The sequence below is a fragment of the Dipodomys spectabilis genome, unplaced genomic scaffold (assembly GCF_019054845.1).
Source record: "Dipodomys spectabilis isolate Male_0828 unplaced genomic scaffold, ASM1905484v1 ptg000098l, whole genome shotgun sequence".
Taxonomy (NCBI): domain Eukaryota; kingdom Metazoa; phylum Chordata; class Mammalia; order Rodentia; family Heteromyidae; genus Dipodomys; species Dipodomys spectabilis.
The window spans coordinates 2,991,998-3,064,086 of record NW_024870775.1 but is presented as its reverse complement, the minus strand read 5'-3'; the positions used below and the strand labels follow the sequence as shown (position 1 = coordinate 3,064,086).

The 72,089-nt window shown below is 38.1% G+C and overlaps 1 pseudogene; it reads right to left on the bottom strand.

Annotated features, from left to right (window-relative positions):
- Positions 1-29,374: 29,374 nt before the first annotated feature.
- LOC122113649 lies at positions 29,375-52,795 on the bottom strand (annotated as a pseudogene).
- Between the last annotated feature and the right edge of the window lie 19,294 nt (positions 52,796-72,089).

The following is a 72,089-nucleotide window of genomic DNA, read 5'->3' as shown; positions in this document are numbered from 1 at the left end:
GAAGAAATGCTCAACATCTCTGACCTTTATTTTCAATAATATATATTGAGAGTAAATGTAAAGTCCATGTGTATTTATTATATGTATTCCTCAATAATAATACTCCCCAGAAGTGATAGAATTTGGAAAAAGGACAATGAATTTATAAGCATGATTTTTTTAAAAGTTTTTATCTCCTGAGAAAACTTTGTACTAGTTTAGAAAAGGAATTATAGGGATTTAAAATGAAAAATTTGTATTGTAAAGTTTTTATATCTTGTGTCTAGATATATTACCTGAATTAGAAAACTTAGGAAGTTATCAACTCTGAAGGGTTTGTTTTGGATTTTATTCTTTTGCTTTGAATAGGTATTTATATTCTTCTCTATAATTCTAGAACAAAGTAAATACAGTGAGATCATTTGCTTTCCGTTAGCTTTGGTAATCAAGAATGGGCCATGCTGAAGGTATAAAAATTATCATAATATTGAGGTGATATGGTGCAATATTCACTTCAAGGTTTGAAAAACATAAAACAATTTTACCTACTGCCTCTTAAGAGTTAAACTTGTTTGTAGATGATCCACCAATTGACTAATGTAACCCAACTCTAATACATCAACTGTGGTAGAGTACTCTGCCAGTGTTAGTCTTGATAAATAATTTTTTTTTACTGTGAAAATACCATACAGAGGGGTTACAATTACACGGGCCACTGGCAAGATAATGAGTACATTTCTTTTTAATTTTTTAATTTTTATTGTGAACATACTGTACAGAGGGGTTACAATTACATGGGCAAGATAATGAGTACATTTCTTATCAAGCATTGCAGCCTCCTCCTTTGTTTACCCTTCACATCCCTTCCCAGCCTCCCCCCCCTCACCCAATCCTCCCATGAGTACATTTCTTATCAAGTATTGTTGCCTCCTTCTTTGTTTCCCCTTACCATCCCTTCCCATCTCCCCACCCCGCCCCCACCAAAGTTGTAAAGTTCGTTTTTTGACATGTCTTGTACATCTCATTGTTGCAATGGGCCCACCTGTATCCCTATTTAAACGATTTGTTTTTCCCTTCCCCTCCACAAATTATACCAACATCAAATACAGTGAAAGCAGGGGATATACCGTGGGGGAGGGACATACAAAGCAACAAAGAAATCATCTTATAAATATGTTAGAAACAATCACATGAAAGAAAAAACATTTGAGTCCTTATCTTGGGGTTCATTTCACCTAACATCAACTTATCTGACTTTTTCTGCTTGACTCAGACATATATTAGTTATTGCAAATAAGGGAAACCATGGGACCTATGTTTCTTTGGGCCTGGCTTACTTCACTGAATGTAATTTTTTCCGTCTTTCCATTTCCTAACAAATGGGGCAATGTCATTCTTTCTGATGGAGGCATAGAATTCCATTGTGTATATATACCACATTTTCTTGATCCATTCATCTACTGAGGGCCATCTGGGTTGCTTCCATAGCTTTGCTATGGTGAATAATGCTGAGACAAACATAGTTGTGCTGGTAGCTTTAGGGTGGCCTTGTTTGTGATCATTTGGATAAATGCCTAAAAGTGGGATTGTTGGGTCATAGGGGAGCTCTATGTGGAGTCTTTTGAGGAACCTCCACACTGCTTTCAAGGTGGTTGAACAAGTTTACACTCCCACCAACAATGAAGTAGGTAGGGTGCCCTTTTGGCCACATCCCCTCCTGCATCTGTTGTTATTAGATTTCTTGATTATAGCCATTTGATTGGGGTGAGGTGGTATCTCAATGTTGTTTTGATTTGCATTTCTTTTATGGCTAGAGAGGTTGAGCATTTCTTCATGTGTCTATTGGCCATTCTTATTTCCTCTTCAGAGAAGTTTCTCTTTAAGTCTTTAGCCCACTTATTTATTGGGCAGTTGTTTCTTTGAAGATTTGTTGTAGGGGGATTTAGTTTTTTGAGTTCCAGGTATATTTTAGATATGAGACCCTTATCTGTTGTATGGCTAGTGAAGATCTTCTCCCAATCAGTGGGCTTTCTATTAATCTTGCTAGCTGTGTCCTTTGCCATGAAGAAGCTCTGCAATTTCATGCAATCCCATTTGTCCAACCTTTCTTTGATTTGTTGTGTTTCTGGGTCTCTATTAAGGAGACCCAGGGAGACCTAGGGTTTCTCTTATTCCAGAGTGTCTGCTTTGACTCCGAGGTCTTTGATCCATTTGTAGTTGATCCTGTTGCAGGGTGATATATAAGGATCTAGCTTTAGTTTTCTACAAGTGATTAACCAAATAATGGTGTTATTTTATACTAAATTCAATAGTTTTCCTGCCAAGCATACATGAGACATGTTTTGGGTATAGATTTTTTTTTACTTGCATTTTATTTCTTAACCATATTTTCGTTTTTGTTTCTTTTTTCATTTTTATTATTCTTATAAATTTATTATTGCATATTGTGTTATTATTATTTTTATGAATTATGTTTTAACATTTGATTATTAGAATTTTTATTATGATTTATTGTTATATGATTTTTATTATTATTATAAACATGTACAAAGGGATTACTGTATCATGTCCTCCTTTGTGGACAATGTCACCCATTCCCTTATTCTCTCCTCGTTTTTCCTTCCTATCCCTACCCACATGTTATACAGTTCATTTTCAACACAGTTCTTACTGAGTTGGGGTGTATATTATATAGTGTGCTATATAATATTATATTATATAATATAATATTATATAGCATGCTATTTGTGCTAATGAATCTCTATCCAGCAAGCATGAGAAAAATATTTTTAAGAAAATGAAAGAGTTTCACATTTTTACCTTAATTTTAGTTCCATTATAGAGCTTAAGGTACTTTAGGAAATTCAGTTTTAGTATCATTTATAGATATTTTTAATCCCTGTTGCACATTTGTTTTTAAAATGTCAGAACCAATATTCCTTATTCTTTAAATATTGCAACTCCTTTTTCATGGACAATGAAAACCTTTTACTGAAGAATCTTTGTATTAAGGAGATCAGGTGTAAATATTAGAAAAAGAAGCAATTAGACTTATTGTCTGGCTTAAGATTTTCCTTTGTGTCAAAGTCACTGAAGAATGAAAAGGAAGCATTTTTCAGAGCTATTCTTGAGGCCAAGTATTATCTGAAAGGATTTTAGATTTACTCTAGTTTCTTCCTAAGTTTAGAGAGAGGATGAAAGGGACAGATTATCAAAATTTATTTCTGCGGAAACTGGAACTTTTTCACAATAAAGCCACTTAATCTGCAGTTGCATTTTGATGCTATATATTCTTTTCTGGCTCTTTCCTCATCACTGAAAAACAGGTTGTGATAACCATTTGGGTGACCAAATCAAATGTCGTATGTGAGTTTATCAGTAAAAAAACATTTAATAGGGTCTGGGAAGGTGGCTCAGTGGTAGAGCGCTTGCCTTGCATGCCTGAGGCCCTGGGTTCGATTCCCCAGCACGACATAAGCAAAAAGAAAAAAAGCCAGAAGTGGCGCTGTGGCTCAAGTGGTAGAGCACTAGCCTTGAGCTGAAGAGCTGAGGGACAGCTCCTAGGCTGAGTTCAGGCCCCATGACTGGACCCCCCCAAAAAAAAACCAACAAAAAAAACACATTTAATAAATGGTAGATACTGATGGCATTTTGTAGGTCAATTGGAAAAGCATTTGATTTGATGATTTTTAAAGATTTTATCTGAGATACAAAGATTTGAGGATATGGAAGTAATGTATTTCAGAAAATTATATTAAGGCATTTCATTTTTCTTATTTTCCCTTTTAATTCAGCTCTACAAAGTATAGGAATGAGAGCAGTAATGTTGGAATAGGATTCTGTAATTTATGCTTGTGAAACAAAATCTTATTTGGAATTTTTTAAAAAAACCTATTTTTGGCATCAGAATTATCCAAAAATACTACACAGAATTTTCAAGTAGGGAATAATTTCAGGATGAGAGTTCTAGGAAGATTGGACAGTTTCTGATTTTTAAAAAACATTAGGGCTGGGCACTTCAGGGTCATGCCTACAATCCTGGCTACTAGTGAGGCAAGCTCTCCTGGAGGCATAGCTCAAGTGGTAGACACAACCATGACCACAAAAGCTGAGTGGAAGTACTAGTAGGGCCTCGGTACAAGGCCCTGAAGTTGCACCAAAAAGGAAAACAAATCTGCTGGTGTAATAGACTTGCTGGACAGTATTTACACTAATTTAAACTTAATAAATGATGTTCCTTAATCAAATGAATTTTCTTTTAACCTTGGAAAATAAATCTATAGATGCAGCTTTACTCCAATGCTATTATTTTATTTAATAAGATTAACAGAAAGTTTACTTCTAATATGTTTATATCGAATTAAAATACTAAACTTTTCAAAAATTGACAGTATTTTGTGTTTGTGTGTGAACATTATTATTTATTATTTAGCATTACATTATTTATAAACCCAGAATTTAATTTTAGCCTCCCAATTAAGAGAAATTTTTTTTTCGTATCCTTTAGTGGAAAAGTTGTTTACTGTTACTATTTTCATTTTATTTTAACTTGTATTTTATTGTAAAGATGCTGTACAGAGGGTTTACGGTTACATGAGTAAGGAAATGAGTACATTTCTTGTCAGGCATTGTTACCCCTTCCCTTATGAGTACCAAACTAAGTGTAGTTTTTCTAGCTAAAATCCATAAAAAGTAAAAATTATATCCTCAATATTCTTCTTCAGCTATTCTCTTTAAAAAATATTTTAAATGAATGGTCTTAGATAATCTTAATTTTCTAGCTTTTCCTTTTTATTCCCGTACTGCCCTTAAATCAATCATGCGGAGTCTTCATTCTTCTCAAAACTCTTTGTAATAGTTTTTTTATAAGTAGACAAAACAACTTTGAACTCAATCATTTGACCTTTTGAACTCCGAATAGAAGTGCTATGTTCGTCAGCCTGCGTGACAGAAATATCATCAGCTGTGAGCTTGTATAGTCATCAGCAATATTAAACAGCCTGGGTGCTTTTTCAGCCTCACTCTGTCTCCACATTCTGAGTTCATGTGATTCCATACAGCAGGCATTAAATATAGATATTTGTCATTACTTGAATTCAGCTCTCCTTCATCTTTACTGTTCTTCTATTTAAACTGTTATGGCCATGGGATATTCGGATACATTTGATGCCTTATTTTTTCTTATCTCGTTTACCTCTTTATCTTATTCCTTTTCTGCTTCTGTATTGTTGGGCCTCATTCCTTGGCTCCTACACATTTTTTCAACTTAACAGCACATAGAGAAAGTGTCTTGTCAATGCCCTGCTCCATCTGGTTTCCCAGCATCTAAGCAACAGCAGCTCCGGTTTGATGTTCTGTTGGAAAATGTCCCAAATTAGGCATCGTTACCTATCTGTAATGAAGGGTCTTTGTCATTGAATTTAAACTCCAGAGACTCATCCCCTTTAATTATCAGGGCTGGTAGCGAATTGATGCTATAATTTAAAATTAGTATTATTTGACTGGACACCACTTCCCACAAAATGTCAAATATATTCCATTCTTGGTCTTTTGCATTGGAACTAGCCTTTTAAATTGTAGTGGTAAATTATTTCCCTGAATCCAGGTAACTGACATACAATAGCAGCTTTGCTGCCTATTTTTGCTTATCCATTTTACAGGTATAGCAATGGTAAAAATAGTCAGCCACCCGTATGTAAGGACAGTCACTACCACCAAGACCAGTAATTTTTAAATCATCTTACTTTGATTTGTCTATAAGTTGTCATAGTAGGGAATGTTGTTTATTGTTTGCCCTAGTATATGAATATATATGCACACAGATATTCATCTATATATGTGTGTATATATACATATACATGTATACATATACATATATATGGAACAGTTTACTGGCAATTTCCCCAATTCCTTGTAGTACTAGATTCATTTGTTCACAAAAGCAAATAAGGTCAGATCACGTTATATCTTCATGTATATAAATGTAAGTTACTTTATTCATAATGTTTAATTTTATTGTAGATTTGTATTTTTAAGTTAAATATAAAAAAACATGTCCATGTGTAGTGATATGATTATGCCTGCAAGCTAGTGAGTATATATGTGTATGGATATTTATGTATATAGTATAAATTTACATTTTAAAGTTACCAAAGTAAGAAAATTCTTTAGAATTTAAATTCAGATATTTTGTTTTCAAGTTTGATTCAAACACCTTATTTTAGTAGTATGTGCAATTATGATTTATTTAGCAGACTGGTAAAATATAAATTTTGAAGACACATCTTCAAAACTAGAAGCCTTGCCAGATGTGGTGATATAAACCTATATCTCAGTACTTGGGAGGCTGAGGCAGGAGAATAAAAAATTCAATGGGAGGCTAGGCTATGTAGTTAGACCCTGTTCTAAAGAAGCAAACAAAAGAATACTCTGTTTTCTTTTAGGAAATGAATCAACTGTCAGTCTATGGAGATAAATGAGTTTATCATTTAGACTTGATAAACTCAGTGATTTTACTTTACAACTGAGGGTTTTGTTCATACCTTTCTAAGTATTTACAACTAGGAAATAATTATGTCAGGAATTAAACTCAGTAAAATGGCTTGAGCATCATGATTTCATTAGTATTTGAGGCATTTCTCCATTGCCCCAGGTCTTTTGAGAGCTTTTAAAATTGTCTCAAGTTTGAGATATATCCTTCTAAAGCTGTGTTTACATATGTTATAGAGAGTGTACCAGGACTATTATAGTATATATTCAGACTTCATCATAGAGGAGACCTCAATTGCTGACTGTTCTTAAGGTACTTCTTGGGTTAATTTGTGCATCTAATTGAATGTAGGCATTAGAATCTAAAAACCAAGGAAATAAGATTAAGAAATATTTAACTCACCTTTTTTTAAAAAATCTTTTTTATGGTGAAAATACTGTACAGAGGGGTTACAGTTACATGAGCAAGGTAATGAGTACATTTCTTATCCAGCATTGTTACCTGCTCCTTTGTTTTCCCCATCCTGTCCCTCCCACCTCCTCAACTACACCCCCCTACCCCCACTTCCTCATTTCCGCCTCCCGCCTAAATTCTAAAGTTCGTTTTTCGACATAGTGTCTTATACAAACTCACCTTTTTTGATATGATGTTTTTGTTCCAACTGAGCATCTGCTTGTTAATATTAACTTAATATTGCATTGTAATTTAATACTTGGATCAAAAATTTTATGTTTTTTGGGGGTGTAATATCAGGTAAAAGTAATTTTGTTACTGATATTTACCAATAACATTGCTTATTCTATGGAGTGGCACACGTGTAGAAATATTAAATTTCTGTATTAGAGTGAATCAATTCCATGTATCCATAGATATAAGACTACAAAAGATATCATACCGTGGGCTTCATATTTGAAACTCTGTATTGGACACATTTTTATACCCTGTAAACTTCTAATTCATAGAGCTTCACTTTTCTGTTTCTTTGAGACAGGCTGTTCCTATGTAGCTCTAGCTGATCAGAAATCCTGATCATCGTGCCTCAGCCTATGGAGTGCTAGGATTTCAAGCATTCACCCCAGTCCTAACAAAATAAATTGTAATCAATTCTGCTGACTTCAAGCAGTTCCTATCTTTTCATACTAAATTTGTTAATAGATTAAAAAACTTCAAGGACGGAATACTTACTAGTATGTAGTAAGCAGACTGATAATGGCAGTAATTAAATAAAGCCCGGGTGATCATAGTATCTACAATTATTTTCTTCCTTCTTGTTCTGTTCATTTCTATAGTTACCTATAGAACCAACATGACTGTGTGTTCACAAATGTCCTAATTCATGAATTTGAAAAAAAATATTGGAGTCATTAGTTCCTAAATATTTGTGAAGACAGAGTAAGTAACACACAATCACTTGGTTAGTTTGCATGAAAAACAAGTTTAAAGTGCACATTTAGAAGTTCTGCTTTGGCCAGGTGCTGGTGGTTTACATCTGCCATCCTAACTACTCAGGGGGCTGAGATCTGGAGGACCTCAGTTGGATATCAACCTGGGTAGAAAAGTCCATGAGATTCTATCTCCAGTTATCTAGCAAAATGCTGGTCTGGAGAAATTACTCAAGGTATTACAAGTAAACCCAGTGAGTGCGAAGTCCTGAGTTCAAATTCCACTTCTCCCTTCCCAAAAATGTGCTGCTTTAATAACTTTCTGAGGTAAATAGGAATGGAAGCCAGTGTTGTCAGCTGACGCTTATTGCATAGGAAGGGCCTAGCCCAGGGTCACCAGCTGGTGCTCACTCAGTGAGCCTCTGACTTTTTCATGAACATTGCAGCGGTCTCAGACCTCCAAAAATAGTTCAGACTCAAAGTATTTTCATGGTGATTTCTTTGTCTAGGCTGATTTCCCAAGAAGAATGCTTTCAATGAAAGATTTCTTTGGAAATGAATGTTTTGAAATACTACTGAAGAGTGCAGTAATATATTTCTATAACACAATTAGCCTTAAACTTCTGAACTTGTTCTGCTTTAAATTTATCCAAAAATCAGAGTGTCTGACAACTTAACCTCAGTCTTAGTCTTAACCTTAATCTAATACTTAATCTTTCAATTGCGCCAGATGACAACTGAAGTAAAAAATGATCAGAGCTGGCAGCTGTTAAATATTCATATCTGTGTATATTCAAATATATATGTATATTTATCTAGGGACATATATAGTATTCATAGAAAGCATCATCAATCGCTGTTTCTGATGGGAAATTTACCATCAATTTATGCATAGATAAATTTTTACATATATAGTGTATTTATATATAATTTATACACGTGAACTCTTTTTTGTATATACTTTTATTGTAAAGATACTGTACAGAGGGGTTACAGTTACATGAGTAAGGTAACCAGTACATTTCCTATTGAGCATTGTTATCTCTTTCTTGGTTTTTCCCCTATCATCACTTCCCTCCCCACCTCCTCAACTCCTCCTTCCTCTCCAAAGTAATAAAGTTCGTTTTCAACATAGTGTCTTGTACATCTCATTGTATACATGTGAACTCTTTTATATATATATACACACACACACATATATATATAAATGTTTCCTATGTGTTAACATACATATAGAGAGATATAAATATAAATATGTATCAGCTAACTTTAATGAATTCTATTTGCATTTATTCACATTGATACACATGCACTTATCTATATTGAGAGCAATCACTGAATAGAGAAAGTATTTTTCTGGCATTTTATTGCACAGTAGAGTGGATATAGATAAAATAATGTTCAAAGAAGCTTCAAGATTTTAAACGTTTTTATCAGAATAAATAAAATTTGAGAATACATAAGATATGCACTGATTTAAAACTTCCACATTATAGACATGCACTCAAATGTCATAAATATGTACATTGTTGATGCAATTTTAATTAAGAATGCATTTCAGTCATCAAATTACTAAACTGTTCAAATGTTAATGTACAGCAGTAAAACTAGTGCATTTTAATAGTATTATATTTTTAGCAAGGATAGTTATATACACTATTTCCCCTACACCTGAACGATCCAGACTTCCATTCCATTTGTCTGTTTCCATGTTGTTCCCAATATAACAATACAACCAGAAACTCATTTGGAGATGCTGTTTGAATTGTGATTTGGTTAGATTTTCCCCCCTGGATTTTTCTAGCTGTTTCCCTCTGTGTGGGACTCTCCATTTACCTAGACGATTTGGAAAGCCAACTCAGGACCTCTACTCAAGATGAGGTTCTTGGTAGCTAAGGGATCTGTTCCTGGCAGGTCACTCAGTGTTAAATGTCAGATCCTGTAAGGACAGCTCCTCCTTCCAACCCCCACACAGGATGTGTCAGATTTCTCTCCAGGCCTGCTCTTCATCCCAGGGAGCTCTTAGAATAAATCTACTTAGACGTACCAAAGATGCTGGCACAATTATATTAGAAAATAAATTTCCCTACATTGTATTTTATGCTTCATTTTACATTATTATTAATCTCCTCGAGTGGAACTTCATTTTTTTTCCAAAATCCTTGTTCTCTTCTAGGAATTCCATAATTTCTTTATATCTGTTCCAAATCAATAAAAGCAAAGTTTTCTATCCCTTTCTAAACAACTTACTTAAAGAAAACATCTTTATTATAACAAAAACACTATAAGAACCCTAAACTAGCCTTATTACTTGAGAAGAGATATTTCTATTGCCTTGAATTCCATTAACTGTCAGTGAATAAAAAAGAAAACTTCATAATGGGAAAAGTTTGATGTTCCTTGAACTCTTTAACTCCCATGACTGTGACCTTCTAAGATCAGACAGCGACAGTGAGGAACAACAGAGAAAACATGAGAAAAAGTCCTGAAGATATGAGAGATTACTATTCACTAATTAAAACTCATCTGAGACTCAAAATGTTATGAACACAAAAAAGTAGTGCTAAAGCAAAGCTATGGAAATAAAAACCCAAATGAGGAATTTAACAATAATTCTCAAAACTAGAGAATTTGAAGCTGATACAGCTTTTTAGTGAGGCTCCAATTCTCTTCTAACCAAGAAATAGACATCTCTACTTAATGTAAATTACTAAATTGCTAGTTTGCTTCCTAATTCAGGAAGTGCTTCATTTCTCTGAAAATATGTTAATTTCTGTGCAACAGGTCTGCTATCAAATTGGGAGCTCTGAGGTAATATTTGTATGTTCTGTTGTATGAAAAATCTGCCAGGTAGAAAATACAAACCCCCAAAATTTGTATTTCACAATACAAAAAGATGTGAAGGATAATGTTGATCAAGATGCATTGTATTAATAACCTGACTTAAGAAATTGTAACCAATTTGTATGACTACTTAATAATAAAAAAGGAAATGCACATTAAATTAGGAAGAAATAAGTTGTTAGATCTTCCAAGTTCTGCAGCTGCCTTTACTTTCCATAAAAATCAGTTTTGCTTGAAATCATTCTACTACCTTCTACATTTAAAACTTTTAATTTTTCATGTAGTAATCCTTCCTGTACTAGAAAAAATATTCAAAGGAAATAGAAAAGTAAGTACAAATGAAACACTTCTTGGAGTTAAGAGAGTATGACCTTGTCCTAGTTCCTTACTTCAGAAGGGGAAGAAAATGACATCAAACTCTTTCCGTATAGCCTATATGTAATGTAATAATGGAAATAGCCCATTTTATTTTTTGCAAGTAATATTGAACAATATTACTTAGTCAAGTATAACAAGTCAAATATAGCTTAGTCAAGTCCTCCTTCCTTTCCTCTACTTTTCTTGTTATTTTTGTTCTTATTATTTCATTCTTTTCCTTGGTAAATAAGAGGGTTTAGTTTACTTTTCCTTTCACGGGCTCTGTTTGCTTTCTAAATACACCCATCTGAATGGTTCTCTTACTACTGATACGTTAAAGAAAATTATTGTGCTGATCTATCTATCATTCATTCATTACCCTGTATATGTAACTCATATCATACTCATCATCTACACCTAACGCATGGTCCAATTGTTAGTTATTTGCAGTATGTACTTCAGTGTTTGCTACAGACAAGGAATGAGTCATATATACTGAGATGTTTATATATACTTATAGTTTTTCTTCCATCTAAATAGAGGAAAAGACAAAATGAGGGAGGGGATGACACTGTTTAAAAAGAAATGTATTTAATGCCTGTAACCCCTGTGTATATCACATTCACAATAAAAAGTAAAATAAATGAATAAGTGGAGGAAAGGTACCTTGGCTGGATATAGTAGCATTCATTACATTGCAGTCTTGTTTCCTCTGAAGTCCAAACATTATTCTACTGACCTTCATCTACAAATGTGAAAAGGAAAAAACAGTGAATGTGTGGGCTTTGAGTAACTAAATTGTATGGAATTTTGTAAGCTGTTTCTTTTCTTTAGATAACAAAAATTTTGCTACTGTAGTCCAATCTTTCTCATAAACATAGACTTCTCAATACACTTAAGGAGCTCTTTTTTAGTTCAGGGATATTTTAGATTATTATTTCATTTTCTCTTTTTCATCTATGGTATTTTGCTTTACTGATATACAACTATTTGCAAAAAAAAATTCCCTAGGCACATTCTTTAAGTCTCAAGCAACATTTTCCTATCTCTATGATCTGTTTTGCCCTTCTAATTGTCCTAAGGGTCAATGAATTTTTTTCTCCTTCAGCTCTCCTCTGAATTATTAAACTCAGAAATCATGTTTTTATTTTTTAATCTCAGTTCTACACATTCTTAATTTTTTTGGATAGTCATGGGTCTTCAACTCAAGGCCTGGGCGTGGTCCCTGAGCTTCTTTTGCTCAAGGCTAGCACTCTACTACTTGAGCGATAGTGCCATTTGTGGCTTTTTCTGTTTATATGGTATTGAGGAATCAAACACAGGGCTTCATGCATGCTAGGCAAGCAATCTACCACTAAGCCACATTCCCAACTCTTAAGTAAATTTTGTGTGTATGATGGTCTTAGGGTGTGAACTCAAGGCCTGGAATCTGTCCCAGTGCTTTTTTGCCTAAGGCTAGCAACTACCACTTGAGGCAGAGCTCCTCTTTGTTTGGTAGTTAAATGGAGATAAGAGTCTCATGGACTTTCCTGCTAAGGCTGGCTTCCAAGCACTGTTCTCAGATCTTAGCCTCCTGAATATCTAGGATTATATATCAGTGGCATGAACCACTGGCACCCAGCAATAATTTTGTTTATTTTTTTATCATGTTATCTGCTAGCAGCTCTGGCTAAGTGTTCAATTTATTCTGCCCACTTTCTTTCTCATTGCTAGTCCAAAGGAGGAGTTTTAAGTGTTGTATTCCTCAATTTTATCTCATTGGAACGTACAAGATTGAGGGGCCCTGGTCCTATGGGTGGCAGAAAGTAGACAACCTCTACCCACCCAGACAGGAAATACAGAAACTAACTCAACAGATCTTGCATTCTAGTCTTCCTGTGCTTTATTGAAAGAAAGAACTTTGCCTGTCTGGACTCTGTGCTTACATGGAGAATTAACAAAACCATTTTGAGTTAATATTAGTCATTCCAGAACCACAAGTTTTCATGGGGAGAGATCTTCCTAAGCTCTATTCCATTCTGATCCTCCCAGAAGTCCCCTGTTGCTGTTATGGAGCGTATAGGTATAAAAACAAAAATCTATGGTCGAGTGCAAGTGAAGGGGTGATATGGTCCAAAAAGAAATGTATTCTTTACCTGACATGTAACTGTAACCCCTCTGAACATCACCTCTATAATAACAGTTCCCACAGTGAATAAATTAAAGCATAAAGGGTTAGAAAGAAGTGTTAGGTCAATATTTTAGTTTCTCTTTCTCTCTCTCTCATACACACACACACACACACACACACACACACACACACACACACACACACACACTGCCTTTCATCATTAGCTGATCCTGAGATATTTAGCTATATTAGCTGTGTTTTGTGAAGGCCAAATGTTTAAAGCTAAAATAAGAAAATGTGAGAACAAATGTGGAATTCATGTAGCTATTGGTAATTTTCTTACTTTCAATCTCAGTAATACTAAACATTGTTTTTTAAGGATAAAATGTAGACACAAACAACTTTTAAAGATTCACCAATATGAAAGCTCTATAGAACAGTATTGTGTATGAGTATAGAGGTGAAGATAATGCATCAAATATTAAACTGAAATTTTCTCATTAAAAATGATATCAAATACCATTACTTCTATAATAACAGTGAGCGAGGCAGTGTGCTAAGGCCTGAATAGGATTTATCCATCTACTTAACCCTAAGAAGCAGGAATAAATATTGTCCATATTCACATGCAACATTAGGGAGGCTCAGAAAAGTAAGGTGAACACAGAGGATCACATAGTGCTTTGTAAAGCTGTAAATCTGATATCACAAGTTTTTCCCTGGACCAAGAAATACTACCTATAGCTAATGTTAGCTTCTTTGTTTCCATGGAAGAAGGGCTTAATGAGAATGAGAACATATAATCTCCTAAAATGGCATTTTATAAATTTCCTTAGCTGTGCTAAACATAATTATAAAATGAATAGAAGTACATTCTTAATGTGGCAAGGATATGCTAACTCCATTCCAAGAACCAACCTGAAAATGATTTAATTATGTTATTCCCAATGGGATGCTAGTTATCATCAGTACTGTTGGGCACATTATAAACTTGGTAATATACACATGAAATGCTTGAAAGAAAAACAAAATAATCTCTATGAATTATATTGAACATTAGAACAATAATCCACAACAACTGAGAGAAAAGATTTATTAGAATTAATGATTCATTTTAGTAGGAGGTCTATTTTCCAAATTAATAGAGAGACATTAACATAGATTCTTACAACCAGACTTTGGGGAGCGTGAATTAGGAATCATTTAACCACATTGCTCAAGACACTAGGAACAGCCCCCCTACTCTATTCTGGGAGAGTTAACTTAGCTACAGAAGCTAATCTTCAGATTACACCAATCATTATTGAAGAGAAATCAGCAGTACTACTCCAATACCTTAGAGGAATATATTACAACAAAATGGTTTCTTTTTTGTGTCATCTAGGAAGCCCTAAGTTAAAAGGGTACAAATAGAAAAGAGATGAAAATAAAATATTAATGAATGATACGAGATACATGGTTTTATAAGGAAAACAAGAGTGAAGGAAGAAACTAATGGATGGGGCAAATTAAAAGGCAAAATGAGCCAGGTGCTGTTGGCTCATACTTATAATCCTAGCTACTCAGGAGGCTGAGATCTAAGGATAGAAGTTCAAAGTCAGCCAGGGCAGGAAAATCCATACAACTCTTAAGTCCAATTAATCACCAAAAGGCCAGAAGTGGAGCTATGGCTCAATTGGAGAGTGCCAGCATTGAGCACAAAAGGTCAGGCACAGAACCCAAGTCATGAGTTCAAGCCCCAGGATCAGCAAAAGAAGAAAAAAAGGAAAAACGGCAAATTGAGATAGGTGGAAAGACATAGTTAATATTATATTGAGGAAAAGCAGAGAAGCCAACAGACAAGCAAAACCAACCTGGCCATCTGTTTACCTACTGGAAATGTAGTTAACGAAGGATTATCAATGGGGAGTTAAAGACAGAAAATAGTAGACAGAGGAAGTTATTAAAATCAGAGAATGATAAGAGAGAAAAGGAGAAGATACACTTTAATATCTAGTAATGGAACCTGGGTATCATGGCTAATGCATAATGACTGCATAGGAAAGAAATGGAAAAGAAAGTTCTAAAAAGGAAAATAAAAGAGTACAAAATCACTCAAGTCAAATATACAAAAGCCAATCAATATTAACAAATATAAAATGAAATGAATAGTTAAAAGCACAAGCTAATATGAAAGTTTTACAATTTTCCTTTCTTTTCTTTTTTTTGTGTGGGAGGGGTCCAGTTGTGGGGCCTGAACTCTGGGCCTGGGTGCTGTCCCTCAGTTCTTCAGCTCAAGGCTAACGCTCTACTACTTGACTCACAGCGCCACTTCTAGCTTTTTTCTTTTTGCTTATTTGGTGCTGAGGAATCGAACCCAGGGCCTTGAGCATGCAAGGCAAGCACTCTACCACTGAGCCACCTTCTCAGCCCCTCTTTTTTTATTAATAAGTTTTTTTTAATTGTGGAAATACCATACAGAGGGTTTACAATTACATGAGCAAGGTAATGAGTACATTTCTTATAAAGCATTGTTGCCTCCTTCTTTGTTTCCCCTTACTATCCCTGCCCTCCTATCCCCCCAACCCCGCCAAAGTTGTAAATTTGTTTTTTGACATCACGTCTTGTATATCTCATTGTTGCAATGGGTCCACCTTTATCCCTATTTAAACAATTTGTTTTTTCCCTTCCCCTCCACAAATTATACCAACATCGAATACAGTGAAAACAGGGGAAGGACATACCGTGGGGGAGGGACATACAAAGCAACAAAGAAATAATCTTATAAATATGTTAGAAACAATGGCAAGAAAGAAAAACCATTTGATTCCTTATCTTGGGGTTCATTTCACCTAACATCAATTTATCTGACCATTTCTGCTTGTCTCAAACATATACTAGTTATTGCCAATAAGGGAAACAATGGGACCTATGTTTCTTTGGGCCTGGCTTAAAGTTTTATTATCACAGAGACTCTTTAGTAATTGAATCACCAATGATTTCCTCACTAGAAAAATAATGATTACATGAGAATTCTCTGTGTTGTACAACATAGCGTATCCTTTTCCACACAGCTCTTCTTCCATTGCTCCTTCCACACAAGTTGCCCTATTGCATGCACTTCCTACCATCCTTTTCCAGGCTGTGTTCTGTCCTTCTGCCTGCCTTTGTTTGTTAGAAGTATCTTAAAATGACACATCCAATACATATACAAATATGCTCGCACACATACACACACATGGCCTTATGCAGCCTTATATTCCAGAGATTCATTTGGGATCTGGCACAACTTTGGGATCTCACACAACTCTACTAACTTGATTAGACAGCTTCAAGGGTTCTTTGAGTGACCAAATCTAATCATTTCTCCATTGCTCTCCTGAGTAGCTAGGTTTGTTTTCCTCATCAAAATCCAAATTGGAGACTGGTGGGTGGCAGCCTAGCTGGAGACTTAACTTTGGTATAGTTGATACCATTGCCTTGAGCTGCTCTCTCATCATGGGGAAAGGAGATCTGAATATGATTTCTAGAATCTGTGCTCTCAGTTCCCCAGTGTGACTTTGTACTTGACCTCAGACATCATCCACAACACTAGTCCACACCAACTCCTACCATGTTGTCTGTACTAGCACAGTCTTGTTCCAACATAGGTACTGTTTTTGTCCCAGTGGATGCTTAGATCTAGGTTGCTGCAGTTTCCAAGATGGAGCTGGGGCTGATAGCAATGCTCAGCCAGATTTCAAGGCTCTGTTTCATCACCAGGCATTCTATATGGACAGTTTCTCACAGCAATTTCTCTACCTTTCATGCACGGGACCATGCTGCAGCTTCAGCAGCACCACAACTTCTGTGGCCCAGCCCTGAGAACACATTGCCTATTATTTCAGGTCAGCTTGTGGGATGTTGATGGTATCAAAATCAAACTACCTGGCTCTCAGCACTACCTTCTTTAGCACTGCTGCAGGGACTTGGGTGTGAGAACGTCTGTTCAATCAGGTGCTTCTGGGTTTGAAAGCATGCCAGGAGATGTCATTCAGTCACCATCTTACAGGAATTCTTATTCTTTTATGTATCAGCTAAAATAGATTGTAAAAGTGAAGCTGCTTAAAAATCAACTTCTTTCAGAATCTGATGAAAGTTATTGACGCATTATGACACACAGCCATATTTTTGCTTATCATATTGCAAAATCTAAGCTGTTTTCTTCTTGAAGCCCAACAGGAATGTTCATCCAACTTTCAGAGTTTCTCCCCTTACTGCATGCAGTCTTTGCACAAGTGCTGCCATATTTTCTATTTTGTGCAGATATTGACAGATTGCACATTGCATAGGAAAAAAAACCCAGCCTGATGGATTGGTTAGTATTTAGGGTGGGGAGACATTGAAAAGGTAGGCTTTCAATAAGTGCCTTTTATCACTGGGTTAAATTATGTAGTTACAAAGTAGTTAGAAATTTTTGAAAGGATTATCAAAAAACAAAGTGCTCATATTTACATAAATAGTATCTAGTAATTCATTGGGATCCCACTGCTCAAACCGACATGACCAAATAATTCCCTAAATAAACACTCAACTCCAGGCTGTTTCCAGCCTGCTTTTGTGAAGGTGGGTGCAGCATGAGAAGTTTCCAAAAGGAAACTTGCATGGCTCAGACACTGCCAGACATTAAGAGGAGCTCAAATATGGCAGGTTTTTTTTTTTAATGGTTCAATTATTCAACATTAGCTTTTCAAAAGACAGCAACTAGCATGATTTAGGAGGTTTTTGTGTTTTTGGACCATGTGTGGTAATTGTAGTTATTTAACAAATTCTCTAAAATAATCTCCCTAATCTGCAGATATGAAAATAATTCTCCATAGGGTTATTTTTGCTGGACAGTAATACATGACTGATAAACTATAAATGATACTTGTTTATGTTATAAGAATATTAGCTTTCATCATTTCCTATGTATATAGGCATTCACTGGTTGGGTGTAGGTTAGGCTTGTTAAGTAACTAAAGGCCATTTTACTATAGCAGCATGTTCTTATTTTATTCTGGAAGAATAAAATGCATTAAAAGAAACAGTTTTCATTTTGGTTTTGCTGATGTAAAATACCTCTAACTCACTAGAAGACAATAACACCTTCTGAAAATACCATGTACTCACTTACATGTGTCAAAGTCAGGGCTTGTCTAGAGCTAAATTAGTGAGTAGCTGCTCTTGATCCCTCTGGCAGCAGCACTGACCCTGTGGGGAAGAGCCTGCAATGAGGCAGCAAGGTCAGGTGGGAGACACTTTGTATCAAAGGGGAAATTACCTCATGACTCTCTAGCTTAAGAGATTTATCCTTTTACACTCCATTTGTGCATGATCCTCTAAACCTAATTTCTTTCTTTCTTTTTTTTATTGTGAAAATACCATACGGAGGGGTAACAATTACATCGGCAAGGTAAGGAGTGCATTTCTTATCAAGCATTGTTGCGTCCTCCTTTGTTTTCCCTTCCCATCCCTCCCATTCCCCTCCCCCCAACCCCGCCCCTGCCCCGTCCAGCCCAAGTTGTAAAGTTCATTTTTGACATAACATCTTGTACATCGCATTGGTGCAATGGGTCCACCTGTATCCCTATTTAAACAATTTGTTTTTTCCTTTCCCCTCCACAAATTATACCAACATCAAATACAGTGAAAACAGGGGTTACACTGTATGTGGGGGAGGGACATTCAAAGCAACAAAGAAATATCTTATAAATATGTTAGACACAATAGCAAGCAAGAAAAAAAAAAACATTTGAGTCCTTAACTTGAGGTTCATTTCGCTTAACATCAACCTAATTTCTTTCTTCCTCCTCCTCCTCTTCCTTTTCTTTCTTTTTGTCAGTCATGGGGCTTGAATTTGGGGCTTGGGTGCTGTCCCTGAGCTTTTTTGCTCAAAGCTAGTACTCTATCACTTTGAGCCACAGTGCCACTCCCAGTTTTCTGGTGGTTAACTAGAGGTAAGAGTTTCCAGGACTGGGCTGGCTTCCAATCAGATCCTCAGATTTCAGGCTTCCGAGTAGCTGGGATTCCCTACACCAATTTTACAATAGGTTTATTTAAGAGCTTACCATTGGGTATTCCTATTTGTATCCCCCACAATGCCTCTGTTGTGGTCATCAGTGATGCTAGCCATTTTTTCACTTTTAATTCATGTCCCACATTACTATGAAAGTTTTCACTTATATCATGCCGTATGTGAGTGGCATTATAGCCCTGAGAGTGAGTTTAGAATAGCCCTGTACAACTGCCAAGGAGAATCAGTGATAAGAAGTGCTCATTTCTCAAAACAAAGAAATCAATTCTTGCTACCTGTTATTTTTATTATCTTTATAGCTTCTAAACAATTTATATGTAGATTATAGAAACTTTGCCAAAGTTTATGTTTAATAATATAAATGGAAAAGAGACTACTTATATTAACTTTCATAGCTACAAATAATCCTATTGAAAGCCTAAAATTTACTTCATGAAATTATATTATTCAAAATATACTTGTAAAATGACATTTTTCTCTCTAATGTCATGCTGTTATTATATCACAAGAATTTAGACAAAATAGAATGGCAGATGGCTTACATAACACAGACCTGTTGTGCAAAGAATAAGCTTTGTGTAGAGAGTGCTTTTTGTCAGAACTCAGAAAGAAATTGGGATCAGCTACAAACTATGGAGTTATGCCCCTCATATATTAGCTAGGAAAATTATTTGGAAGCTCCCTTAATTCCCATGATTTTCAAACTTCTGCTAAGAAGGAAACTTAGTCAGTATCATTATAATATCATCACTATAATATTATGTTAATATTATGTTAATATCATGACTGAGTAATTACTGGATCCAAAACTCACATAACTGTAGATAATTTCTACAGTAGCTTTCAGAAACTTGATTTAATGTATGTAGATTTCTGATAATGCACTTGATCTAAAATTTGTAATCTCCTTTTCTAAGTACCACAATAAATTAAAAAATCATTAACTTGAAAATTTGTAAACTTGAAGAAAATATAAAAGAATTATGCAATGAATATTCATGAAGCATTCACCAAGTAAAAACAGATCTCAACATTTTGCCAGTCATTAAGCTTCTATTCTTGTCATATTTTCCTAAATTACATCATGTTCTGATGCCATGAAAAGATCCATAAAGATCTGATTTAACAATATTCAAATATTCAAACTCACTCATCTCTTTTTCTCACATCCCTCATGCCAGTCTCTAAAACTAGAAGTTTCCAGGGAGCTAAGAAAATTCCATTTGAGAATTGCAACTATGATAGCAAGTTTGTAAACTTGGCATTTCAGTTTTCCAGTGAGTAACAATTTTTCATCTACCATGGCCTCATAATGAGCACTTTTTCCTTTTCTCCTTCCTTCCTTCCTTCCTTCCGTCCTTTCTTTCCCTCCCTTCCTCCCTCCCTTCTTCCCTCCCTCCTTCCCTCCTCCCTCCCTTCCTCCCTCCCTCCCTCCCTCCCTTCCTCCCTCCCTCCCTCCCTCCCTCCCTCCCTTCCTTCCTTCCTTCCTTCCTTCCTTCCTTCCTTCCTTCCTTCCTTCCTTCCTTCCTTCCTTCTTTTTTTCCTTCTTTCTTTCTTTTTGCTGGTCCTGGGGCTTGAACTCAGGGCCCAGGCTCTGTCCCTGAGCCTATCTGTGCTCAAAGCTAGTGCTCTAGCCTTGATCCACAGTGCCACTTCCAACTTTTTCTAAGTAATTTATTGGAGATAAGAATCTTGGACTTTCCTGCCTGAGCTGGCTTTGAACAGTGATCCTCAGATCTCAGCCTCCTGAGAAGCTAGGATTACAGGTGTAAACCACTGACTCCCTGCTAGGGAGTACTTTTTTGTGTCCACAGAAAATTAAAGTCCTACAAAGCCAGCAAAAAATAATTTATGGAAATGATTCTTTTAAGTCATAATATTTTATAAACCTGAGGAAGAAAAAAGAGGGCATGGCATTCATGAATTTAAAGTTAAAAAGGGTAAGGGCAAAGTAGATTTATATTATAAGACATAATGAGACTTAGACACTAAAGGTAAGAGTGGATTACAAACCCAACACTCAAGGCTTACAACTTACTCAAGGGGTTGAAATCGGAGGATTAGTTTGCAGTTTAAAGCCACCTAGGCAGGGAAGTCCATGAGACTTAACCACTAAAAACACGGAAGTAGAGCTGCAGTTCAAGTGATAGAGTAAGCAAAACAGCTCAGGGACAGTTCCTAGGTCCTGGATTCAAACCCCAAGATTAGTACAAAGGAAAAAAAAACAAAACAGAATGGTCTACAATACTACAGTTGGTGTCCTTGGTTCATTCCTATAATCCCAGCTACTCAGGAGGCTGAGAACTGAGGTTCCTAGCTTAAAGCAATCCTCAGGCAAACAATCCTTAGAGACTGGAATTGCTAATAGACCAACAAAATGTCAGAACTGGAGGCAAGGCTCAAGCCATAGAGTTCCAGCGAGGAGCAGAATAGCTAAGTGAGAGTTCCAGTCCCAGAACACATATACACAATCCAACTGACGTATTAATATATATATATATATATATATATATTTGTTTTACGTGTGTGTGTGTGTGTGTGTGTGTGTGTGTGTGTGTTGGTCTTGTCACTTGAACTCAGGGCCTGGGTGCGATCCCTGAGCTTTATTTGTTTGAGGCTAGTACTTTTTCACTGGAATCACAGCTCCATTTCTGCTTTTTTGCTAACTAATTAGAGATAAGAGTCACATGGGCTTCCTGGGCTGGTTTCAAATTCTATTGCTATGATCTCAGGCTCCTGATTAGTTAGGGTTATAGATGTAAACTACCAGCATTCACCTTGAAAGCTTTTTAAATAAATTGAGGACATGGAGAAAAGCTAGGAGAAACGCAACCATTAGTACTGAAGAAAATTGCAGTAATTCTATTTCAAGTAATTATTTTAACATATCTCTCACCATTGCTTAGCAAAAGTGAGGAAGACTTGGAAACTTTTTCTCACAGAAAACTTTGATTAACACATTATTTCTATGAGTTGCAATTTTAATAGTACAAAGAAGGGTGAAAAGAAGTTTGAGAGTTCTGATAACATGGAACTCTCTAATAGCTTAGTGACTGAAGACCTATATAGGCTCAGGTCGCAATTGCATTGGAGGAAAAACATGAAAGTACAAAGTTTTATTTATTTTTATTTTATTTATTTATTTTTATTTTTTTTGAACATACTGTACAGAGGGGTTACAATTACACGGGCAAGATAATGAGTACATTTCTTATCAAGCATTGCAGCCTCCTCCTTTGTTTACCCTTCACATCCCTTCCCAGACAAAGTTTTGAATGTATAAACAAAGACATTGCAAAAAATTTCCTATGCAATGACTATAAATTGGTGCTGATTCAGGAATAAGTATAATGGAAGTTGCTCCAGACACTTCTCATCTTGATAATATATGACAGCCTTGAAACCACTCACTTGTTTCCAGAGCACACAAAGTAACAAGATACTTTATTTTCAAAGTTATTATAAGGCAAGAGAAAAGAATAGAAAGGAAACAATGATAATGTGGAGCAAAATGATACGTACCTGGCTTTTCACAAGGAAAGCATTGATTTTTAAGCATGTGAATATAGAGATATAGGTGGTATATACTTAGAATAATATATGCACGCCCATCCACATATACCCACATTCTATGTGAGTTTTAAAGTATGTGCGTCTGCATGCAACTTTGTCTAGAAACTATTTGTTCTGACTCAAAATAAATAACATGAGTTCAGAATTTTTTGCTTAATCCCAGTTAGTAAATACTGTAAACATCTGACAACACAAAATAATTAAAAGACATTGAAGTTGTCCGAGGGCAGAGCTGCATCATTTGTAAAGTACTTAGGCATGAATACACGTCTGGTCTTGGCCGACCTTAGAACATTAGCAGAAACACTACTAACCACCTCTCAAGTGTCAAGTCTAGTGGTAGCTAATACATTCTTTTCCTGGTTTGTTTCTGTGCTTATTTTTTCAGGCAGAGTCTACTCGTAATGCAGGCTGGCCTACCTTAGGCTCCCAAGTAGCTGGGATTATAGAAATATGCCACTAAACCCATTATATCTGCAGCTTTTCATACTATGTTAGCACAAGCAGAAGAGGTCAAAAGCTATGTACATATGAACATATAATCTGATGCTAAGCGAAATGAACCCAAAGATAGGGACACAAGAGATTTTATCTTTCTTGCTGTTCTTGTTAATGTACTTATAATACATGTTTTGATTTTTGTTGTTTCTTTGTATGTTCTTCCCCCATGGTATAACCCCTGTTGTCACTGTATTTGATTCTGGTGTATTTCACCTTATATATGCATTTTTCTAATTTGGAGAGGGGAAGGGAAATAACAAAATGCTGAAATAAGGATACGGGATGACCCATTATAACAACAAGATGTACAAGATACTATGTTGAAACAAACTTTACAACTTTGCAGAGGGCGGGAGGGAAAAATTGGGGAGGTGGGGAGGAAAGAGATGGTAGGGGAAAAACAAAGGAGGGGGTAATAATACTTTATAAGAAATGGACTCATTACCTTGCTCATGTAACTGTAACCCCTGTGTACAATATCTTTACAATAAAAATGTATATTAAAAAATTGAACTTCCAAACCCAGCTAATAGACAAGATGATTCATTGTTCTTATGTGGTAAGATAAAATGGAAAAACAACTGGGAAAGTGGGAAAATGCCCATCTGGCTAACTTTCAATCTTGGGCATAGACAGCAAAGAAATTGGCTATAATCAGAATGTAACAGGATACATTAATTTAACAATATTGTCTTTGAGAGTACCTAATTAGCTCAATCAATTTAGAAATTGACTAATGGCTCTGACAATTTTCCTTAAGGACCATATAAAAGTTTATGAAATAACTGTTAAAATAATATTTGTACATCCTTGTGTATACTTTAAACCATCTTTATTTACATCATTAATAATATCTAATACAACATAAATAGTAGTATATTGTTTAGGGAAGTGGCAAGAAATGTGTATACTGTGCAGGAAATGTCTATACTGTTTTTCAAGTATTTTCAGTTCACAATTAGTTAAATCTTTGGATGGGTAACCCACTTAATTTCTATAATTTAAATTTTTATTTTTGATTTTGTCATTTTGTTACCTAAGTCAACTGTTAGTTTTGATAATGATATTGTTAAGTTCAATCTTTTAAATAGTATATATCATATGGCAAAGTCTGTTTCAGAATTATAGTGGAAAACAGGCTACTCACCAACGAGGAACTAAGTCCTTTTTACTAGAGTTAAGAAACTCTTTGGCACTATTACTATTTGGTCTGGATAGTTCATTGTGCTCACACAATGAGCACCCCTTCTGCCAGGACAGCCAAAATTACACAAGGTATAAAAAGCCCCCTGGGCCGGGGAGAGGGCAGTCACCTTTAGAGAGCCACCATTCTATAGCCATGTCTTATTTTAGGGGAGCGGGGGGGTGGGAAATAATGAAGACCAATGTTCAGGTTGAATGTATATTTGAAATGCACTTTTCACAATTTGCCATAAGTTTCTAAACTTACGTTTTATTATCCTTAAATGTTGTATGATAATGAATAATGAAAAATAAAATCTTACAGAGCAAAACCATAAAAAATAACAGCATATGTATAAAATTAGTTTATCTGTAATCAGATCTGAGTATGGTTATAAAAGCCTACCTTGGAATACATTTCACAGCAACTTTAAAAATAAATTTTCATTCATGTCCAGAGAATATTGTCACTTATTGATTGTTCTCATCACCTCTAAGTCATTCTCCTACAGCATACACTTACAGAAGCTGTTTGAATGATGGCAAAGAAAGGAGCCAATTCTAGACAGGAAAGGAAATAGCTGAAGTCAGAGGTACTGGTGAAGTCTGCCCCCCACAAGTCACTTAGCTTTTGAAGTTTGTTTAGCCTTTCAGTTTTGTGTCTTTATATTTGTGAAAACAGCTCATAGTAATGCCTATGATCAATTAAAATAGAGAGAAATGAAAAATATTGCAGGTGTAATAAAGCCCCAGGTCCTGGGCTTTGAACTCAGGGCCTAAGCACTGTCCCTGAGTTTTTCTGCCAAAGGTTTGTGCTCTATCAATGGAGCCACACCTCTACTTCTGGCTTTTTTGGTGATTAACTGGAAATGAGATTCTCACAGACTTTCCTACTGGAGCTGGCTTCCAATTGTGATTCTCAGATCTCACCTCCTGAGTAGCTGGGATTACAGGTATGAACCACCAGGGCCCCAGCAACAGATATAATTCTTGTATTCAGAGAAAAGCAAATAATTCTTGTATTCAGAGAAAAGCAACTTTTGTGTAAGATCTTCACAGGAGCATGAGTTGAAAAACGTGAATGTAGTTTTAGTCCAAATAGACACGAAAAAACCATCATTTAAAAGTCTGGCTTTTTATTTCTTTTCAATTGCTTTCAGTATTAATGTTAATATATTATTAATATATTGTTATAATTACAACAATATATATGTTATTGTACATACTATTATTATTGTTAATATATTATCAATATTTTTAAAAGTTTTTAGGCCATATTACTGTAACTTTTACTTATTTTTTGCCAGACCTGGGGCTTTGAACTCAGGGGCTAGGGGCTGTCCCTCTTTGTGCTCAAGCCTAGCACCCTGCCACTTGAGCCACATCTCAACTTCTGGCTTTTTCTGGGTAGTTTATTGGAGATAAGAGTCATAGACTTTTCTGCCTGAGCTAGCTTGGAACCGCCATCCTCAGATGTCAGCCTCCTTAGTAGCTAGCATTATAGGCATGAGCCACCGGCACCTGGACTTTTACAATTATTAAGAATAATCTCATTGGGCACCAGTGGCACAAGCCTGTAATCATTGTTACTCAAGAAGCTTCAATCTGAGGACTATAGTTCAAAACCAATTGGGGCAGTAAAGTCCATGAGACTCTTATTTCCAATTAACTACCAAAAAGACAGAAGTCGAGCTGTGGCTCAAGTAGGAGACTGTCACCTTTGAGCACAAAAGCTTATGGACAGTGCCAAGACCCTAAGTTCAAAAGCCATGACTGTTACAATGGGTCAACTTGTATCCTTGTTTCAGAACTTTGTTATTTCCCTTCCCCTCCCCAAATAAGAAAAATGTATATACAAGATACAGGGTACTGGAATCAAATATGGTGAAAACAGTTGTTATATAATGTGGGAAGAACATACAAAAGAAACAAAAAATCACATAGTACATTATAAGTACATTAAAAACAACATCAACAAAGATAAAAACCTGTTCCTATCTTTGGGTTCATAAATGTACTCATTACCTTACTCGTGTAACTGTAACCTCTATGTACAGTATCTTTACAATAATAAATATATATTAAAAAAATTTAAAGAACTAATAAGCCATGACTGGCTAATACAAATACACAGACATACATGCAAACGCACATACATACATACACACACACAGAATAATCTTAGCCAGGCACTGGTAACTCATAGCTGTAATCCTAGATACTCGGTAGGCTGAGATCTGGGGATTGTAGTTGGAAGTTATGAAGGACAATAAAATTCATGAGATTCTTATCTTCAATTAACCACCAAAAAGCTAAGAGTAGAGCCAAGAGTGGAGTTGTGGCTCAAGTGGTATAGTGGAAAAGAAAAAACAAAGCTCAAAGGCAGTGCCCAGGACCTAAGTTCAAGTCACAGGATCAGCATACATGCATCCAAAATACAGAAAGATAACAAAGAATAATCTTGCCATCTTGCCAAAAAGTTTATGGCTCACCCTTTGTCTTCATGCCTGTAATTCCAACTATTCAAGGGGCTGTGAAGAAAGAGCACAATTCTAGGGCAGCCAAGTTTACACGCCTCTATCTTAAAAATTACAAACAAAAAGCTGGAATGGGGGATGGCTTAAGAGGTAGATTGTCAGCCTAGCAGGCATGAGGCCCTGAGTTCAAACCATAGTTCCATAAAGAACTGTCTTTAGGAAAGAAACTCTGTCTTTTGCTTTCTTTAGAGTTCTGAGTGTTTTTCTTCTAACTGCAAAAGAATTAAGTTAAGAAGATATCTAAAAATCTAAAAAGATTTAAAACTATTTTTAAATATCATCTCTTTGGGTGAATGGGTATTGGTTTCTAAATTAAAAAAAGTTGTTCAAAAATGATAAATTGGCATCAGACAGAATTGAAGATTCACAAATAATTTAAAATGATGCCACTAATTTTTGAGAAACCATTACTCATCAAATTCCATAAGAACTGGCAAAGGAAAATTTATATTTTGTAATTTTCTAAGGACAAATATCTGAGGTATAGAAATACTCAGTATACTAGAATCAATTAATCAGTAATTGAGCTATGTTACTTTATTCAGGAGAGAAAACAACAATAAGGCACATCAAAAATCTGATAGATTATTCTATTGCTTTTAAGGAAACTTCATAGTTTCTTTAGCTTGAGATAGACATTCAGCTCTTTATAGCTTTTATGTCCTACCATAGTGAAACTTTTAAGAATTTATTTGTTTGATGATTTGGGGGGTATAAATGTTTTTGTTAACAGTGCTGACACACACTGTGGGAGGCAGAATTATTAGTAAAACATAGCAGCTTCTCACAGCCTAGAGATGCTTATGGAGACATGAACAGCATCAAGGAAAACCCAAGTTACTTTACCATACCCTAGTTGTTGTTCCTGAGGTAACTCTGAACTTTCTTACTACTGCTAAGGTTCAAATTCTTTGGAGAATACCGCACTCCATTTTTATAAAATATTTTTTTAATTGTAAAAATAGTGTACAATACGGGTGCTGGTGGCACCTGTAATCTTAGCTACTCAGGAGGCTGAGATATGAGGATCGTGGTTCAAAGCCAGCCTGGGTAGGAAAGTCTGTGGGACTCTTATCTCCAATAAACCACCAGAAAAGCAGAAGTGGTGGTGTGAATCAAGTGGTACAGCGCTAGCCTTGAGCTGAAGATCTGACCCAGGCCCAGAGTTCAAGCCCCATGAGCAAAACCAAAACCAAACAAACAAAAAACCCCCACAAAACTGTACAGAAAGGTTACAGTTACATGAGTAAGGTAATGAGTACATTTCCTATCAAGCATTGTTACCTCTTCCTTTGTTTTTCCCCTACCATCCCTTCCCTCCCCAACTCCCCCACTCTCTTCCCCCATCCCCCAAAGTTGTAAAGTTCATTTTCAACATAGTGTCTTGTACATATTGTTACAATGGGTCAACCTGTATCCTTATTTAAGTATTTTGTTATTTCCCTTCCCCTCTCCAAATCAGAAAAATGTATATGCAAGATGTAGGGCACTGGTATCTAATACAGTGAAAATAGGGCTTAGATGTGGGGGAAGAACAAAGAACAAAGGGACAAAAAAATCACATAGTGCATTATAAATACATTAAAAACAATAGCAGGAAAAAAAACTTGTGTCCCTATTTTGGGGTTCATTTTGCTTAACATCATCTTATATGGTCATATGTACATAGCTTCTGACCTTTTCTGCTCGTCCTAGACATATACTGGTTATTGCAAATAAGGGAAACCATGGGACCTATGTTTCTTTGGGGCTGGCTTACTTCACTCAATATAATTTTTTCCAAGTTTTTCCATTTCCTAACAAATGGGGTGATGTCATTCTTTATGATGGAGGCATAGAATTTATATATATATTTTCTTGATCCATTCATCTACTGTGGGGTATCTGGGTTACTTCCATATCTTAGCTATGGTAAATAATGCTGGGACAAACATAGTTGTGCTGGTAGCTTTAATATAGCCTTGTTTGTGATCATTTGGGTAAATGCCCAAAATTGGGATTGCTGGGTCATAGGGGAGCTTTAGGGGAGTATTTTGAGGAACCTCTATCTGCTTTCCAAACTGGTTGAACAAGTTTATACTCCCACCAACAATGCAGTAGGGTTCCCTTTTGGCAACATACCCCCCAGCATCTGTCGTTATTAGATTTCTTGATTATGAAAGACCCCAGACTCACTGGGATACTTTCTTCAATGGGAGAGCACCCCAGGAACCAAGACTCCAAACCAGCAGATGCAACAAGCAAGAGGAGTTTATTTGGCGTTTGTGCAAATGGACTCTCTGTCCCGGGCAGACAGGGGGCGCTGAGCAGGCACTTTTAAAGGCAAAAACCACAGGATTAGCATAAGACACCGGGCGCCCCGGGATTGGCTCAATTTAAAAATCATCATATACTCCAGCAATCATTTTTTTTGCGCGGGAAGTCTTGTAACCCTCGTCGTAAACTGGTTGGCTCTCTAGGGGAAGGCTTCCCTGGAGGGGAGTCCACATAGTTATATGCTCGTGATTGGTTGACATTTGACCTAGTTTGCTGGGCTCGCCAGATGGTCTTTATCTTGAGTCCCTTGCTGAGAGTTTCTAAACAGGAATTTAGAAGAACATACTCTTTATCTATGTCTGCAGACCTTGTCCCAGGGCCTGCATCTGGACTCTGAAACTTTTTACTTATTTCCCGGGAGAGTCTGTGCTAGCACAAGCAAGTTTACAGAAGCAGAGTCAGCAGTTAGTAAATTGTAAAATGTAATTCTAATTTTTAATCTTTCATTCCCTCCTTTTTCTTTGGACTAATTTTAATCTTAAAATTCAGGGTGTCTCTATATTATCTTGTGGGGTGTCAGTTGTTCTCAATGCTTGGTATTGGGATCTCAGAACTAATAGACGGACTGCACTGATTTTTTTTTTTTTTAAGAAAGACACCAGTCTGTTGAGTATACAAGGTTTGATTGTAACAAAATTAACAGTACCAGAGCCCCTTACAATTTTTTTTTACCAGTCCTGACTCTGTGTATCACAGTTAACTTAATTTTATACCAGCTGTACTTGTAAGCTCCAATATTAAGACATACTCATACCATTTGCTACATACTTAAACTTTCTGAGGTTTGTTGTCTTTCCTTTTATCAAACATTTGAAGACAATCCTTACTTTTTAAATTTCCCCAATTTTTTCCCCAAGGCTTTCTTTACCACCCTCCTCTTCTTTTCAGTTTCTTGAACATCTTTGTGGCTAGAGTTTAAGACTGCCCAATTTTCCTTTGGCTTGTGGAACCAAGTTATCTTAGAACAGCCTTAAGGCACCACCGTGATGCAGAAGCTTGCTAGATTTTAAGGCTAAGAGTAGGGCTGGGTCTCATTTACTACCTGCATTGATAACACACTCAGGTTATTACCATACCAGAGCCAAACCAGGCTGTGACCATAGAGTGGATTTCCAGTCACTATGCACTGAAGTACCTAAGGCAAGCAAGCCAGTGATATCCTTGTCCTCAATATCCACTGTGGGAAGAGAGGATTTCTGGATATCACCCAAAAGAATGTCCCACAAGTTCTTAGATTTAGCAGCAGTCAACCAGGAAGCAGACTCAGGTGATGGAATCAGGCAGGAGTTCCTCCAGGTGGCTGTCAGGCCGTCGTTGAACTTTACCCATTAGGGTATGCAGCAGCAGCAGCAGATCTCTCAGTGGCTCCAAGGGACTGTCACACCTCATGCTGGGCTGTAAATTCCTACACAGACTGGTTAAGGATACATTGCATAGGCTTGGCAGGCTTTGATCCTGCTGGTTTTTAAGATCTTTAAATTGCCCAGGACAATTTACCAAAATCACAACTTTTTTTATTAACCAGATATTTTTGTAAATAGACACAGAAGGCTCAGAAGGCTTAGTCTTTTTTTTTTTTTAATTTAATTTAATTTTATTTGTGAACATACTGTACAGAGGAGTTACAGTTACATGGGCAGGATAATGCGTACATTTCTTACCAAGCATTGCAGCCTCCTCCTTTGTTGACCCTTCACATCCCTTCCCCCCTCCCCCCCTAATCCCAATCCTTCTCCTTCCCCCCGCCCCCCACACCAACGTTGTAAAGCTCGTTTTGGACATGACAACTTGTACTTCTCATTGTTGCAACAGGTCCACCTGTATCCTTAAACAACTGGTTTTTCCCCATCTCCTCCACAAGTTATACTGACATCAAATATAGTGAAAGCAGGGGTTATACAAAGCAACAAAGAGATAATCTTATAAATGTGTTAGAAACACATGCATGAAAGAAAAAAACATTAAAATACACATCTAAGGGTTCATTTTCCTGACATCACATTATCTGACCTTTTCCGCTTGACTCATACATATACTAGATATTACAAATAAGGGAAACCATGGGACCTACGTTTCTTTGGGCCTGGCTTACTTCACTTAATATAATTTTTTCCAAGTTTTTCCATTTCCTAACAAATGGGGCAATGTCATTCTTTCTGATGGAGGCATAGAATTCCATTGTGTATATATACCACATTTTCTTGATCCATTCATCTACTGAGGGGCATCTGGGTTGGTTCCATATCTTAGCTATGGTAAATAATGCTGCAATAAACATAGTCGTGCTGGTAGCTTTAGTGTGGTCTTGTTTGTAAACATTTGGGTAAATGCCCAAAAGTGGGATTGCTGGGTCATAGGGGAGCTCTATGTGAAGTCTTTTGAGGAACCTCCATACTGCTTTCCAAAGTGGTTGAACAAGTTTACATTCCCACCAACAATGAAGTAAGGTTCCTTTCTGTCCACATCCCCTCCAGCATCTGTTGTTGTTAGAGTTCTTGATTTTTGCCATTCTAACTGCTTTCACTATACCAGATTTTTTTAATTTGCAAGTTAAAGAATCTTTAAAAAGCCATTTAAAACAATGTGAAGATTTTTTTTTTAAATTTTCGGTAATGTCCAAACCTCATAACCTTTTGAATTTTAAATTTAAACTCACCCAACTGTTACAGCATGCTGACAATTCTTATCTTTGAACATGTTTACAAACATACACAAAATACTCACACAGATCTTAAAGTGCGCAACAATCAAAATCAGTTGTACATACACCTTTTAAAGTTTTTAAACAAAAATTTAAGACAGTATTTCTTTTAAACTAGGTACCTTTGTTGGGCTTTATTTTCCCAGAGCTTGTTTGTCTAGCAAGGCAATTCACTAATTAGTCTTTTGAATCCCTTCTGTTGGAGGAGGGCTGGGGGAGGGGGTCACCTAAAACTAAACTGGCCAAATTTTTTTAATCCAATTTTAGACAGGAGCACTTTACAAATTGTTACATTGTCAGGACTAGCTGAAAAAGTCCAAACTAGGCACAGAGCCTTTTACACCCTCCCTGCTGGCAGCCTCCACAAGGAGAAAATGCAACCTGAGGCTTGAAGGGAACCAAACCAGCCCAGTAACCTTCCATGCCTCACAGGGAGGGTGGGCATAGCAGGTCTGTGACTGAGCCCAGCTGGAACTTTTATTCCCCCAGAGATGTTTAAATAAATAAATAAATAACAAAAACACAGATAAACAAAAAAACCAAGGATCCACATTTAAAACTGGTACCAATTCTAAAACAGAACTAGACAAGAACTGAAGGCTGAGTTGGGACCCCAGTTTATCCCTACCGAAACTCTGTGCTGCTTCCACTCAGCAAGCTGAATCCAGAGTCTGCTGAGTGAGCCTGCCACACTGCGGGGAGCCAGGGCAAACGCCATTACAAGATGGCGCCCACTTCCTTGCAGCTTAGAGGTAAACAACTCCATATTAGGCAGTGCTTGGCGGGACTGTGGGTCCCGGGCTTTGCGCATGCGCGAGCCACGTAGAGTCCCCAGCCAATCCCGTGGCACCTGGTGACGGTGAAAGGCAGACGACCAATGATAGAACGACCCGTGTTCCTGTTCCCTATATAAGCGGCCACATTTTCTGTACGGGGTCTCTCGCTCAAGCTCTCCCATCAACGCAAAGGCTCTCCAATAAAGTGTGATCTGAGAAGACTCCTGGTGTGGTGGTCATTCTTCCTCGCTGGCCGAGAAGGCGTTCGCCGCACCACACTCACCCAGAACTTTCCTTCCCCAGAGAACATAAAACAAACACACACACTAAAGTAAACAAGACAAACAAGTGGCCACAAAGACAAAATCAGGTCTCAGTAAATGGGGCGACATCTCACCACCATTCACTTACCAGGGGACTCAACCCCCCTACTCACCTCCGGAGGATTTTTCTCTTAGATTCCTGCAGACGTTGACCCAGGGGCCTTCCAAGGCGGAGGAGAATTCCCAGTCATCTGGGGCAAGGGAAAAGAAAAATTCCTAGCGGCCGTCCCCTCAGACTGACAGGTTCTCCCCCATGCTCAGACCCCCTGAGCCAAGGCCCAAGGCTGAGATCTAACTATGGCCACTCGCAGGTGGTCAGTGGCAATTTCATAATTGACAAACAAGCAAGTTACAAAAGCAGAACCAGCAGTTTTTGTTTTTAAATGAACTAGGACAAGGTCTCGGGGTGTCCTGGGAGTGGACTCACTTGTTGTCCCATCTCTATAGAGAATACAAAACACACACTAAAAACAAGTAACACTAAACAGAGACAGACAGAACCAGACCAAACGCCTCCTTCGCGGTGCCCGAGTGAGTACAGATGAGGAAGGATACTACAGATGGGAGTGGCCGGCTGTGCCTAACCTCCCCAGAACAGAGAGACACTTGGATCTCCTCCTTCCTCCAGACGACCCTGGAGCAGGACTCCAGGGTGGGACCAGGGTAGTGGGCACGTCTGCTTTTCCCTCTGGCTCAAATACAGATTCAGACAACCCTGGAGCCGGGCTCCAGGGCGGGACTTGGGTACTGGGCACATCTGCTTTTCCCTCTAGTCCAAATACAGATTTGGATCCCAGAACATAAAACAAAAACGACAAACACAAAAGACACGAAACGTTAGAGCTGTCTTACCTCCAACTGGCCTTGGAATTTGGGTCTGGGGCCGCCGTATCCCGGACAAGCCCCCAACTGAAAGACCCCAGACTCACTGGGATACTTTCTTCAATGGGAGGGTACCCCAGGAACCAAGACTCCAAACCAGCAGATGCAACAAGCAAGAGGAGTTTATTTGGCATTTGCGCAAACAGACTCTCTGTCCCAGGCAGACAGGGAGCCCCGAGCAGCGGTTACAGGCACTTTTAAAGGCAAAAACCACAGGATTAGCATAAGACACCGGGCATCCCGGGATTGGCTCAATTTAAAAATCATCATATACTCCAGCAAAACAGTAGGAGATCACGCTACCTCTCTTTAACCAAACAGATTTGAGGGCTTAACATATATTTCTTGCCAAGAGATCAAGAACAATAAGTATATAAACAACTAGAGAATCATATGAATGGAAAAAAACCTGTAACTTATAAACATAAGGTCAAAAATATTGTTAAGAGACCTCCCCCATCCAATCCTGGCAGCATGGCTAAGCTGCAAAAGTGTTCCCCTGGCTGCCTGGGACTCCAGGACTGACCAGGGAAATTGCTTCATCCAGACCCAGAAAACTTTCACAGCACTGGACCCAGACAGTACAGAGAGAGACAGAAACCAGCAACATAGCATAGCAACATCCACACCTAGAGAACTTCCATAGGGACACCTATGGAAGTCAGCCCACAACAAACATGGTTAAGCCAGAAGAGTGGCTCCATGGAAGCCCAGAACTCCAAGAGCCAAGCAGTGAGACTACAGCATCCAGAAGAAGAGATTCACCATAGTGTTGCAGGTCAGCCTACAACCAGTTCCAGTACCAGTGAGTACCCTGCTGAGGACCTCCCTCCCCCATGGGAGACCAGTGGTGGTGGTGACCCACAGAGTCTGGCCCAGACCCCTCCCTCCCACCCAAGAAGGGGGCACCACACTTGAAGAGGACAAAGAAGCCAGAGCCCTTCCTCACTCCCCCTTACTCCACCTGTTGGCTTCCAGCTGGAGATCACAGGTATTCATACTGGGTGGACACTAGGACCTTGCATCCTCCACAGCCCTATCTTTGGGCAGTGAAACCCAGACTGTTTGAAAATGATACAGCCCAAATCTGGAGCAACTGTAGGAACCTGCCCCTTCAGAAGCCTCATGCCCATCCTGGAGTGCTGAAGTTAGTGTCCCTAGCCCTCCCCAGCAAACAGGTCTAAGTGAACAGCTGCTGGCAGATCACTTCCTGGTATGAAGCCACAAAGCGCATGCACTTGCATGCACAAACTGATGGCCAACCCCCGGCCACTGGCCACCTGAGGGACAAGAACTGGCTTGGGGCTAAAGTACAAACTCCCATGCACTCATGTGAACCCATCCTTCCCAAAGTGAACACCCATCCTGGAGGACCAGTCCCCACTGCAAACCAGCCCCAGATCTTTTCAACTAGCTGCAGACCAAGTGTGCTGGGACTTGGGTCCTGGGTCCTGGGACCCAGAGTGGGCTACTGCACCCAGTGTGAGCTAACCCAGGGCAAATAAGGGCTGCCACCTGTCAGGTGTGAACTGGCCAAGCTCAGGCCATGGCCCTGACAGTCCCTGAACCCAAATGTGTAAATCACAATGAAAGATTACAAGATTCATGAACAATCAAGACAACAAACCCAATCCAGAAGCCAACAACAATCCAGGGAAGAATCCTAGTGAGAGTGAAGAAAAGAAGAGTGAAGAAGGGTACATGCAAAGACAATTTCAAGAGCATAAAGATAGGACAAAGAAGATCACGGACTCCCAAAAAATGTGGATATAAAACTAGAAACACTATACACCTCATTGAAAGATGAAATTAACACTAATATACTGGAAGAACTTCCAAGATACGGAGACAAAGGGGCTTTTCTTAATTTGTCTTCTCAATTTTAGATGACTGACTGTATTCTTTACCTCTTATACAGTATATCCACGTGCACATCTGAGGAAAGTTGAGAATACAGAACCAGGTGAAAACGAGTGAGAGAAGTGCAGCAGTGGAGCCCATTGGCTGCACTGGACATTGGTGACAGTGAACCAAGCAGCTCATGGGTGGAGATGGGAGGGAGGGAGTGGGAGAGAATGAGGGAACAGGTGATACTAAGCAAATGGAAGTTAATGTACTCATTACGTGAGGTATGTGAGGGTAACCCCACTGTATATCGCCTCTAAAACAACAACAGAGTAACTTTTTAAAAATGTAGTTCCCAAACAGCTCTTTGGGAGAAGAATTTTATGACAGATATGTAGAGTAGCAGTCTTTTTTTTTTTTTTTTTTTTTTTTTTTGGGTCCGGTTGTGGGGCCTGAACTCTGGGCCTGGGCACTGTCCCTCAGCTCTTCAGCTCAAGGCTAGCGCTCTACCACTTGAGCCACAGCGCCACTTCCGGCTTTTTTCCTTTTTGCTTATGTGGTGCTGAGGAATTGAACCCAGGGCCTCAGGCATGCAAGGCACACGCTCTACCACTGAGCCATCTTCCCAGCGCCTAGAGTAGCAGTCTTAAACTTGTTTGTATTTTGTTAGTGATTTTGTGGGGCTTGAACTCGGCTTGGGTGCTTGCTTGCACACAACTCTTCAGTTCAAGGTTAGGGCTCTGTTGCTGGAGCTACAATACCACTTCAAGTTTTCTAGTGCTTTATTGGAGATAAGAGCCTAGTGGACTTTCCTTCCCAGGCTGGCTTTGAACCACGAACCTTAGATCTCATCCTCCCGAGAAGCTTGGATTACAGCCATAAGCCACCAGAGCCTGGCTGTCTGTATTATTTTACTAAATCTTTCCTCTCTAAAATTTTGCCTGAAAAAGATAATTAGAAATGTGGACACTTTATGCCTAAATATGTATATCAAGAACATAGTAGTGAATAATGCCATCATTGGGTTATGATTTAAATTAATTATTGATAATTTATTAAACCTAATATATAGCATTCTGTGAGATGACAGAGTATTCAATAGCATGGAAACAGATACTCTTGAAACATTAAAAATCCATCTACTTACAAGATAGAGATCACTTTTTAAGGCCAACCTGGGCAAAACAACGTTAGCAAGACCTCATCTCAGTAAAGTTAAGGTGAATGTGATAATACATGCTTGTATTCCAACTTACAAAGGAGTTAGGTATACACGGGAGGATCGCGGTCTGCAGTTGTCTTTGGGCAAAAATTAGAGAGGCCCTATGTGAAAAATAACTAAAGCAAAAAAAAGCTGGGAGCAGGGCTCAAGTGGTAGAGCAAGATTCTTGCAAATATGAAACCCTGAATTGACACTAAAGTTACCCTCTACCCCCAAACAAGAAATAATATAACCAACTCTGTAAGATCAAAAGTAGAAAGAACTATATCAAAGGTTATCCTGTGGGTTATAAATATTCTTCTTTTTTCTTCTTTGTTGAAATTTTCAGTTTTCTGGATATGTTTAAAGAATTAGGAAAAAATTATTTCCTCATAAATATCCTTAATTAAGATCTGATGACTATTAAAATAATAATGACTAATGCATTATTGTATTTCATTTATGTTTTGTGCTGATCCTGGGGCTTGAACTCAGGGATGGGATGCTGACCCAGCGCTATTTTGCTCAGAGCTAATGCTCTACCACTTGAGCCACAGATCCACTTTTACATTTTTGTGGTTAATTGGAGATGTCTCATGGCCTTTTCTTGCAGAGGTGGGCTTCAAACAGGGATCCTCAAATCACCTCTTAAGTAGCTAGTGGTGAGCCAACTGTGCCTGGCTTCGAACTGCATCCTTAATCATTATTTAATCAAGAATCAAGTGTTATTGAATAAGAATAATAGCACTTTTTATTTATGTAAAATTTGTCCTTCTGAAGTTCCTAGATGCTGGCATATTTTGTACTGTAAGATGTATATGTGTATATGTGTATATATGCAAATATGTGTGTATACAAATGTATGTGATATATATATATCCATGTCCTGACCTAAACTGGAGACAGTTTACCTGCTTTGAAAACAAATGGGACCACAAAAGTAGTTTGATGGGAATATTCCTCTTGCATCATGAATCTTGCAAAGTGACATTAATATTCTCTTTATTTATTTTCTCTTGTACAACCATATTCTCTTGGTTGACTTGCAAACATCTTGAACCTGGGCAGTATGTTTTCTTATTTTTGCTTTAGTTTATGTGTTGATGAGCTTTTGGTTTAGGCTTCAAGCTGTGCCAGTTTCTGAACTCCTATCTCTTGTACAGTCTTCACTTTATTCTTCACGTACCTAAACGTTTTCTTCCTAAAAATTGTAATCTCATATTTACATTTACTGGTTGAAATTTCATTAAGTGTGCACTTAAAAAAGTAATGTCTGTACATAATTTTAAAAGTTAAGTAACTTTCAAGACATAAAAAAATCCTGTGCTCTCTTCCTTGTCATTCATGAGAAGTTCATGATAAATTCTTTTAGTCTTTTATTACATTTTTTAATACTATCAAAATTCAACCAAGGCTTCAGTGAATTCATGTTGTCTTTCCATATTGATAGTGTGGGCTGTTCTGTTATAATGATTGTGGTAAACGTTTTAGTGATTTTTTTTTTCTTTTTGAGAAAGGTTGTATTAGCATCCTAGATATCCATAATAATAATAACTCCTAATCAATCTTGGCAATGTTGTTAAGGTTCTGTAAAGTACCATAACTTAAGTGGGTAAGTGTAGGGGTGTATGACTACAATCCTAGCAGTTGTGAGGCAGTGGCAGGAAAATGCCTATGTAGTGAGTTCAAGGACAGCATGAGCTACAGAGCAACACTGTCTTTACCAGCTGCTTGGAATTTTGCTCAGTGGTAGAGCTTTTGTCTGGTGTTCACAAACACTGGGTTCAGTTCCCAGTAATACATGCACACACACAAAAATCTAGGGACAACACCCATGTCCTGAGACTTTGAGGACTGGCACCAGAAAAAAAAACAGTGCAAAATGAGCTAGAGGTTTGGCTCAGTAATGTTACCCACCTAGGAAGCACAATGTCTAAGTTTAAATCTCAGTATAAAGAAGGAAGGGTGGAAGGAAGGAGGGAGGGAAGGTAGGAAGGAAGAAAAAAAGGAATGTAGGTGCTGGTAGCTCATGTCTGTAATTATAGCTACTTAGGATACTGAATTCTGAGGAACACAGCCCAAAGCTAGCCTGGGTAGGAAAAGCCATGAGGTTCTTTTATCTTTTCTTTTTTAAAAAATTGTAACGTTGATGTAGAGGTGTTAGTTACATAAGTAAGGTAATGGGTATACTTCTTTTTGAACAGGGTTATTTCTTCTCCCTCATTTGCTCTCAATTTCCCTCCCTCCAAAAAACGACACAGAAAAAGCTTGTTGTGGAAGAAAATTATATGGGTAGAGGATATTTTGTAAATACCTCTCTACAAAGTAACTAATATCCCCAGGAGAGTTTCAGACTGAAAAATAGTGAGATTGGTGGGCTCAAACTAAGATTCTCAGAAGTGGCACTGTGGCTCAAGTGGTAGAGCGCTCTCCTTGTGCTGAAGAGCACAGGGACAGTGCCTGAGCCCAGAGTTCAAGCCCCACGACCGACCAAAAACAAAACAAAACTAAGATTCTCCAAAGGATAAAACTACTTGAGCAGTGGTAGAGTTCATGGAGAAAGCACTGTGAATGGACTGACATCTGCCCTTGACAGACTGGGCAAGTAGAATTGGAAATGTGGATCTACAAGGCCCAGAAGAGTGAAGGATGTGCTACTGTGGAGACATGGGTGGAGAGGTGCAGCCTCTCCGTCCCCTGCCTTCCTCCTTTCAGAAGCCCTCATTCCTCAGAGATGGGTTAGTCTAAGGGCTATGTTGATACCCTGAGAGGCTTTGGTCAGAAGCTGGAGTAAACTCTGGCTTCAGGAAGCAAAAGCTAACCTGATGGCTATGAGGTACCTGCAGAGATGTGACCCTGAGCACTGAGGGCGTGCTTGGGGAGTCTTAACTTTACATAGACATTCCAGTGTTTTGTTCAGGAAGACTTAGGCAGAAATCATTTTCACCAGCACTGAACATAAGAGAAGAAAGCAGGGAAAGGCAGAATGTAATATTGTTCAAGAAGTGTGAACATCTGTAGCACGTCTAGGGAGAGGATTGTTGCTGGGTCCATCTGTTTGATGTGAATCAAAATCTGAGCTTCCTAGACTTGGTTTTTCCACTAATTATCAACTCCTTTTTCAAATCCAACAGAGGTGATTAGGAGGCAGGTTGCTTAAATACACTATTAGGAAACTGATCTTCCATATCTCAAAGCTTTGTCACTACTCTGTGTTATCTCTAAAGGGCTTCTCTAAGCCACAGCTGGAAGCCCAGCAGTGAGCACAGCATGAGTGGTGCAGTCCCTGAGGTCTCATCGCCTCAGGCTGGGAAGACAATCTTTTCCCCTGGAAACTATTTGGGCATCCCCAAGCCACTGCTTGCTTCCTTGGCTCCAAATCTATCAATTCTCCACATCCCACTCTAGACTTACAGTGTCTTCCTAGTGGCTGGATACTGCACCTTTCACAAGACAAAGGACAAGCTCCAATCAGTGGCACCCACAAGCAGAGGAGAGTAAACAGGGCTCTTCTCCCTTGAATCACCTGTGGGAATCCTATAGGTAATTCAGGAGGCTTCCAAAGACAGCTCAGATTTAAACAAAATATAAGATAGAACTTTCCAGAGCTGTCCAGCCTGCAGTGTGACAGAGCAGAGACCAAGCGGAGGCAGGATGGATCCCTGGGTAGACACTAGGAAACAGCAGACACACCATATTCAAGAGAATGGCATGTAATGAAGACAATAACTGCATTTACGTTAGCTATTGGTACAGTAATCCTCCTTTATCCATAGTTTTTCCCCATCCAAGATAGGAGTTATTTCTGTAAAACTTATATCTCAAATCCAGAAGCAAAAAAAGCCAGAAATATGATTGTGGCTCAAATGGTAGCATACTTGAGTTAAGCCAAGCACGAGCATGATGCCCTGAGATCAAACCCCAGTTCTAGCACAGAAAACAGTTTAACGAAATTAAAAACTAGTATCCTATCTCAGATTAGTATCCTTGTGGTTCACACACTTTGGTCATTCTCACAAACTAGTAAAAATTGACCAAGTTCCAGCTACCAAGACAAGAGATCATCTTGCAATTAAAAAAAAAAATTCTTGTCAGTTGTGGGGCTTGAACTCAGGGCCTGAGCACTATCTCTGAGCTCTTTCACTCAAGCCTAGCACTCTCAAGGGCCCCGAGCCTCTTCTGGTTTTCTGGTGGTTAATTGAAGATCCTCAGATCTCAGGCTTCTGAGTAGCTAGGAGTACAGGTGTGAGCGACCAGTACTGGGCTCCCAAAAGCAGTTTTTAGGCTGGAACTGGTTTCTCCCTCCAGCCCCCCAGACTGCTCCTCTCTCCTTTCACAGACTTCCCATCTCCAGGAAGCCCACTGCACCTGAGCCAGCTTAGTGTTGTTTCGTGTGCCTAGCACAGTGGGCACAGCACCTAAACACAGCATGAACCTGTTGAACAACAGACACAATTCTTGGTGGCCCCCAATCTGGGCTTGTGGTGACCACTACCACACAGAAATCGACAGGCAGGCAAGCATGGGCGCAGACAGACCCAGTATATGTTGCTCCTGGATGCCAGGTTGCCAGGTGGCTGCCAGTAGGAGGATAAAGAGTTCGGCCAGAAGAGAGTGAGGAAAGTGCCCAGGGCTCAGCTCAGCCCAGGTAAGCTGAGCTCCAAAAATTGATGCTGGGCTCAGGCATCATCTAAGCCAGGACGTGGTGTCACGAGTGTGCTGGGTCAGGCAGTCAGGATGTCAAGCACACTTGAGAAGCACACGGCGGTAGAAGGGGCATCATCTGCATCCTTTTATACTCCTGGTTTTTACTTATTTTTCTAACTTTAGGAGCATAGCATCAATTTGTGGATTTGATTCAGTATTCCTGAACTTATAGACCTGTTTACTGTACTCTTGTTTTCCTACAAGGCAAATGTGTATCAGAATTGGACTGTGCTGGGTAAAATTTCAAGAAAGTGACAAGGGTAATAATATGAAAGGTTGTTGAAAACGATGCAAATTGTATAGAATCCAGCCTGTTGAGGGGAGAATATATGAATATTTTCAACTGTACATGAAGAATATAATTGTCAGTCTTCTCAAGTGAACAAGTGTATATTGAATGCATAATTTGAGTATTGGTATTCAGTTAATTGAGTCTAATTATAGTGTGTGTGTGTGTGTGTGTGTGTGTGTGTGTGTGTGTGTGTGTATGAATGTGTTCTTGAAGTTAGGGCCTTGTAGTCTTACTCTGCTTTTGTGTTATCAGCTGGTACTCTACTACTTTAGGTATACCTTTCTGATAAGTTTGAGATGAGAATCTCTTGGATTTTTCTGCCTGGGTTGACTTCCAGCCACTGTCCTCAGATGTCATCTTCCTATGTAGCTAGGCATGAGCTGCTAAAGCATATTTAAAAACCTCTCTCTCTCTCTCTTTCTCTCTTTCTCTTTTTTCAGATGGCGCCTTATTCTGATTCCTAAGACAGCCTAGAGCTTGTGGTCCTTCTACACCTGAGTAGCTCTGATTACAGATATACATCACCATAGCTGGCTTTTTTCAGATACCATATCACCAAGGTATTTATTGTGTTTTGTAACAAATATTTATTGAACCCTACTAAGTGCAGACCTAATTATGTGCTGGGAATACAAGAATGAACCCAATTCCTAAAGAGCTTATGTGACACCATGGTGCTTAAGAGTTCTTGGCCTGTGTTTGGATCCTGGCTTTATCAGTTAACCAGCTGTATGGCTGTAGGCAAGTTGCTTAACCTGTGCTTACCCTACTTCCTCATTTGAAAAATAAAGTTAGGGATACTATCTGTCTCTTAAAATGTTATGTTGATTAAATGGCTTAATTTAAAGGTCAGATTTTTAAATAAAGGACTTACAGTAAGGATAGGTCATAATATCACTTATGATAACATTTGCTTTAATGTCATAGAGAAAAGACACGGTAAAAAAACCCATAGGGAAAGTACACAGGGACAAAATTATTTTACTGTGAAAGATGGGGAAGGAAAAAAATGAAGGGAAAGATGGAGAATACCAGTGCTTCCTCTCCCACACACCTTGTACTTGGAACTAATCTTAAGCTTATAAATCTAATTACCACAGTTGCTAGAGGGGATGTGACAAAATGGAACCCTACTGCATTGTTGGTGGGAGTGTAAACTTGTTCAACCACTTTGTAAAGCAGTATGGACATTCCTCAAAAGACTCCACATAGAGCTCCCCTATGAGCCAGCAATGCACTTTGGGCATTTACCCAAAAGATCACAAACAAGGCTATACTAAAGCTACCAGCACAACTATGTTTATAGCGCATTATTTACCATAGCTAAGATATGGAAGCAATCAACATGCCCCTCAGTAGTTGAGTGGATCAAGAAAATGAGGTATATATATATATATATATATATATATACATATATATATGTATATATATATGTACATATATTTCTATATATATATGTACGTATATACATATGTATCCCCACCCATAACTATTTTACATTTAAAAATTTAAGTGTCTCTGAAGGTTAGTTTTAGAAATGTTCTGCCTTTGTGAAAAGTAGTAAAAATAAGTTCCAGATGTGGAAATCATTCATCACTCTTACAAAAAAGTACAAAATGTTCTATTGCTTGTAATATTCCATATCTTATTTTTCAATCTAGGTTTGGAACAATCAACATGATTCCCCCAGGAATATTTAAATACTTTTGACATTTTGGTTTATCATACATCTTTGTTGTTGACTAGTACCTGGTAGAAACAGCTTAATGGAGGAAAGATTTACTTTGGTCCATAGTTTCGGCTGCCTCTCCATTGCTGTGATCCTGAGGAGACAGGCAGAGCATCTTGGAGGCAGGGTGTGGCAGAAGATAGCTCATGGTAGTTGGGAGGCTGAGAGAAATGATCAGGACCAGGGCAGGATGATCCTTAGAAGGTGGGTCCACCCAGCCCAGTCCATTCTAATTACTCTTGAATATAGATATTCTCACACTTAACTATAATCCAGCTACCCACTCCATACATTTATAATGATAGGATCAGTTGATCAAGAATGTTCTTTGACATTTCCTTTAGTTTAAAATACAGTGTAGAGTTAAAATTGTCTCATGATGCCTCTAGAATTCTCAATCTGGAACTGTCTTCCTTTGTTCTTTCTGCATAAACATTGACATTCCTGAAAAGCACCCACATCCCAATAGAACATTCCTCATTTTGTTTTTGACTAATAGTTGCTCAGTATTTGTTGCTCATTCTTGTCTGAAATTGGTGGTGTCTTTTTCAATCACATCAACCATCTGTCCTTAGATGATAATAATTTTGATCTTTGAGTCAAGGTAGTTATTGCCCAATTTTCCTCTTACCTCCTCTGTTTTTCATGTGATTTTGTGACTATAAGGAGCATGTTTTGAGACATTATAAGAGCATCTAAATATAAATACATCCCCTCCCCCTTCCTTTTCCCTCCCACCCTGCGACCTCCATCTGAATTTGCCCCTAGATTTAGCATCTGTCAGTTATTTTGTTAATCTAGTTTTTTTAAAATCATGATGGTTGCAATATGATGGCATTCTAACTTGCATTTAAAAGCCTTTTAGGCTGTTTTGTCCTAGTGTACTGGGATTCAAACTCATGGTTTGGAGCTCACTAGAAAGGACTTTGCAGATAGTTCCATTTCAAACATCTCATAAAAATTGACCTCGACTTCTTTCTCCCTTTATACCCTTGTGATCTACTTAGTCCTTAAGTCTGGTCTTTATTGTCTAGTGAGGAGTTTATCCCTGAGCTTAGAAAGTGCTCTGAGAAAGAGAGATTGTTAATATAGAATAGGATGGCCAGAGTTGAAAAAGTATGAATGTTAGTTATTCTGGGGAGGTGGTAAGTTTGTGCAGAGATTTATGATGGGAAAGCAAATGAGACTATTATTTAGCAGGAAAAATGGAAAAAATTATTTCAGGGACTGATTGACATAGTCTTAACTGGAAAGCTACTGGTTGATTACAGCTAAATTATGGCGAGGAGGTGAGTATGGCAACTCTTATCAAATGTGTTATACTTTATCTATTTTATTTATTTATTTATTTATTTCCTGTTCCTGCCATTTGAACTCAGGACCTGGTCACTATCCCCAAGATTTTTTTTCTCAAGGGTAATGCTCTTATCACTTATGCCACTGTACCACTCCTGGCTATTTCTGAGTAATTTATTGGAGATAACAGTTCCATGGACTTTTCTAGCTCCAACTTCAAACCTCACTTCTCAGCCTCTGAATAGCTAGGATTACAGGCATGAGCCACCAGCAGCCAGATGAGGGTGGTTCTCTTGAAAGAAACTGTTTTTTGACAAAAATGTAAAAAAAAAAATAAAATATAAATAGTAAATTTATTACCTTATCATAGCTAATCTCATTTTTACAATTGGCTTTCCAGTTCTTGAACACATGTGTTTTTATTAGTTGTAACTAACCAACTTTGTGTTCTTTTTTAATAATTCTAGAATAATAGAATTATAATGACTATTTATTTTATTCACCATAATTTTGCCTGTTTCTATGATGTTAAATTTTTATGTTGTTTTTAATAGTTTGTTCTTAGTGTTTTTATAGACAACTGTAAGCTTTAAACTGCTTTTATCAGGAGAATGTCACATTTTTTATGAGGACTACTGTATTTTGATACTAAAAAAAGTAGCCTATTTTTTCTGGCTTAGTTTTATTTTTTTATTGAAATAGTGATAGTTCATATTGTGATATTTTCATATACTATAATTCTGGAAAGGGAAAGTTGTTTTGATTATTGTATTTCTCAGATGCGTAGTTCTTAAGTTACTTTTAAAATATGTGTTATCAAATTGAGTTTGTCTTTTTCATGCCTATCTTAGGTCACAAACTATCTTGCTAAGTTCTAGCTGGTCATACATAATGATGCCTCTTGATTCTTTGTTTTCACATTCCCTAAATTACTAATTACCTCTCATTTACATTTATGGTTTACTGTCTATATTCCCTATATAGCATGCTTCTGAATTTCCAGTCAGTTTGTGTAGGGAATGTGAACCTTACTACTATGTACTTTAGAGGTTCATATTTATGAAAGAAGATCTGTTTAGATTATTATTGAATTACTTTTTTGGATTATTTACATGACTAAGCTTTTCCCATTAATGCATTTTTTTTGTCAGTTGCGGGGCTTGAACTCAGGGTCTGGGTGTTGTCCTTGAGTACTTATTAAAAACTAGTGCTCTACCATTTTGAACCATAGCTCCACTTCCAATTTTCTGGTAGTCAATTGGAGATAAGAGTCTGGAACTTTGCTGCCTGGGCTGACTCTGAACTGTGATCCTTAGATCTTAGCTTTCTGAGTAGCTAGAATTACAGGCGTGAGCCACCAGCACCCAGCAGTGCATATGCTTTGAGAGGTGACTTGATTTCTTGTTCACAATCTTGCCATGTTGACAAGCAAACTGTGCCCCCTTATAAAAAGCAAAGAAGACAAACAACCCCAGACATGACTTTAGAATCAGCAGGAATAGCTTACCAAGTTGTCTTGTTTGCTTTAGAGACAGTTTTCTTCCTGGGTAGAGATGGGGCAGACATTACTAATATCCTAGAGTTCCATTAAAAAAAGTGAATAATTATACTGTTCATACTGCTCCAAAGGAAATTGACTCACTCATTGACTCACGTAACTTTAACCCCTTTACAATAACAATAACAATTAAACAAACTAAAAGAACAGCTCTGAAATACTTCAAAAAAACAAACATGTCATAATTATTGTGTAATAAGATATGCTTTACTTTGCTAACTAATGAATAGTAACTTGCCTCTTTAAATTTTACTGTATATGAAGCTACAAAAAATTTGAATTTTAGTGGTTTTCTCTCTCAATCACCATTGTGATTTTTATTTTTTACAAGCCAAGTTCTGTCTTAATGGTTTTCAAAAAACACTTGTCATTCTTCATTACTTAGGAGCCCTGAAATACTTTGAAAGTTGAGTTCAATTCAAGGTCACTATTACAGGTAAAGTTGATATAATGTAACAAGACAGATTACACCTCATTTTTCCATGATATTTAAGGCTTGCCTTTGGTCATTATTTAATTCCTGCATCATTAAATATAGTCTCTATGTTGGTTTGGGAGAGAAGACATTATTGTAAAAAACGGTTTTCCCGCATTTTAGAAGAAATCTTAAAAATTATTTGTCATCAAGGGCTGGGAAGGTGGCTCAGTGGTAGAGCGCTTGCCTTGCATGCTCGAGGCCCTGGGTTCAATTCCTCAGCACCACATAAGCAAAAAGAAAAAAGCCGGAAGTGGCACTGTGGCTCAAGTGGTAGAGCGCTAGCCTTGAGCTGAAGAGCTGAGGGACAGCGCTCAGGCCCTGAGTTCAGGTCCCATGACCGGAATTAAAAAAAAAAAAATTATTTGTCATCAAAATATAGACTAGCATGTTAGGTTGCTAAAATTCTTAGTCTGTGAAGCTTGGACACTTGCACTGAGGGCATTTTACAGGGTGGTATCCCTCAAATGCCAAAACTTCTCCCCATCAGGGAGGGTGGGGAGCTCTGCTTGCTTAAAGGAAATGAGTAGCCTTTCCAAGATAAGGCAAAGTTTGAATTAAACTTAGCCAAATAGAGCTCTAGCTTGAAAATTCATCCAGAATTTGAATCAGGTAGCAGACTTTATAAACTTTGATCAGGAAACTTATATGAACTTCTATCAAGTAACAATAGTTATTAAGTAAGTAGAAATAATAATTAAGGCAAGTTTACCAGTAAAGGAAAAGTTCTTTTGTTTTGAGCTTCGTTTATGTGAAATAAACTTGAAAACATTGGGGTCAGCAAGTTCAGGCAGAAAATGATGATAGAGGGCTCTTCCTTCAACAAAGATAAATTCTGCTCTAGCAAATACAGTACATAGCTGGTCCTTTGGTAGCCAGAGAAACAGCCACTGGGAGCTGTGACTCCAAGCTGGGCTCACTAATCACTGGCAGCAGTATCTTTATACAGCCCTTACAATGCCTTCTTTGGATGGCCAGGATTTAATTCTGAAGCATAATTACTACAAGGCAAACTACTTCCAGATTATGTATTTTGAAAATGCAGAATGTAAAGCTTTTTTGTAATTTCTAATGGCCATAATTTTATACAGTGAGGGCAGCACTATTCAATAAGCAGTGGTACAGATAAGGACAGTGACCACAGTTTTCTTACTGTATCACAACCCTGCCTTTACATACTTCTAGAGGATATGGTCATTGTCCTGTAAGATGCAAAGGCATCCCTCTCAGGCCAAAACTACTGTCCATCATGGAGGATGAAATCTCTGCCTTCTCAGGTTTCCCTTTCCCGCAGGTGGGTGAGCTGGAATGGGTGAGTCTCAGGAATGGATATTGGGACTTGGAAGAACCTCTAAGTTACCAGCTGGTGTTACCTGAGACTCTGAGGCAGCTAGAAGCTTTCTGGTCACCATCCATTTCCACAATACTTTCATGACTTCCTTGAACATTTCAGACATCTGTAGGAAAATGTGCGGATTTCCCAAAGAGATGGAAAAATCATTGGCTCTTGATCCAGGGCTATGAAACCTTGTGATGTTGATGGTCCTTTAGCTTTCAGATGTCACACCCACAGCCAAGGCACAGAAGAGCAAAGGTGATTTCAGTGCTCAGCCTCATCATTGTGAGTTGCTTTCAAGGCATCTGGCTTTTAAGGTTTTGAGTCTTAATTCTTCTTTTTCTACATTGGCTATAAGCTCTCCAGAAATAAAAGCTGGCTAGAAGTGATGGGAGGCAAAATACCTGGAGATTGTAGTTTACTTGATATTGAAATAAACCCTTCAGACACAGCTGGTACGTCCATGAAGCACATTTCCACACCTGTGTGATGCCCAGTGGTTCTAAAGAACCATTCTGGCGAGGGTAACAGATGGGCCGGGGTCAAATGGCCCCCAGAACTAACAGGATGGAGCATTCGTGCATATGTACTTGCCTGGCTGGTTACTTGCAGACATGAAGCATTCTTTAGACAGCTACAACAATTGTGAGGCTCTTCACTGGCATGCACATGTAGATGAACCAGTAAGAAGACCTGTAGATAAAGCTGCCTACATCCCAAATGTCTTTGGAGCATGCTATAGTAGTGTAGAAAACAGCTGGAGGGAGAGATCAGCCAGGCTGAGATTCAGAATCAGAGAGTGGATCAAGCTTTCCCTTTCAAGCACTTTGAAGGAGGCTGGCAATCACACATAGGTTCCCCCACGAAGTCCACCGGGCAGACAGCCACCAAGACAGCAGGGATGATGGTCCTCCAGTTCTTGGAGTCAGAGGACAGTTGCCTTCTAGCAAGGCAGAGGTGAGCCAAGGATGAATTCAGGATGATGGAGTTGGAGTCTGTGTCAGAATCACCTTTTCCATGCCACACTACTGCACAGATGATAGCTTCTTACTTAGGTGAGTCATTCTGCTTGCTCTTTGGTACAAGATAGTATAAGTGTTGTTAGTTTCAACTGTAAAGGATACAATAAACCTATTGTGTAATGTTAAAAAAAAATAAGTGTTGTTAGTGTCAAATGACACTTCTGTATTTTCTTGTTCCCTGAGAGCAGAATGTAGAAGGAGGTTGACTGCCAAGCTCTTCTCTGCTGCAGACTCTATATCTGGGACCAGTGAAAGACAGCCACCGGGGTGCATGGTTGATGCTCATTAGCAAATTAGTACCAAATACCAACCCTGTGCAACAGTGAACACATATCCATAAATGATAAAGGAGAACTCATTTGTAAGTGGGGCATGTTTTTTGGAGATTAACAAGAAATGAATAGAGCTAATTGCAATTATTTCCAACCAGCTGTTTCTGCAACCTTGGCTGTGGGCTGTAATTCAGTAAACACATCAAAATCTCAAGTATGGTTGACCCAGTAGGTCTTGGCTAGGATTTGAGGATTTGCCTTGGTAAAATGTTCCCATAGAGTTTTAATGCTGCTGGTTTGGGAGACCTCATTTAGACCCAGTGCTGCTGCTCCCCAAACACATCCACAGAGATGAGTTTCCTTTTACCATCAAATCACCTCAGTCCCATTATTAGCTGACTCTCAGCAAGCACAACTGGATAACTTTTTATGGGGTAAGCATTGGGGATGTAGATCAGTGGAAAAAAACTTGCCTGGCAACTACAAGGTCCTCAGTTTAGTCCTCAGCTCAGAAAAAATATGGTGGAAAGAAGTCCTATGAAGTATAATTATGGCTGATGTAAATGTAGACAATTGTGAGGTTCTTAGAATTAATTTCAGAGCTCTGAATTACAGCTGGTTTATGTTTTAAGTATACTTTCCAACACGTGAAGGCCATCAAGTGATTGCTTTTCTGATAATTCCTTAAAAATTTACTGAGACAAAAACAAGAAAAACCAAGTTCCCATTTTTTATGTTGAGGACATTTAAGAGAATGATATTTAAAATTGGGGAAAGGTTCAGAAAGAAATTATTCTAGGACTTGAATAAAATTAAAAGATACACAAGATAGTAAACAGTCTGGAGGGGATTAAAGGAGGTAGAATTGTTCACAGGAAGGAGTTGGTGACTTAAAAAATGAGGATAGAAACTATCCTGCATTAGGAATGATATGTTAGAAAAAAATCCTAATATATTCTCCATCCAGTAGTAGGTTGTATGGCATCTGTCCTTTCCAATTACTTGGCTATAGTGAGTTGTGCTATATAATTGACAGTATTCACAAGCAGTTTTTTAAATTTAATTTTATTGTCAAGGTAATGTACAGAGGGATTGCAGTTACATAGTGAGTACATTTCTTGTCCAACTTGTTACCTCCTCCCTCATTTGACACCTAAGTTTCCTCCCCCTCAATTCACCATTTAGCATACAGTTTTTACACTCTAATTTACATGCCATTGGAGAAATGCCCTAAACAAGGTGTTGAATCATACCGTTTTGGGTTTTTTTTTGTATATTTGAAAATTTTCCATAGTGGTTTCCATAGTGGTTGCACTAACTTACATTATTACTACCAGTGTATTAGAGCTTCTTTTCCCACTCATCTTTGACAGCACTTTTGTTTGTATTCTTGATGATAGCTATTCATTCTGACAGGAGTAATATGCATTCTCTGTATTGTTTTCATTTGCCATGTCCTTTATAACCTATACAGCATTACTTCATGTACTTATAAAACACAGTTTAGGGAGGTTTAGGGATTTCTTCTTAGTCTCCTTTGTATTTTTTGTTAATTAAAGCCTCATCAAAATTATCACTAGCAAAGATCGTCTAAAAAGGTGATCTAACCCTAATCTGAGGTGTAAACATAACTCTGTAACACTACATGCAAACAGGAAAATGTTGAGAAGGATAATCAGGATGAGGTGCACCCAGCTCAGGGCCATCCTGTGCTGCTGGCAAGGTCTAAATAGGAGCCAGACACAGGACATGGCAGGCTTCTTCTAGTACCAACACCAGCAAGGGACTCCGTGAGCTACAACTCCATGGATGGCCTTTGTCCTGCTGGCCCTTGCAGAGCATTTTGCCTCTTGTGAATGAAGCACTAAGAGGCCGCAGTCCACATGCGCACTGCTGTGGCCCCTACCGGGTGACGTCACTCTCAAGGGATGCTGTTCTCCTCCCCAGAAGTGAGTTCTTCCCAATGCTGAAAAGGGCAAAGAGCTATGTGTGCCTCCCACAAGCACCTCATGTCATGGCTGTGACATCACAAGCTTGCAAAGCTCCTCCATAGACAGCAAGAGCCACCTCCCCATCTGCACAGATGCCTAGGAGTCAGAGAAGGAGGTGGAGGCTGACAAGCCCACAGCTAGTCCCCCAGCAAACCACGCTCCCCCAAAGACACCTGCTCGGACCGCCGCCAAGAGGAAAACATCCCTGACATCGGATCTTCCCCTGCCACTACCACTGCCCCTGCCTGTACCCTGGGGTCGAGGTGAGCTCCCCCCACCCGCGAAACTTCCTTGTATTGAAATGCAGAGAGACTGGGGCATTAGTGAGAGCCATCTGTCTCCTAAGAGGGAAAACTGTAAGGCAAAAGCCTTGGAGGGTAGACCAGAGGCAGTGACACATGGCAGTGCCACCATGTCTGCCTCTTCTGTTTGCCACCTGATGCGGGGCCCGGTGTCCCCCGCTCCCTGCCTACTTGCACTGCAGACATTGCAGCTCTTCCCAGCACTGGGAATGCCACTGGGACCCACAGCCTGAGAGCAGACCCATCAAATCCTAAAGAGGGACTGACCCCTAAAATCCCCCGTGGCTGTTTGTCTGTCCCTACTGACTCTGCTCCTAAATTGCAAGTTCTAAATGATAAGAATGACTCAAAAGCTCCAACCCCTTCTGTCTTCCCCATACCTCTTCCCCCTGGACTTTTGTCTCTCTCTTCCCCAATGGAATCCCCTGTCCCTATGTGTATAGACTCCCCTGTTCTTCTTTACTTCCCTACCCACCCTCATGTGGTTCCAACATCTATGAAGCATTTGAACAATGACAAGACCACGGTTTTGTTAAGCTTTCCCTCAGGATATCCTATCTTGTGAGCATACAGATGGCCACATACAATGACATTGTTGACCACCTTCTGAGGCAGTCATTTTTACATCTCCCCCATTTTCTAGCACCAACCCATATCTATCTCCCCAGGCCCCCTGTAGCCTGCAGCAGGGGCACCTTCTGAATGGGCCAGTACCTACCAGCCCACCTTAATCCCACTCCCAAACGTTCCCCCAGGTCCCCTACATCCTGTACTAGGGGCATCTTCCAAATTGGCCAGTCCCCACAAAACTCCATCCACCCCAACCTTATCCCTTTTCTCCCATCCCTTGTAGCCCAGACCAGTGGCAGCTGAGGACTGGGCATGTTCTCACTAATCCACTTCAACCCACGGTTCCCTATCCTTCCTTAGGTTTTAATCAATCCTTTGTGTCTCAGAACTGTCCTTGTTCCACCAATGTCATCCCTAATGTACCGCAGCACAGTGTGTCTATTCCTCTGTCTGCAGTTCCTTCTGTCCTTTCCAACATGGGCTCAGTCACTGTCCCTATTCCTAGAGGCAATGCTTCCTCACCAGCTAAACAGCCCATGGATGATGATGATGCTATGGATACAACGCCACCTATCATTTTTTATTATCCTTCCTCAATGAGTAACCACTCTGCATTGAACCAGGAGCCTCCTGCTTTTGATACCCTGCTACATAGTGGCATAATTTCCACCATGCAAGGACCTGCCAATTCAAGTGTACAGTCCCAGCTTATGTAGGGACCAAACCACAATACTGGAAATCTTGCCAATACGAGAGCCATTCCTCAATCCACACTAGGGGTCTCTAATGGACAATGTAACAATAGTTGCTATCGGAGTGTCCCAGCACTCATAACACCACCAGCTGAGGGCCTAACTGCTCCTCCAGTGCAACTACCCAGAAATACCACCATGCAATCTAGCCACATGGCTATCACATCGTCCTCTGCAGTGAACCCTGCAGTCATTACCCCACAAGGCTCTTTTAGCAACTTTCAGGGTGCTTTGTACACTACCACACCTACAACCAATAGCCTGAAAATCCTTACATTGACAGGCTCTGGTAACACTAATTCACCAATTCACAAGGCTGCTCTTGGCACATCACATGTCATGGGAAAGAGTTCTGTCAAATTCAGTACACTTGCGATTTGGCACATCCTCCAAAGGCTCATGTTCAGATGCTAGAGCATCACATGTCAATCGCAGGCAGAATGTATAAATGTAGAGTCATCGAACTTTCCCACAGGATTCATTGTGATTTCTTCTCTTCCTCTTACAGTGATGGACATGGCCACTTCTCATAGTGTGATTGATACAGCAGGACGTTTATCTGAACAGTATAAAAGGACTATGTGTTACTCGCTGGTCCCCCTGTCTAGCTTGAGGACCCTACCTTGAACACTCAGCTGGTTTTCAATAGCCGTAGAACTAGCAACAGGATGAATTTCTTTTCTATAGTGAATTTCAATATCCCTTCTATTTCCCCCCTTAAATACAGAAAAAACCAGTGTTCATTTAAAAAAATAAAAGTTAAAGTGAGTTTAGTGTAATTAAATGATTTGTCACTCTTTCTTTGGGGGATTATATCAAACCTTAGAATTTCTACAAAAATAAAAACCATAGATTTGAGTGTGAATCGGAATAGTGAATGGTCTATATAAAAAGGAGAGAAAGGAAATTAACATGGAAACAGCTGAAAAGGGAATATAAAAGAGCATATTCAAAAGAGAATGAAGATGTCCCAGTCTCCTCAAACCTAATTGTTAGGGAGGTGCGAAGGAATTTGTTCCTTAGACCTGTGCACAAGCACGGGTATTCTTGCATATTCTAGGAACTACCTTTTCTTTTTTTTTTAATTGTGAAAATACCGTACAGAGGGGTTACAATTACATGAGCAAGGTAATGAGTACATTTCTCATCAAGCATTGTTGCCTCCTCCTCCTTTGTTTCCCCTTACCATTCCTGCCCTCCCATCTCCCCTGACCCCTCCAGAGTTGTAAAGTTCATTTTTTGACATAAAATCTTGTTCATTTCATTGTTGCAATGGGTCCACCTGTATCCCTATGTAAACAATTTGATTTTTCTCTTCTCCTCCACAAATTACACCAACATCAAATACAGTGAAAACAGGGGTTATACCATGGGGGAGGGACATACAAAGCAACAAAGAAATCATACTATTGTTAGAAACAATAGTAAGAAAGAAAAACCATTTGAGTCCTTATGCCCCTCAGTAGATGAGTGGATAAAGAAAAAAATATATATATATACAATGGAATTCTGTGCCTCCATCAGAAAGAATGACATTGGCCCATTTGTTAGGAAATGGAAAGACTTGGAGAAAATTATATTAAGTGAAGTAAGCCAGGCCCAAAGAAACATAGGTCCCATGGTTTCCCTCACTTGAAATAACTAGTATATGTCTGAGACAAGCAGAAATAGTCAGATAAGTTTATGTTAGGCGAAAGGAACTACCTTTTCTTAAGGGAGGAATTTGAACTCAAGGAGACTCATGCTAGCTGTGGTTAATTTTTTGGCTGGTGCTCTAGCACTTTGCCATGTCTTCAGTCCATCATTTTGCTTGTTAATTGGAGGTAAAATATCTTTGATTTAACTGGGTAGGCTGGTGTTGAACTATGATCCCCTGCATCTTGGCCTCTGGAATAGAAATGATTATAAGCACAAGCCTCTTGTACTCAGCTACAGGAATTCCTCAGTTACTCCCCATTCTGTCTTCAATGAATGTCTAGACATTTCTGTGTGTGAAACAATTTTATGAGATTTGACATAGCATTCCTCCATTCATGAAAATAATATCACCCTAATGAAAATGTTAAATGTATTTGAGGGAATCAATTCCATGTATCAATGGATACAAGATTCTATTTCAAATTAATCCAACAATCATAGAGTGTCTAGCAATTTAACCTTAGCCTTAAACTAAAGTAAAAAATGATTAGAACTGGCAGTTGTTAATTATTCATATCTGTATATACTAAAATATATGTGTATATTTATCTAAGCACATATAATTTATAGAGAGCAGCATAAGTTGCTGATTTTCTGATGGGAAAAATTTACCATTAATTTATATACAGATAAATTTATACATAAATAGTATATTTATATTCATAATTTATGCATGCAAACTCTTTTGTACAATGCTCCTAAATATGTTAACATATATGCACATATATAAGCATAAATTTACTGAAATCTGTTTATATTTATTAACATTTATATACAGGTACTTATCTGTATTGAAGGCAATCACTGAATACTTTTATACTTAGAGAAACTATTTTTCTAGCATTTTATTTTACAGTAGAGTGCGTATAGTTAACAATAAGGTCCAAAAAAGCTTGAAGGCTTTAAATGTTCTTATCAGGATAAAATTTGAGAATAAATATATTCATTGATTTACACTTTATACATTGGACTCAAAGGTCATAAATATGTACATTTGTGCAATATTAATTAAAATATATATTTCAGTCATTAAACTACTAACCTATTCAAAATGTTAATGTACAGCAGGAAAACACCTAGTGAATTTTAATAATAATAATGTGTACACTTTGGTACACATGGACAATTATTACCATGGATTTCCAAATATTTCAGTCAGAATATGCCATGTCCGCTGGAGGAAAAATGTGTATTTTACTGGAAACAAGGTGTGCATGTGACTGTGGGCATACAAAAATTAAGGTCTGATGCCATGAAGAGGAAGAAGAGAAAGAATGGTAGGTTCAGGGAACACAACCCTCACTTGACTTGTCCAGACACTGGTCATAGTGTGTTGTAGCTAGAGGAACTGGCTAGACAGGAAGGGAGTGAGGGTAGGGAATATAATGAAATTTGACAAATCTATTGAATCTTTGGCATGGATGAGTCTGTTATCATATCAATTCCTCAAAATACACAGGTTGGCCAGTTATCTATTATAATATCAAATTTATACTCTCAAAAGCCCAAGACTGTAGGAAGCAAACTATCCTACTAAAAGAACCTGATCAAACTTAACAGTTCTTAATGCACTAATGCAGATTTTAAGTAAAAATGAAAACAATAAAAAGAATAAGTTCTGGTAATTGGCTCATTGGTAGAGTGCTTGCCTTGCATGCATGAGGCCCTGGGTTCAATTCCTAAACACCACAGAAGCAGAATAAGCTGGAACTGGCACTGTGGCTCAAGTGGTAGAGTGCTAGCCTTGAGCTAAAGAGCTGAGGGACAGCACCCGGGCCCAGAGTTCAACCCCCATGACCACGACGACCATCACCACCACCAACAAAAGAATAAAAAGAACACTACAAAGTTGGTTTAGTTGTATTAGGTAAGCTAGTTCCCTTGCATCCAAATCCAAATCCTGTGAGACCAGCTACCTTGTGAAAGCTTTCTATTCTTGTTTAAGAATTAAGACAGAAGGCTACAATGCTTGATAAGAAATGTACTCATTATCTTGCCCATGTAATTATAACCCCTTTGTACAGTATTTTCACAATAAAAAATAAATAAAAATTTAAAAAAAGAATTAAGACAGATAAATTCCTTGTAAAGTTAAAGGAGATGATAAAGGAGCATCCAGGATCTAGCATTCCTAGTTCCCTTCCATGGCACCATCATGGCTGATCTCCGAGACATGAAAAGCATATCAAACACATTACAGAATCCCTCAAGTTACTTTCCTTCACATCTACATGTCTCATCAGCAAAACAAGTATGTGTTTGTTGAGTTTCATTGTATGGCAGCCTCTCAATACCCAAGGCTGTTGGCAGGGGATTACAATGGCAGCTTACTGTTGACTCTATGTTTAACTTTGACAAGGATGGCTACATACTTTATTTCCCCTACACCTGAATGATCCAGACCTCCATTCCATTAGTCTGTTTCCATGTTGCTTTCACTTAAACAATACAACCAGAAACTCAATTGGTGATCCTGTGATTTGGTTAGATTCTTCCCCCTGCTTTATTATAGCTGTTTCCCCCTGTGTGGGACTCTCTATTTACCTAGAAGTTTGGAAAGACAACTCAGGACCTCTACTCAAGATGACGTTCTTGGTAGCTAAGGGACCTGTTCCTGGCAGGTCACTCAGTGTCAAATGTCTGATCCTGTGAGGACAGTTCCATGTTCCAGCCACCCCTCGCCCCCCAGCATGTGTCAGCTGCCTCTCAGGGCCTGCTCTTCATCCCAGGGAGCTAGAATAAATCTACTTAGAAGTACCAAAGATGTTGGCACAATTATATTAGAAAATAATTTTCCCTATTTTACTTAATTCTTTATTTTGCATTTTTATTTATCTGGGTGCAACTTCATAATTTGTTTTACAAAATATTGTTTTCTTCCCTTCTAAGAATTCCATCATTTCTTTTTATAAATTCCAAAACAAAAAGTGCATAGTTTTCTATCCTTATCTAAACAAATTATTTAAAGAAAATCACTTTGTTACAACTAAAACAATATAAGAACACTAAACCAGCCTTGCTACTTTTTTTTGTGAGAAGTTTATTATTGCCTTGAATTCCATCAAGTGATTGTCTACAAATGAAAAAGAAAACTTCCTGATGGAAAATGTTTGACCTTCCCTGAACTTGGTTTCCCTTGATCTCCTATAACTGCAACCCTACAACTGACAACAGAAAAAGAAAATGAACTATACAACTTAAGGCTGAGGACAGGAGGGGAAAACTGGGAGAGAACACTGAAGGGGTGACACTGTTCAAAAAGAAATGTATCATTTCCTGACTAGTGAAATGGAAACCTCTCCATACATCACCTTTATAATAACAATTAACAAAAAGGACATAAAGCTAGGTGCCCTAGATCCAAAGAAACACAGGTGTCACTTGGCAGCTAGAAATGTGCCTATAAATCTACAATACACTGAATTATTATATATATGTATAAATATGTACACATATACACAGGTATATACTGAATGATTGCCTGAATATTAATGCCTTACATATTAAATACTTGAATTCATTTTTATTTAAAAGAAATATAGGGGAAACAAAAGGTAATTTCATTTTACTCAGCAGGAATTTTTCTCTGTGACATAGTATATTTAAAACATTTTATTATGTGGCATGATAGAGGCTCAATAGCTATATGTATATGATTATATAAAATGATATTTTATAGGATAAACTCCAAAAAAAGGAAACAAGAGATGGTTTTAGTTGCTCTTTCTGTTTCCTTTTCCTTTTGTCTGTTTGTCTTTGGGAGTGTAAGGGGGTACAGATTTCTAATAAACACCTTGCTAATGAAGATGTTGCCCTGATTAAACACTATGACACGCTCGCTTTAACAATACTGCAGTGTGAACAATGACTGGCTTGATGATGGAAAAGTACAGCAATCAAAGAAAGCCTCCACAGACCATTTATTTTGGATATTTTGACCCAGGTCTCACAAGTTACTGACGTAAACAAACAAAAAAGAATTTGAACTTCTCTAGGATTCATTATGTTATACATAAAACAAGACATTAGGTTTGCCAATAGCTGTGAGAATAAAATGATCTATTGCACAAAGGATTTCTCATGTAACATATGACTTACATGGTAGCTCTTGCTGATATTGCATAAGAAATTGTAAAAAATAAAAGAGGTCAATATTCATATTGTAAGACATAAGCATTGTATTTGATCCATTACCAATTTTAAAATATCTAGATTTTCACTTTTGTAAATATTATTGCAAGTAGCCTCACAGAAGCATTTGTGATTACATGTTTAAGTTAAAATCCTAGAAGTAGAAATTTTGTATCAAATAAGTATCTGCAATTTAAAAAATATGTATAAATTGCTCCCTCAGTAGAGAGAATTAATTAAAAAAATTTTTTTGGGGGTCCGGTCATTGAGCCTGAACTCTGGGCCTGGAAGCTGTCCCTCAGATCTTCAGCTCAAGGCTAGCACTCTACCACTTGAGCCACAGCGCCACTTCCAGCTTTTTTCTTTTTGCTTATGTGGTGCTGAGGAATCGAACCCAGGGCCTCATGCATGCAAGGCAAGCACTCTACCACTGAGCCACCTTCCCAGCCCCAACTAATTTAAATTTTGACACAGACTAGTTTATTTCTGTTTACTTATCTTTTTTATTCCACAATTAGGAATATTTTCTCTAAATGACTTGAAAACTGAAAATCAAATTTAAAGATATAATTTCCATTTGTCATTTTTATAATTGGTAACTTTTCATTTTATACAGTTTATACCGTTTGCTTTCCATTTTTGTGTTGACATACAATCTGTTCCATCACACAAAAATTGTATTTTTGAGTTCCTTTGTGAATATAATTTTATAATAAGGGATTTTTTGCTGTTGTTATTATTTGAATATATTGGTTTCACCTTTAAAATTTGTCTGTGGAACATTTGATGTTGAAGAGAGTTTAAAGTTTGAAGTTGTCAACAATGAGTCTTTTTCTTTGTGGAACTATCCAATAATTTTAGGTTTAAAAAGTATACTAGGTTTAGATGTAAATGATTGCCTGAATATTAATACCTTTCATATTAAATACTTTAATTCATTTTTATTTAAATGATATATAGTGTAAAAAAGGTAATTTCATTTTAGTCAGTGGGATATTTTTCTCTGTGACATGGTATATTTAAAATATTTTATTAAGTGGCATTTAATGTTATTATTCTCCATATTCTATCACATTCTCAATATTCTTTCATTCTATCAACATTCTATGTACTTTTTGCAAATACACATTCACAAGAAAATGGATTTTCATTTCTCCAGGGCAAGTTCATCTCAGTTTCTGATTCATTAATCTTATCAGATATATTTTCTTCTTTATACCTAAAACTATGTTTAGTCAAAACTAGAGAAAGAAAAAGTTAGAGAGATTAAGAAAAAAATGTTTATAAATACAGATACAATACGTTTTCTTTAGTTCCCATGTATACATAGTTGAAATATTGATTTTGCCTAAACACATAATACAAAAGAGTGTAGAACAGGATGTAATTTATAACTGTCTCATGATATGACACAAATCTAGTACTTTTAAAGCTTCAGAAAAGCTCATGGTGCAGGTAGTCCATGGATGGAATTACAACATGTCAAGTATGGAATCATAGCACTACAATGCTGTATTTCTAAAGTGGAATAGTTGTGTTTAGTCTGTAAGTTCTGACAAATTGTCCCAGTGTGTGCATATGCAGCAGGACATGACTTGGGGGCTCTTGGGCTCCTACGATTTTCTCTCCTCAGTACCATTGCCTTTCTTTTCTGCAGGTCCTCTCACTACCCACCCACACTGCACTCACTCTTACAAAATTGCTTGTGTTTGGAAGCTTTATTTCATCATTCAGGTTATTCTGAACACCTTCCCTCTTGGATAAGGTTCCTTCTTAAGCTTCTGAAGCTACCACTCTGATAATTAAATACCTTTTTCTATTCAGAAATGCGGAGGAAATATTTAGTATGCAAGAGATTTGCTAGTGAAATTAAATTAATCTTTGTGATGAGCCTGGGGAAACAAACTTAAATAAAACAACGTTTATATAAACAGATAAATTTCAAAATCTTAGTAGGAAATAGGTATCTCAAAACTTGACAACATGCAGAGAACTAAATTTAATTTATGAATAAATTATTATAGAGTAGTAGAAATTGGTTGAAGAATGTCAAATAGATGCCATATTTAACCTGTCTTAAAAGAAAGAGCTTAGAAAGCAAAAAAGTCAAGAATTGCATCTCTAATGGAAAAGAATTTCAAATAAACACTAAACCACTAGGGTGATGATAAGTTTCAGAAAGGATCAAGAACAGGAGCAGAGTCAGAAGCCTAGAAAATGACAGAAAATTAGCTTTCCTATTATTTATTTTTTTGTAATTCGATGATGTTTTATTGAATGAAAGAGAAAGACATTTTTAAAAAGTTGCTACAATTACTGAAATGGAAGACCTCAAATGGGTCTTCCCAAAGACTTGGATTCATATCTGCAAAAATAGTATGAAGAGGGGCATCAGTTGCTCACGCCTGTGATTCTAGCTACTCAGGAGGCTGAAATCTGATGATCAATAGTCAAAGACAGTTTGGACAGGAAACGCCTTGTGATTCTTATCTCTCATAAGTAACCATCACACCACAAAGCCAGAACTGGAGCTGTGGTTCAAGTGTTAGACCACTTGCCTTGAAAAAAAGCTCAGGGATAGTCTTCAGGCCCAGAGTTCAAGCCACAGGAGTGGCACCATAAGCAACTAAAAATAGTATAAGAAGAAGAAAGTCCAAAATAAAATTTAACACAGAATGAGGCATGAGTGGTGAGTTCATAGATCAAGTTTTTCACATTATCTTTTGTACAATTCCTGATTTTTTTTTTCTGGGTCCGGTCGTGGGGCCTGAACTCGGCCTGGGTGCTGTCCCTCAGCCCTTCACCTCAAGACTAGCACTCTACCACTTGCGGCTTTTTTTTTTTCTGCTTATGTGGTGCTGAGGAATAGAACCCAGGGCCTCAGGCATGCAAGGCAAGCGCTCTACCACTGAGCCACCTTCCCAGCCCCAATTCCTGATTTTATATGATTACTACATCACAACTGACTTTGAATCAAACTCAAAATGACATAGGCAAAAGTAGGGAATGGTTAGCCTATATAATTAGAAAGTTCAGCATCCATCTCCCTGCAGGAATGTCCAGGCTCCCAGATGAGAGGCCAGCTCTTCTACCAGCCTTGTCTGTTCCCCCTTACTTTATGTCCTCATTCAGCTCAGTCCTCACACATCCTCTTACATTGTGGTCTTCAAGGGCTGCAAAACTTCTAACAAGGACTTCTTTTAGGATCCCATCCCTTCAAGAAATATGAGCCTCTCCCTCCCCTCTCTCTCTCTCCCAGTCACTCCAGCTCAGTGATTCTCAAGCTTGTCTTACTATCATTTGCATCTAGAGACACTCATCACCTTTCTTCCTACTTGCCTATTGCCCTTGAAATTAGAAAAGCCTCTGCACCAGGTGAGAATGAGCCTTCCAGCTGCAGTCTGGAGGACAGAGGCCATGTCATACAAACCCTGTAAGAACCAATTTCCATGGATGGCAGAGATGCCACACTGCTGACAGCCACCCCCCTTTTTCCAACTGGGACTAGGAACAGGTACCTGACTGAAAAGAGTGGCAAAGATGCCAGAGAGAAGAGTAGAAGAGATAGAGACTAGCAGAAAACAAAATATTCCTTTCCAAAGCTTTAGATATTGAAAGTGTTCCCTGAAACGAGGGACAGAAGATCTCTGCTTCCCTCATTTTGGGAATGAGTGGTTGGATCCTTCTTATTTCTTCACACAGACACCCACAAAAGACCAGGGACAGAAAGTTCTGACCCCACAACAACCCATTACACAGGTCCAGAAGTCATTGAATCGATGGATCCTGGAAGGAACACAAGCAAGCATACAGAGAACAAATGAAATAAAGTTTATAATTTTCAACAATAAATATACATCTATCACTCTTGTGGATGTGTGAGTCCCAAGCCCTGTTTCCTCATCCTCAGGGGAAGTGTTGCAAGTTGCTTGTAGCCAGCCCACCTTGCTGACCCAGGAGAGCCTCGCACTGCACATGTGTTCTCTGCAGAGTGACTCCTTTACAGTGGCAGCAGCACCCCTTGCCCCAGTCATCAGAGCACGGGAATCATGCTAAATCAGGATGTGTTTACAACCTGCATCATGCCTCTCAACCTCTTGGTCTGTGAGTCAGGAGAATCTAGCAAGTAGCCCTGACACAGAAGGGAGTAGCAGTGAAAGGGCACAGATCCTGACACCAGGCCCAAAGGGACAGAGATGCTTCATGTAACATGAGGGAAGTGGGAAATAGGCTTATGTCAACACCAGGGAAGACCCAGAAGCAGTCCCTTCCGGAACAATACCCTGACTCTGAGTTCAAGACCAACAATTGACACCAAAAGAAAAGAAAAGAAAAAGACAACACTGAAATTGTTTAAGTTTGTGTGAGAAGGAGGGGCAGGGAAAGTGAAAGAATCTGATTGATTGGAATACATTGTGAACATGTATGGGTGCAACAATGAAATGCCCTTCCATATAACTAATGGAAGCTAATAATAAAACTAAAATAAAATGTTTAAGATACTGGCTTTCAGCCTGCAATCATTTAAAATGTGCCCTGTGTAAGTAACATACCTATGATTAACAATTTGAAAAAATATTCTGGAAGGAGGAAATGCAGACTGGTCATAGTTGAGGAAATAATGGAAACAGTTAATTTTATATTTTGCTTGTTAATTTCTTTTTTATTTCTTTCTTTTCCTTAGTAAATAAGAGGGGTTTGTTTTACATTTATCCATCTTATTATTGGTTCTCTTACTTCTGATATTTTAAAGAAAATTATTGTGTTGAACTATTGCTCCATTCGTTACCTAATATATGTATTCACATCACTCAACAGCTATCCTTAACACGTGGTGCCAATTGTTAGTTATTTGTGTCTATACTTCAGTGTTTGCTGCAGAAACAGACATGAGCCATATATATTGAGATTTTATATATATTATTATTTTCCATCTAAATGGAGAAAAGGAGAAAATGAGGGAGGGTGACACTGTTCAAAAAGAAATGTACTCATTGCCTGACTTAAGTAACTGTAACCCCTTTGTACATCACCCGTAAAAGAAAAAGAAAAAGAAAGGAAAGGTACCTTAGCAGGATACAGTAGCATTCATTTCATTTCAGTCTTGTTTCCTCTCAAGTCCAAACATTATTCCAATGACCTTGATCTACCAATGTTAAAAGGAAAAAGCAGTGAATGTGTGGGATTTGGGTAACTACATCTTATGGAACTTTGTATGGATTTTCTTTTCTTTAGGTAACCAAAATTATGCTACTCTAGTCCAATCTTTTCTCCCCAGTTTAGACTCTTCAATACACCTGGTCAGCTATTTGTTTAATTCAAGGATATTTTAATATATTATTTCATTTCTTTCTTTTCCAGCTATGCTGTTTTCTTTTGCTGGTGCACCACTATTTGCAAATAAAAATGTCCTGGTCATATTCTTGAAGTCTCATGCCATATTTTCCTATCTTTATAATCTGTTTTCCCCTTCTAATTGTTCCAGGGTTCAATGAATTTTTCTCCTGAAGCTCTCCTTCTGAATTACTAAATTCAAAAATCTTGTTTTTATTTTTTTTAATTTCAGCACTGTACATTCTTTACTTTTTTTTTTTTTTTTGGGTCCAGTCGTGGGGCCTGAACTCTGGGCCTGGGCACTGTCCCTCAGCTCTTCAGCTCAAGGCTAGCGCTCTACCACTTGAACCACAGCGCCACTTCCGGCTTTTTTCTTTTTGCTTATGTGGTACTGAGGAATCGAACCCAGGGCCTTGAGCATGCAAGGCAAGTGCTCTACCACTGAGCCACCTTCCCAGCCCTGTACATTCTTAAGTGTGTGTGTGTGTGTGTGTGTGTGTGTGTGTGTGTGTGTGTGTATGCTGGTCTTGGAGCTTGAACTCAATGCCTGTGATCCCAGAGTTTTTTTTTACCTGAGGCTAGCACTCATACTACTTGAACCACAGCTTCCTTATGACGTGTTTGGTATTTAATTAAGAGATGAGTCTCAGGGACTTTCATACTCAGGCTGGCTTTGAACTGCAATCTTTAGATCTAAGACTCCTGAGTAGCTAGGAATATATATTAATTATTACATTAATATATGATATATAATATTAATATATAAAATCACTGGCATGAACCACTGGCACCCAGCAATAATTTTATATATTTATTTTATGATGCTGACATCTGCTAGCAGCTCTGGCTAAGTGTTCAATTTATTCTGCCCCCTTTCTTTCTCATCACTAGTCCAAAGAAGGAGTTTCAAATGGTGTATTGCTCTATTTTATATCATTGGAACCTACAAGACTGAGGGGCCAAGTCCTGAAGGTGGCAGAATGTAGGCAACCTCTACCCACCCAGACAGGAAATACAGAAACTAACTCAACAGATCTTCCTGCATTCCAGCCTTCCTGTGCTTTATTGAAAGAAAGAACTTTGCCTCTCTGGTCTCTCTGTGCTTCCAGGGAGAATTGACACAACCATTTGGAGTTAATATTAATCATTCCCACACCCAGGACCACAAGTTTTCACAGGGAGAGATCTTCCTAAGCTCTATTCCATGCTGTTTCTCCCAGAAATTCCCTGTTGCTGGTGTAGAGTGATATGTTATAGCTATTAAAAAATAATCTTGCTGGGCACCAGTGGCTCACGCCTGTAATTCTAGCTACTCAGGAGGATGAGATCTGAGGACCACGGTTCAAAGCCAGCCCACAGGGCAGGACAGTCTATGAGACACATCTCCAATAAACCACCAGAAAAACCATGAGTGGTGTTGTGGGTCAAGTGGTACCCTCTTGCCTTGAGCTGAAGAGTTGAGGGACAATACCCAGGCCAGGAGTTCAAATTCCATGACTGACAAAAAAAAAAAAAATATCTCTGGGTTAGTGCAAGTGAAGGGGTGATATTGTCCAAAAGAAATGTGCTCTTTACCTGACATGTAACTGTAACCCATCACCTCTACAATAACAAAAACGTTTTTTAAATTCGCTCACCCAGGCCATGGGGTGTCACAAAGGTAATCGAGGTACTTAGGAGGCAGATATCTGAGGAATGTGGTTCAAAGGTAGCCTGAACAGACACGTCTGTGAGACTCTCATTGCCAATTAACCACAAACAAGCCAGAAGTGGAGATGTGACTCAAGTGCTGCAGCACTAGCCTTGAGCTAAAAAAGGTTAGGAACTGTGCCCAGGCTTTGAGTTCAAGCCCCAGGACTGGCACCAAAAACAAACAATAATCTCTGTTATCTCTGACACTCATAAATGCCCAATGTGAATATATTAAAGTTGGGAATTTAGCATAAAGGCTTGGAAAGAATTTTGGGTCACTAGTTTAGTCATTCTGACACACACACACACACACACACACACACACACACAGTTTTTCATCAGTAGCTGATCCTGGGAACTTTAGCTATAATAGCTGTGTTTTGTTGAATCCCAAATGTTTAAAGCTAAAATAAGAAAATGTGAGAAACTCTGCCAAAGTTTATGTTTAATAATATGAATAGGAAAGACTATATTAACTTTCATAGCTACACATAATATTATGGAAAGCCTATTACTTCATAAAATTACATTATCCAAAATATACTTGTAAAGTAATAGTTTTCTCTCTAATGCCATGCTGTTATTATCATATCACATGAATTTAGACAAAGTAGAGTGGCAGATGGCTTACATAACACAGACCTGCTGTGCAAAGCATAAACTATGGGTAGAGTGTTTGGAGGCAGAACTAAGAATGAAATTTGGATCAACTATACACTATGGAGATATGTGCCTCACATATTAGCTAGGAAAATTATTAATTTTCTTAATTCACATGCTTTTCAAACTTCTGCTTCTTAAGAAGGGGACTTTGTCAATAGCATTATAATATCATCACTGGAGTATTATGTTATTATGTAGGTATCATGGCTGAGTTTGTAATTACTGGATCCAAATCTCATATACCTTTAAGTAAATTCTACAGTAACTTTCAGAAACTTTATGTATATTCCTGATAATGCACTTGATCTAAAATTTGTAATCTTCTTTTTTAAGTACCACTACCTAAACTTAAAATCATTAACTTGAAATTTTGTAAACTTGAAAAACATAAAAGAATTGTACAATGAATATTCATGAGGCATTCACCAAGGAAAAATAGATCTCAACCTTTTGCCAGTCATTAAGTTACTATTCTTGTCATATTTTCCTAAAATACAGCATGTTTTGATGCCATGAAGACCTGATTTAATAATAGTCAAAATATACTAACTCATCTCTTTTACTCACATCCCTCATAGCAGTCTCTACAACTAGAAGTCACCAGGGAGGTAAGAAAATTCCATTTTAGAACTGCAACTATGATAGCAGGCTTACTTGTAAATCTGACATTTCAGTTTTCCAGTGAATAGCAACTTTTCATCTACTATGGCCTCATGATGGGCACTTTTATCCAAAGAAAATGTGAGTCCTACAAAGCTAACAAGAAAAAGACCGATGGAAATGATTGTTATAGATATAAAATATTCAGAGACCTTTTGCATTGTCTGAGGAAGAAGAAAGAAGGCGTGGCACTCATGAGTTCAGAGTTGAAAGAGGTAAGGGAAAAGCAGATTTATATTATAAGATGTAATGAGACTTAGACACCATAAAGACAAGAATGGACTACAAGCCCAGTACTGATGACTCAAGCCTATAATCCTACCTATCCAGGGGTTTGAAATCTGAGGATTGTAATGCAGTTTAAAGCCAGCTAGGCAGGAAAGTCCATAAAACCCTTAACCACCAAAAAGCCAGGAGTGGAGCTGTGGTTCAAATGGTTTTGTGCTAGTCTGAACAAAACAGCTAAGGAACCAATGCTCAGGCCTTGAGTTCAAGCCCCAGAATTAATAAACACAGAGAGAAAGAGAGACAGAGACAGACAGATGACAGACAGACAGACTGACGACAGACAGACAAAGAGAGACAGAGACAGAGAGACAGAGAGAGAGAGAGAAACAAATTATAATAACAGTTGGATGCCCTTGCTCATTCCTAAAATCCCAGCTACTAAGAAGACAGATATGAGGTTCCTGGTTTAAAGCAATACCAAACAGGCAATCCTTAGAGACTGGAATTGCTAGTGAACCAACAAAATATCAGAACTTGAGTCAAGGCCCAGCCATGAATAGAATAGCCACACAAGACTTCAAGCCCCAGTACACACACACACACACACACACACACACACACACACACACACACAAACACACACACACACACACACACACAAAGAATGGATTACAAATTGGGCAAAACAAATTAACAATTGAAGATTATAAATTTCGATCTCAAGGAAAATAATGCAGACAAAATTTAATACTTTGTTCATCAGAGAGTATCTTCATTTTTACCTTCAATCCAAAATGATGTTTCTGCTAAACATAGAATTCTATATTGGCAGAGTTATTCAACATTTAAACATATTCAACTTTATTCTCACCTCCATAATTTCTGATAAAACGTCTATGTACTGTAAGTTATTGTTTCCATACAAGTTTTTCACTAGCTGCTTTTTAAGTTTTATTGTTGTTATTTTTTATTGTTCTTAATTTTAATGAATATGGAAGCCTAGAAAATATTTCTTTGGTTCCATTTAGTTTGTCCTTTGTTCAAATGTTTAAATATATAGGTATATGCTATTGTCCAAATTTATGGAGTCTTTTAAATCATATTTTTACATATTTATTTGACTCCACATCTTTGAGAACTTCATGCCATAAATACTACACTCACCAGTATTGTTACATAAGTCTCTAATGTGTTTTTTTGGTTCTAACTTCTTTAATGTTGTTTGTATTGTATAAATACTATTGTGCTATCCTCAAATTCACTTTTCTTCTGTTATTTTCACTCAGCCATTTAGTCCATCAGAGAGGTTTATTTCGTCGTTGTTTCCTTTTCTTTTTTCGTCGTTGTTTGCTTTTTTTTTTCAGTTCTCCTATTTCTCATTTTGTTCTCCTCTATATATCTCTTATTATTTCTGAAGACTTTTACTATGCTATTAACTTTAAGTAAAATATGTAAAGTGGAGATATCCTCCTAGAATGATGCCTGAAAATATTCTGCAAGTTGTTTAATGTTCAAAGCCTGTTTATTTTTTAGAAATAGACAAGTCAACTCAACTAAGTCAAAAATAGTTTTATACAACTTACGGATTCAGCAGTAATTCTACATTACTTCATGCCTTCTGATTTTCATTTTAATTACAATAGCGTATTTGTATAACCACTATATTTGCTGAAAAATACAATAATTATCCTCAGAAGGTAAGCTGATAACCTACAAAGTTGAGTATTTTTATTGCTAAATTAAAATTTTCTTTTGATTTCCCTGTTCAATTAACATATTAATGTACATATATAACATATTTGTATTTCTGTGTGTGTGTGTGTGTGTGTTTGTGTTTGTGTGTGAATTGGTCTTGCCCCTGAGCTCAGAGCCTGGGTACTGTACCTGAGCTTTTGTGTTCAAGGCTAGTGCTCCAACACTTGAGCCGCAGCTCCATTTCAGGTTTTTTGGTGGCTAATTACTAATGAGACTCTCACAGACTTTCTAGCCAGGGCTGGCTTCCAACTGTGATGCTCAGATTTGCTCCTCTGAATAGCTAGGATTACAGGCATGATCGACCAGTGCTTTGACACCCGATGTGATTTTTGTATTCTGTGATATCCAATTTCAGTGAATGATCTTCACAGAAGAATGATCTGGAAAAGATGAATATAGTTTTAGTCTAAATAAACATGAAAATATAAATACCATTATTTTTAAAGCCTGGCTTTTTATTATTTTTATTAATTGCATTTAAGTTTTGTTAACATATTGTTATGAATCTGTTTTCAAATGTTTATGCATGCTAAAAACTCATAATAATTTTTACATTTATTAAGCATAAACTTACTGGGCACTTGTGGCTCAAGCTTGTAATCATTGTTACTCAGGAGGCTGAGATCTGAGGATTGGTTCATAGCAGTCAGGCAGGAAAGTCTCTTATCTCCAATTAGCCACCAACAAACCAGAAGTGGAGCTGTGGCTTAAGCAGTAGAGTACCACCCTTAAGAACAAAAGCTGATAGACAGAACCTAGGCTGTGAGTTCAAGCTTTAGGACTGGCAAGCGGACACACACACACACACACACACACACACACACACACACACACACACACACACACACACACACACACACAGAGAATAATCTTGGTCAGGTGCCTGTAATCCTAGCTACTTAGAAGAGTGAAGTTATAGCTTGAGTCTATCCTGGATTATAAAAAAAAAAAAAGCTCAAGGACTGTGTCCAGGTCCTGTGTTCAAGCCACAACACCAGCACCCACTACCCTTCCCCCACACACATAATGGAAAAGACAAGAGAGAACACTCTTGCCAAGAGCTGATGGCTTATCCCTTGCCTTTACGCCTATAATTCCAGGAAGTGTCACAGTTCCAGGGCATTCAAGTTGACATCCCTTCTCTTGACAATAAAAAGCAAAATCCAGGCTAGGGCATGACACAAGAAGTAGAGTGCCAGTCTAGCAGGCATGAGGCCTTGAGTTTGAACCACAGTACCATCAAGAAATTTCCTTAAGAAAGGAAGTCTGCCTTCTTGCTTTCTTTAGTGCTCTTAAGAAGACATCTAGTTAGTGATCTAAAATGATTTTTTAAGTAAATTTACAATTGAGCTCTCTTCATTCAGGAGAGAAAAAGCAACATGACATTTCAAGATCTGTTTATTTTACTGCTTTAAGGGCAAACTTCACAGTTTCTTTAGCTTAGGATAGTCAGCTCCATTTTCTACCACTTTTATGTCTAACACAGTGGAATTTTAAGGAATTTATTGGATACAATTTTCTGCTTTGTTTACAGTGCTGACATGCATTGGGGGAAGGCAGAAAAAATAGTAAAACATGGCAGCTTCTCACAGCCTAGCAATGCTCATGGAGACATGGACAGTATCAAAGAAAACCCAAGTGACTTTATCATGCTCTAGTTGTTATTCCTCAGGTGACTACTGCTATCTCAGAGACAGTCTACCTTTCTTAAAGGAGATCAACTTTCTAGGCTCTTTGGAATATCATGAACACTGGGGGTTTTTTTTTGTTGTTGTTGTTCTTTTTGTTTGGTTGTGTGTTTTTTATGTTCATGGGGCTTGAACTCAGGGCTTGGACGCTGTCCCTGAGCTCTTTTCCTCAAGGCCAGCACTCTATGACTTAGAGCCACAGTGCTACTTCTGGTTTTCTGGTGGTTATTTGGAGATGAGAGTCTCATGGATTTTCCTGTCCTGGGCTGGCTTTGAACAGAAATCCTCAGATCTCAGCCTCCTGACTAAACAGGATTACAGGTGTGAGCAGGACCCCAGTAGGACCCCAGTTCAATCCATCCAAACATATCAACAGTTAAAATATGCTGGAAGTAGAGATGTAGCTCAAGTGGTAGGGTGCTTGCCTTGAGCCCCGCCCAAGCCCAGAGTTCAAGCCCCATGATGAAAAAAAAAAAAACAATTGAAATATGCCATAATTAGTTGCAGAATCCAGTGGCTCACACCTATAATCCTGGCTACTCAGGAGGCTGAGATCTGAGGACTGAAGTTTGAACTCAGTCCAGGCAAGAAAGTTTGTGCGACTTTTATCTCCAATTACCAGCGGAAACTACAGAGCTTGGCTCAATTGGTAGAACACAAGCCTTGAAGAAAAAGCTCAGGAAAAATGCCCAGACCCTAAGTTCAAGCCTCAAGACTGATACACAAAAAGGGGTTACGGGTAATATCAATATAGAAAGCAGTATGACCGTTCCTCAAAACACTGAAACTAAAAATACCAAATAATCCCAGCCATCACATTTTCTATTCTATACTACACAGCTTAAAAGCAGAGCTTTGAAGAAGTATTTATATTCTCAGGTTCATAGCAGCATTATTCCAACAGC